The 60,948-nt window shown below is 42.8% G+C and overlaps 1 protein-coding gene across 2 annotated transcripts; it reads left to right on the top strand.

Moving 5' to 3' along the window:
• The first annotated feature begins 4,768 nt into the window (after positions 1–4,768).
• On the top strand, positions 4,769–54,886 carry pold1 (polymerase (DNA directed), delta 1, catalytic subunit). 2 transcript variants are annotated; one of them, XM_031905157.1, is made up of 28 exons: positions 4,769–4,920; positions 7,446–7,501; positions 9,161–9,359; positions 11,178–11,291; positions 13,872–14,012; positions 15,078–15,203; positions 15,943–16,111; positions 16,888–17,002; positions 18,198–18,327; positions 19,341–19,507; positions 22,366–22,470; positions 25,438–25,578; positions 27,756–27,866; positions 28,941–29,132; positions 30,164–30,252; positions 30,884–31,000; positions 31,439–31,552; positions 32,361–32,508; positions 35,520–35,615; positions 36,115–36,252; positions 36,790–36,965; positions 37,234–37,386; positions 40,793–40,895; positions 42,823–42,955; positions 44,193–44,306; positions 50,859–50,911; positions 52,434–52,531; positions 54,239–54,886. In XM_031905157.1, exons 3-28 carry the CDS (start codon positions 9,170–9,172, stop codon positions 54,333–54,335), a joined length of 3,330 nt encoding a protein of 1,109 aa, XP_031761017.1. In that variant the 5' UTR covers positions 4,769–4,920; positions 7,446–7,501; positions 9,161–9,169; the 3' UTR covers positions 54,336–54,886. The 2 variants fall into 2 exon arrangements, with proteins under 2 accessions (XP_031761017.1, NP_001039204.1); NM_001045739.1 differs by lacking the exon at positions 7,446–7,501 and having other exon boundaries at positions 4,833–4,920.
• Positions 54,887–60,948: the final 6,062 nt, after the last annotated feature.

Genomic DNA, 60,948 nt, shown 5'->3' with positions numbered 1-60,948 from the left:
ATTAAATTGGCAGTTAATAAATACTTACATAGTTGTGAAACATACATAATTCAGAAAAGAACCCTGAGCAATTTTACAGTCAGTTTTTAAAAAAGTTTATTTATCCTATATGGTAAATTGACTCTGTTGTAACCCTTTGGGGGCTTTAGCTTCCTTTTCATAGAAATATGAAATATATGTTGTACAGGTATCGGACCCCTTATCTGGAAACCCATTATCCAGAAAGTTCCATTAAAAATGGCTTCCTTTTTGTTTGTAATAATAAAACAGTACCTGTACTTGATCTCAACTAAGATATAATTACCCCTTATTGGGGGCAGAACAATCCTATTGGGTTTATTTAATGGTTAAATGATTCCCTTTTCTCTGTAATAATAAAACAGTACCTGTACTTGATCCCAACTAAGATATAATTACCCCTTATTGGGGGCAGAACAATCCTATTGGGTTTATTTAATGGTTAAATGATTCCCTTTTCTCTGTAATAATAAAACAGTACCTGTACTTGATCCCAACTAAGATATAATTACCCCTTATTGGGGGCAGAACAGCCCTATTGGGTTTATTTAATGGTTAAATGATTCCCTTTTCTCTGTAATAATAAAACAGTACCTGTACTTGATCCCAACTAAGATATAATTACCCCTTATTGGGGGCAGAACAGTCCTATTGGGTTTATTTAATGGTTAAATGATTCCCTTTTCTCTGTAATAATAAAACAGTACCTGTACTTGATCCCAACTAAGATATAATTACCCCTTATTGGGGGCAGAACAGCCCTATTGGGTTTATTTAATGGTTAAATGATTCTCTTTTCTCTGTAATAATAAAACAGTACCTGTACTTGATCCCAACTAAGATACAATTAATCCTTATTGGAGCCAAAAACAATCCTATTGGGTATAATTACTGTTTAAATTGTTTTTTTAGTAGACTTAACGTAGGTGATCCAAATTACGGAAAGATCCCTTATCCGGAAAACCCCAGGTCCTGAGCATTCTGGATAATGGGTCCCATACCTGTATCTCAATGGCAGTTATAGCTCTCTGGGAGGCACAGCTCATGTGTGACCACAGGGAGAACATTCCAGATACCTGAGATCCCATACAGTCACAGGGCTTTAGGGTGAAGACACACAGAGCTACTAGTAGCAGCTACTTTTTCAAGGCTACTAAAAGCTAGAAAATCCCCTGCCATAGACAATACTGAGAATTGCCTCTGCTAAAAGACACATAGACAATTATCAGTAAATGATCAGCATTGTCTGTTTTAGTAGCTGTGACAAGTAGCTGCTACTAGTAGCTCTGTGTGTCTTCCCCCTTAGCCTACACAGTATAATCGATCACTGCTCATTGAGCCGAAGGTTAGCGAGTTTGGATTCCCCCAGCCTCTCAGCATTATTATGTTATCATCTGCTTTGCATAGAAACAGTTGGCCGTTTGTAAGAGCCGAATGAATAATCACAACTTTATTTTTCTTAAATCAGTTACACATTTGTCAGAAATATAATATACAGCCAGTAGTATATTCACCGCCCCATAGTGCCTGTCAGCCGGGGGAAAGGGGAAGCTCTCATTCTCTCTGAATTTCCTTTTTCCTCTCACCTCTTCTGTAGATATTTATTAACCTTTTATTTCCATGCAGAATATCTTCTCATCTATTAAGCAAATGGAGGGAACAAAGAGCACAGTGGGTAACTGCCATTAAATGGATAAGAAATGTGGAAAGGTGATCAGTTTAGTTCTAATACTAAGGTTTCTATTGTGCTTTAAAGGGGTTGTTCACCTTTAAATTAACTCTTAGGGCTCTGGCACATGGGGGAGATGTTCGCCGGCGGGATGGCGGGTCATAGCAACTCGGGGAGATTAGTCGCCCGCGAACAGGGAGTTTTGTCGCGGGCGACTAATCTCCCCCGTGTGCCAGAGCCCTTAGGGTGCAGACACACAGAGCTACTAGTAGCAGCTACTTATCAGGGCTACAGAAATAGACAGTGCTGATCATTTACTGATAACTCTCTACATGTGTTTTAGCAGAGGCAATTCTCAGTATTGTCTATGGCAGGGGATTTTCTGGCGTTTAGTAGCCGTGATAAAGTAGCTGCTACTAGTAGCTCAGTGTGTCTTCTCCCTTAATATAATACAGAAAGTGATATTCTGACACAATTTTCAATTGGTCTATGTTTTATTATTTGTGATTTATTTATTTAGCTGTTTGTTTATTAACTCTCCAGCTTGAAATTTCATCTGCTATCGAGATGCTAAGACTCAAATTACCCTAGCAACCAGGCACTGATTTGAATGAGAGACTGGAATATGATTAGGACAGGGGCTGAATAGAAAGATAAGGAATACAAATTGCCAATAAGAATAAAATGGTAGCTTCACAGAGCAATATTTTTTTGCTGGGGTCAGTGATCCAAAAACAATAAAAAAAGAAAAATGAAGACTATTTGAAAAGTTGCTTAGAATTAGCCATTGTATAATATACTAAAGGTTAACATTCCCTTTAAATTCCACAGACATACCATGTACCTCCTCTGTAGTGGGTTGTATGGAATATTTTTAAAACAAGGGAACTGTGAAAAAGTATTGGATCTGTTATACAGAATGGCTGCAGCCAGGGGTTCCCATATAAGCAGGGTTATACTAAGGGCCGCTGCTGCCCTCCTTCTTTGCTCTATACAAGATTTAGCCACAAGTATGGGGCAGGGGGCTTGGGGTTTCTTCCCCTGGAAAAAAATTATATGCAGTATCATGTTTTAAGACTACAAAAATAAAGTGTCCTCAAATCTAAAGGTGTTTTTTGCAAAATAAAAGAAATGGTATATCTAAGTGGTCACAGTGGCAATGTATCCCCCCCAGCAAGTGGCACAGTGTATCCCCCCCCCAGCAAGTGGCACAGTGTATCCCCCCCAGCAAGTGGCACAGTGTATCCCCCCCAGCAAGTGGCACAGTGTATCCCCCCCAGCAAGTGACACAGTGTATCCCCCCCCCCAGCAAGTGACACAGTGTATCCCCCCCCCAGCAAGTGGCACAGTGTATCCCCCCCCCCAGCAAGTGACACAGTGTATCCCCCCCCGCAAGTGACACAGTGTATCCCCCAGCAAGTGGCACCCCCCCAGCAAGTGGCACAGTGTATCCCCCCAGCAAGTGGCACAGTGTATCCCCCCAGCAAGTGGCACAGTGTATCCCCCCCCCAGCAAGTGACACAGTGTATCCCCCCCAGCAAGTGGCACAGTGTATCCCCCCAGCAAGCCACAGTGTACCCCCCCCAGCAAGTGGCACAGTGTATCCCCCCCAGCAAGTGACACAGTGTATCCCCCCCAGCAAGTGGCACAGTGTATCCCCCCCCAGCAAGTGACACAGTGTATCCCCCCCCAGCAAGTGGCACAGTGTATCCCCCCCAGCAAGTGAACGTGTATACCCCCCCATACGCAATGTGTAACACAGTGTATCCCCGCCCCAGCAAGTGACACAGTGTATCCCCCCAGCAAGTGGCACAGTGTATCCCCCCCAGCAAGTGGCACAGTGTATCCCCCCCCCAGCAAGTGACACAGTGTATCCCCCCCCCAAGCAAAGTGGCACAGTGTATCCCCCCAGCAAGTGGCACAGTGTATCCCCCCCCCCCCATGCAAGTGGCACAGTGTATCCCCCCCCGCAGCAAGTGACACAGTGTATCCCCCCCCAAGCAGTGGGCACAGTGTATCCCCCCCAGCAAGTGACACAGTGTATCCCCCCCCAGCAAGTGGCACAGTGTATCCCCCCAGCAAGTGGCACAGTGTATCCCCCCCCCCAGCAAGTGACACAGTGTACCCCCCCAAGCAAGTGACACAGTGTATCCCCCCCCCAGCAAGTGACACAGTGTATCCCCCCCCAGCAAGTGGCACAGTGTATCCCCCCAGCAAGTGGCACAGTGTACCCCCCCCAGCAAGTGGCACAGTGTATCCCCCCCAGGCAAGTGGCACAGTGTATCCCCCCCAGCAAGTGGCACAGTGTATTCCCCCCCCCAGGAAGTGACACAGTGTACCCCCCCCCCCAGCAAGTGACACAGTGTATCCCCCCCCCCCCAGCAAGTGACACAGTGTATCCCCCCCCAGCAAGTGGCACAGTGTATCCCCCCCAGCAAGTGGCACAGTGTACCCCCCCCAGCAAGTGGCACAGTGTATCCCCCCAGCAAGTGGCACAAGTGTATGCCCCCCAGCAAGTGGCACAGTGTTATCCCCCAGCAAGTGGCACAGTGTATCCCCCCAGCAAGTGACACAGTGTATTTATCCCCCCCCCCCAGCAAGTGACACAGTGTATCCCCCCCCCAGCAAGTGGCACAGTGTATCCCCCCAGCAGTGGCACGTGTACCCCCCCAGCAAGTGCACAGTGTATGCCCCCACAAGTGCAACAGTGTATCCCCCCCCCAGCAGGACCACAGTGTACCCCCCCCCCCAGCAAGTGACACAGTGTACCCCCCCCCCCCCCAAAGCAAAGTGGCACAGTGTATCCCCAGCAAGTGGCACAGTGTATCCCCCCCCCCCCAGCAAGTGACACAGTGTATCCCCCAAAGCCTAGCAAGCTACAAGTGACACACAGTAACCAGCCCAAAGTACCAGCAGGCAGAGCTCAAACAGGGGGATACGTTACAGCCTGCATTAACACTTCGCCGCCCGTCATTTCCCAGAGCAAATCAGCAACAAGAAATCACTTCCCATTTCTTCTCCTTTTATACCCACCGCGCAATTCCAGCCAATCCGTCTCAGGGCAGTCACATGGCAGGGTCACGTTGGTGTGACGCCATCACGCTTCTTTCGGGCGGAAGGGTACTAGCGGCTACGGTTTCCAAGGCAACAGCGGTGGATCGGGGAGGGCCCACATGCAGGAAGGAGTAGCTTTGGCGGGAGAGTGGAAGCAGTGAGCTGCGTCGGGGAGTAAGGTGTGTGGGGGAGTATCATTATTATAGCAATGGTGTCGCATCACTAGGATTAATATAGTACGGGAGAAACAAGGAAGTCCTGTCCATTGCTGTCCCGCTGACCCATAATAGTTATATCTATAGTGCTGTGCGGCAGTGTCAGGCTTGCCTAGCGATGTTGCTGCAGAACTACAGCTCCCACTATCCCCGCTGGAAGGGTTAGACAAGGGTATATCCGTTGTCTAACAGTTATACACTTTCTATGTGCTTTCCCAGTACTACTCTCTGAGTGATTTGTGTGGCTCTCAGACAGTTCAGTCTTTGGGTGACATCTTCCTTTTCTTATAATCTGCTCCCCATGATGTAGGGCCCTAAATAGGTGGCCCTCTGTATGAAATCTAATGGGCAGCACTGGCACTGAACTAATATTTGGCCATGGGAAATTAGGACTTTATACTTATAAGTCTAAAGGTGGCCATACAAGTCCTCCAGACTCTCCGCTCTCTTGGCCTTCGTGACACTGCCTTATCCTGGTTTTCATCTTATCTCTCAGATCGATCCTTCAGTGTCACTTACAATGGGGAATCATCTTCTCCCTTGCCTCTTTCTGTCGGGGATCTATCTTTCCTCTCCTGATCTCAACCCAGAGCTTCTAACTCGCGTCTCTTCCTGCCTGTCCGCTATCTCCGCTTGGATGTCCCGACGTTACCTTAAACTAAACCTCTCTAAGACTGAACTGGTTCTCTTTCCCTCATCCAACACCCACATTGTTCCCGAGGTATCTATAACGGTTAAGAATTCTACCATCACCCCATCTTCCCAGGCCCGATGCCTTGGGGTTATCCTTGATTCTGCCCTGTCCTTCACCCCTCATATCCAATCACTTATCAGATCATGTCACTTTCACATAAGAAATATCTCTAAAATACGATCATTTATCACCCAAGATGCTGCCAAAATTCTTATTCGCTCTCTTATAATATCTCGCCTGGACTACTGTAACTCCCTATTAATTGGCCTTCCCCTCCAAAGACGGTCCCCTCTCCAGTCCATAATGAATACTGCTGCCAGGCTCATACACCTCTCCAACCGCTCCTCCTCTGCCATGCCACTCTGCCAATCCCTGCACTGGCTTCCCCTACCATCCAGGATAAAATTCAAGCTAATGACCCTCACATTTAAAGCAGTCCATAACTCTGCCCCACCCTACATCTCTGAACTCATCCCTAGGTACCATCCAACCCGCTTGTTACGCTCCTCTACTGACCTGCTCCTCAACTCCTCTCTCATTCCCTCCTCACACGCTCGCATTCAAGACTTTGCAAGGGCTGCCCCCCTTCTCTGGAATTCGCTCCCACAAACTGGCAGACTTTCTCCCAATCTCTCTGCCTTCAAGAGATCTCTAAAAACACATTTATTTAGAGAGGCTTACCCTAATCTAGTTTAGCTATACCCTGTGCCCCACCTCTCACAACTCTGGTCATGCCCATTCCCACACCTTGTGTCTCAACCCTTTCTCCTTGTAGATTGTAAGCTCTTTTGGGCAGGGCCCTCTTCACCTCTTGTATCGGTTATTGATTGCTTTATATGTTACTCTGTATGTCCAATGTATGTAACCCACTTATTGTACAGCACTGCGGAATATGTTGGCGCTTTATAAATAAATGTTAATGTAATGTAATGTAATACAAGCAAAATAGGCCCTGGCATTCCCAGTACCCAGAGGCCCAAACAGCCCCCCCCCCCAGCCCAATAAATAGTGAGTGACTATGGCATCTTACAGCAGCCCCTCTGGCATTTGCCTGAATCCACTGACTGCCAGTCCGGACCTGCTTGGTAGAGGACTGTATGTCATAAAGAACAATTAATTCTTGACATGAAAACTGCCACCTTGCAAGTTTGATATTCTCAATTATTTGTATTTGTTGTTAGCAAGACTAATATGGCAAGTGTGTATAACACGTGGCTTGCTCTGGTGCAGGGATCCCCAACCTTTCTTACACATGAGCTACAATCAAATATAAAAAGATTTGGGGAGCAACACAAGCACCATAAAAGTTCATGGAGGTGCAAAATAAGGGCTAAGATTGGCTATTAGGCAGCCTCTATGCACCCTATCAGCTTACAGGGGCTTTATTTGGTACTAAATCTTGTTTTTACCCGACCAAAACTTGCCCCCAAGTCAGGAATTCAAAAATAACTACCTGGTTTGGGGGCACTGAGAGCGACATCCAAGGGGTTGGGGAGCAACATGTTGCCCCTGAGCCACTGGTTGGGGATCACTGCTCTGGTGAGTACCAAAGCTACGGCTAATACACAAAACCTTCTTTCATCCGTGGCCACTAACACAATCTAGGTTAACTGGCTGTAGCTTTCTGGCCCCTGGCCTATGTTGAATCTCCCTGTGGATGCATCCTGCACCAAAACAAATTGCCAGTATCTAAAAAAGTGAGTATCAAAGATCCATGGGTGACAAAAAGGAGAGAGTGAGTGTCTCTGGTGATCCACACTTGCATGGCTGTTGGTAACAACCTATTCTTGTACAGGTATAGGATCCATTATCTGGAAACCTTTAAGCCAGAAAGCTCTCAGTTACAGGAAGGTAATTTCTCATATACTGTGTGATTATAAAATAATTCAAATTATTAAAAATGATCAGTCTTATTGGGTTGATTTAATTTTTAACTGATTCCCTTTTCTCTGTAATAATAAAACAGTGCCTGTACTTGATCCCAACTAAGATATAATTACCCCTTATTCGGGGCAGAACAGTCCTATTGGGTTTATTTCATGGTTAAATGATTCCCTTTTCTCTGTAATAATAAAACAGTACCTGTACTTGATCCCAACTAAGATATAATTACCCCTTATTGGGGGCAGAACAGCCCTATTGGGTTTATTTCATGGTTAAATGATTCCCTTTTCTCTGTAATAATAAAACAGTACCTGTACTTGATCCCAACTAAGATATAATTACCCCTTATTGGGGGCAGAACAGCCCTATTGGGTTTATTTAATGGTTAAATGATTCCATTTTCTCTGTAATAATAAAACAGTACCTGTACTTGATCCCAACTAAGATATAATTACCCCTTATTGGGGGCAGAACAGTCCTATTGGGTTTATTTAATGGTTAAATGATTCCCTTTTCTCTGTAATAATAAAACCGTAATTGTACTTGATCCCAACTAAGATATAATTACCCCTTATTGGGGGCAGAACAGTCCTATTGGGTTTATTTAATGGTTAAATGATTCCCTTTTCTCTGTAATAATAAAACCGTAATTGTACTTGATCCCAACTAAGATATAATTACCCCTTATTGGGGGCAGAACAGTCCTATTGGGTTTATTTAATGGTTAAATGATTCCCTTTTCTCTGTAATAATAAAACCGTAATTGTACTTGATCCCAACTAAGATATAATTACCCCTTATTGGGGGCAGAACAGTCCTATTGGGTTTATTTAATGGTTAAATGATTTCCTTTTCTCTGTAATAATAAAACAGTACCTGTACTTGATCCCAACTAAGATATAATTACCCCTTATTGGGGGCAGAACAGCCCTATTGGGTTTATTTAATGGTTAAATGATTCCCTTTTCTCTGTAACAATAAAACAGTACCTGTACTTGATCCATCTAAGGTACTTAATCCTTACTGGGGGCAAAAAAATCCTTTTGGTTATATTTAATGTTAAAATTATTTTTAGTAGACTTATAGTATGACAATACAAATTACGGAAAGACCCCTTATCCGGAAAAGCCTAGGTCCCAAGCATTTTGGATAACTGGTCCCATAACTGTACTGTCACAACTACAGCCATATAACGCCATTGTGTGTCTTCATGCAGAGGCACACTGAAAAACTTTTTTTTAAGGAGATGGAAAGGTAAAATCATTGTGCCTCTCTTGCAGATACTCCAGGCTGGGGCGGTTTTCTCCTAGCAGGTGCACAAGCCCGGGGTATAAGATAAGCTATTGCAATCACTAGGGGTGCCTAACATGTTGACACCCCCCAGTGATTGTACTTTTCTTTCTCCTTTAAAGGAAAGATACTTTTTTTTAGAGCTGTGTTTAACAGTGCACTGGATGGGTTTGAGGAGGTAAAGAAATGTGGGATAACTTGCCAAACTCTTATGTGAACCCCTTCATCTCTTAGTGCGGGGGTAGAGGAAAAATGAAAAGGGGCTTATAGTTGTTCCCATACATCTGCTAGGGAACATGGACTTACTTTTTTCCCAATATTTTTAATGCTATGCAGGCAGAGAAAATGGATTTCAAAAGAAAGAAAGGGCAGGCATCAGGCCTCCCTGCTTCACAGACCAAAAAACTGAGAGGAGACTGGGACGATGATGCTCCTTCCCAGTTTGAGGAGGAACTGGCTTTCATGGATGAAGTGGAAGCAGAAATGGCTATGGAGCTCAGTGAAGGGCAACTCAGTGCTGATATTCTCCCTGTTGGTAAGTAGATGATTCCAGCTGTCTCCCTGCTGTTGGGGTCTATTGCACCTGTAAAGTGTTCAAAAACAATTGCAAAAGAAAATCATGGGAACATTCTATCTATCTATCGCAGTAACATTAAGTTGATTTATTTGTTGGGAGTAGCCAGAGCAAGAACCTTGCTGACAAGGTGCCAAGATGGCTGAGCTATATTCTGGCATAAGCAATATGAAGACCAGTTTAGGAAGCTGTGGCTTTGTTGTGCTGGTTTCATAATTCCTGACCAGCTTGTAGAGAGCCAGTGTGCAAGAGATGTGCCTTGGTACATTAGATAAATACTATAATAGTAAAACATACATTTTCCATAACTTTATTTGGATTTATCTGTCATAGTAGTAAAAATGCTGTTGTGGGAAATCAGCGTTATTGTCCTAGGCTTCTTAGAGATAATTCTCTATCTCTGCAGGCCTCCCCTCATGTGACATTAACATTATGCAGTGGTGTTTGAAAGTTTGTGAACCCTTTAAAGTTTTCTATATTTTTATATCCTAAAAGTAGAAGAAGAAAACCCAGTAAAACAAATGAATTTATTGAAAGATATGATCCTATAACATATCTGCGTGTGGCAAGAGTAAGTAAATGGGGCTCTTAGTATTTGGTGTGACCCCCTTGTGCAGCAATAAATACAACTAAACGTTTATGGTAACTGGTGATCAGTCCCATTCCTCCATACAGAACAACTTCAGCCTTTGGATGTTGGTGGGTTTCCTCACATGAACCACTTGCTTTATGTCCACATTTGGCCATTCTAGAACATTCACCATTCTAGAACATTCACTTTATTTTTCTTTAACTATTCTTTGGTAGAACGACTTGTGTGTTTAGGATCGTTGTCTTGCTGCATCTTGCTCTCTTTTGAGATTCAGTTCACAGACATCCTAACGATCTTGACATTTTCCTTTTAGAATTATTTTGTATAGTTCTGAACTCCTTGTTCTATCCATGATGGTAAGCCGTCCAGGCCCAGATGCAGCAAAACAGCCCAGAACACTCCCACCACCAAGTTTTACAAATGGCATAAGGTTCTTATGCTGGAATGCAGCGTTTTTCTTTCTCCATTCTTCCAGTACCTTTCTGGTTTGTCCACATGGTCTTTAGCAAACTGTAGACTGTAGAGCAGTGGCTTTCTCCTTGCTACCCTGCCATACACACCATTGCTGTTCAGTGTTCTCCCGATGGTGGGATGAACATCAACATTCTGCCAATGTAAGACAGTCCTTCAGTTGCATAGAAGTTACCCTGGGTTCCTTTGTAACCTCCCGGATTATTAGACTCCTTGCGGTTGGAGTTATCTTTGATGGTCGACCACTTCTGGGTAGGGTAACAAAGATCTTGAATTACTGCCAATTTGTATGTAATCTGTCTAACTGTTGATTGGTGGAGTCCAAACTCTTTCTGAGGTCCTCAGACACCTCCTTTGAACACATTTGGGGATGTGTATCATGGCTTGAACAGTCTTTGCTGGATCCCAGTTGTTTAAATAAAACAAATTCACTTACTTTTGCCACACAACAGCTATGTTATTGGATCATTTTTTTCAATCAATACATGACCAAATAAAATCATTTTTATTTCATTTGTATAAAATGGTTTCCTTCATCTTCATTTTCTTCTCACTAGTTATGGTAATTGCTGCATTCTAAGAGATTACTGGCTCATTTGGCTGGTTTAGTAATTGAGTATAACTTTTGTGTGTTATGTTGTTCAAAAACTAGTTCTAAAGCAGTATTTCAACTTTCCACTTTAATTCCCCAAATGTTATATTTTTGCTGCCTGCAGGAAAACTCATCTCTGACAATATCCCTCCAAAATGGTTAAGGCCGCCGGTTTCGCTTACCGACCCCAAAGAGCAGACTCTTTGCTTTCAACAGGTTGAACTGGACCACTATGTGGGTGAGTAATTTTGCTTTCAGGGGCCACCAAATGTATAAAAATTACTTTCTCAGAAATGTGTCTTAGGGCTTTACTGAAGTTTACCGTGGTTTTTGTTGAAGAGCAGGCACTCATTGAGCAAAGCTTCAGACAGAATTCTTGATAAAAAGTAACTTTATTGGAGTACCATAGTCGCCTATGTGAATTGTGAATTATGTTCACAGACACTTAGTGCTCAATGAGTGCCTGCTCTTCAAAAAAATGGTGATATTTGCTCCCCTAGCTAAAGGCTCAGGATGGTGCATCTGAGCCTCTCTTCCTTTGTGGTGAGTTGTTGGACATATTTTATAATCTTTACTGAAGTTCGGTTGTTTGACATTCCCTGTAATCTTGTTAACTACTTCACTGCACGCTGCTGCTCTTTGTTATCAGCTATTCAGTTGGCTAAATTGCAGGAAGTGGGACATATACAGGAAAAACTGGCCATTATCATATATTCTCCCATATAAGCACCTGATAACTGACAGTAGAACACTGGGTCTTAGGATAATAAACATTTTATTAAGGGAAAACCACCCTTTTCAAATTGTCTTGATTTGCATGCCCATTTCCTTACTATAATATGGTTGTGCACTGCTTCAGTACTTAGAGGCCTTAGATAGGTGGAGGTTTTCTTTTTACCCAGTAATAGAGAATTGTAGAAGTAAGGGTGGAACTGTGGGGAAGGTAATGGAAGCAGAGGATAGCAGATGAGCGAAAGAAAAAAGGGCAAAGAGCAAGGGTGTAGAAAACAACGTAGAATATGGGAAATTAATTTCAGCAGATGATAGTAATGGAAAAGTAATGGCAAAAGGTAAAGGAAAAGTGAAAGGGGGAAATGACTGCATGGGAGTGTATGAGAAAATAATTTGTTCTGCAGCTACCAGGTTGATAAGTTCCAAATTACCTTAGCATCCTGGGGGTGGTTTGAATGAGAGTGGTAAATATATAATAGAGGACCTGAATAGAAAAATAAGTTATAAAATGTAACAATAAAGCTGTAGCCTTACAGAGCAGTATTTTTTTGGCTGCCGGGGTCAGTGACCCCCATTTAGGAGAAGTAACCAAATAATTCAGAAACTATAAAAAAAGAAGACCAATTGAAACGTTGCTTAGGATAGGCTATTCTACAACATACTAAAACTTAACTTATAGGTAGACCACCCCTTTAAACAGATTTGATACATATACAAAACATTCAGGTGTTTGGATGGCCCTGTGCTACTGTAGGTTACATAAGGAGGGGGAGAGAGAGAGCTACATCAAATCACCCAAATGGTCACAAGGCGGTCCATTAAATTCACTCTGCAGTTGATAATAAGACAAGTAATGTGAATTTTACTGCATTGAATCAAGCATATCACAGATAATTAAATATAATTTATAATTATTGGGTAACCTGTACCAAGGGTCCAAATACTTATGCAGGAAACCATAACTGACTAACTTCTTACTGCAACAGACTGTCCTTAGGTATCAATAGAACAATGTTGCACACAGGCCAGGATACAGTCTTTTTTTTTTTTTTGTTAAGTGGTTAACTTAACACTCAGGGCATGGGTTAAATTAGAAAACTTTGACACTAGAATGTAGCAATGTTATACTAGTAGGCAGGTGGTGTCACTGAGAGACTCATGGCCACCTTCCAGCCATACGTATAAAAACAACTATGGAGAAGAAAGCTGCTTTGTGCTCACAGTAAGCTTAGCCTTGTAGCCTAATATCCAGTTTGACTTATTTCACCAGCATGGTTTTGTGTGTCGGTGCTTAACTCAGTAGGCGTTCCACACGCTGACCACTGGTGGGCTGTAGGCTTTGTTCTGCACAAAGAGGGAAGTACAGTTGGCAAGGTGATTGTCAGGACTAAAAGCTTTAGGGAACTCAGGTTTGGAGAAAAAAAACAAAACAAAGGGTGGATAAACCCAATTTAGTGTAGGAATTTCCCTGCTTACTTTTAATTGTTAATTTGAGTCAGGATTGAGCATATTGTGTGGGTGGATGGGCATTGGCAACCAGCTCATTGTAATAAATCCTTTTTCCATCTCTAACTAATGGATAATGGTATAGTTCACGTGTATTCAGCTTAGATATGGGAGATTTCATTACTTCCCAAAAAATACATTTACAGTGTTAGCATATTAGGAACAAATGGTGTATTTTTGCACTCAGGTGAGAAAACTAAATAAGAGTGGCATAAATGTCATTAATTCATTAAAAAAATGGCATGTGGTGTGTTTGCTACCTACATTACTTTTAGCTTGGGGGCAAAATGCTTACAAATACCTCCCCATAGTCTATAATGGTAATTGTACAGTCCCTGCCCATGCAATTCCATTTCCAGTGTTAAATATGCAAGTACCCCTAAATAGACTATGATAGTGACCCTGCTTGGGCAATCTCAGCTCAGCCAATTATTGCCTAAATGCATAGTGACAGCCCTGCTCTATACTTTCTCATGTTTTCTTTTGCCACCTCTCATCCCTTTAACTGCCCCAGACATGTTATTGCTGGTGTCCTTATGTCTTTCTGTGTGTGTTCTGACTGTCAGTGTTATCCTTGCAGGAAGTCATGTCTCAGGAATGCTGGGAGCGACACAGGGACCTGTCCCCATCATTCGTATGTTTGGGATCACAGAAGAAGGAAACAGTGTCTGTTGCCATATCCATGGCTTTGCACCTTACTTCTATGTGCCCTGCCATACTGGTATGGCCTTGATATCTAGTAAAGCGGAACTATCATGACATTTTCTGAGCTTTTATTGTATTAATTCTTAGGAAAAACCCCCCAAAAAAACTAATTTCTCCTTACTATCCTCTTACAATTATGTCTTTGCCAGGTCGGATACATTTTTGAAAGGGGGGATAGTGAGGAATAACTTGAGATCAGAAATGTCACAAAATGTGTAGCTGATTATATTTAGAAATGTTTATGGCCTTATATTAAAGGGGTTGTTTACTGTTAATATGATGTAGAGAGTAATATTCTGAGACAATTTCCAATTAGTCTTCATTATCCAATTGGTCTTATTGTTTGTGTCACTTTTTGTCCAGTTTGGTATTTAAGTAGTTATCTGGTTGCTAGGGTTCAAATTACCTTAAAGGAATGCTGTCATGGGAAAACGCACCTTTAAAGGAATTCTGACATGATTTTTATTTATTTTTGATTTTTATTTTTATTTCTAAATTACACTCTTTACATAGCTAATAATTCACTCTGCCATTTAAACTTGCATTCCTGAGTCTGAGCTTTCAGAAGGAGCCAGCGCTACACATTAGAACTACTTTTAGATAACCTATTGTTTGTCCTACTCCCATGTAACTGGAGGAGTCCCAAGCCGGACTTAGATTTCTTACTATTGAGTGCTATTCTGATACCTACTGGGAGCTGCTATCTTGCTTCCTTCCCATTGTTCAGCTGATCGGCCCCTGGGAGGGTAGCTGTGGCACCCTGGGAAATGAAGAATTTAAAAAAAAAAATCTGAAAAGCAGATTTCAATGCAGGATTCTGCTGGAGAAGCTCTATTAACTGATGCGTTTTGAAAAAAAACATGTTTTCGCATGACTGTATTACTTTACCAACCAGGAAGTGGTGTGAATAATAACTATATGTATAGGAATAAAAAGATAAGTAACAAAAAAAAAAAACACAATTAACAATTGTATCAGTAAAATTGTAGAAGAAGCCTCATAATAAAAAAAAAAAAAAAAAAAACTATACAAAATCTAAAAATGTACTAATAACTAAGTACTTTTTTAATGTACTCCTAAGGTTTCAAACAGGAGGATTTAAGTGACTTTAAGAAGGAGTTAAACTCAGCTGTGATTAAAGACATGCGTTCCAACAAAGACAGCATCTCTCAGGCCGTCCTGGCTGTAGACGTCTGCCACAAAGAGAGTAAGTATCTTGTGTGTAGCTAATTGTCTTATTGGGCCCTGTGGCTGAATGGTTGTTACTTGTGTGACGTGCTAAATAATTTGGGAAATCACTGTGATTCCTTCTTTCTGCTATGTTCTGTTAAGGTCTTTGGCGGTTAATGTTTTTCAAGTATATATTGAATGTATGGAGCAGAACAAGTGTGGGTCAGAGACAAGACCATGACAGATATCACAAATAGTTCTAGATAAGTGCAGTAGCCTTAATGCTATGCCAGACTGTTGTTGTAACTTTGCTTCTGGCCACCACCAGAGAGGGCACTTTGGTAACCGGCAGAGCTCTGACCTAAATTTCTTCATAGCCTAGGTCTGAGCTAAGCAATTTAGTGGCCCTTTAAATACAATGGTCAATGGAATTTCTTGGCAAGAGATGGAAAAGAGCTCTGTGGAAGGACCATTTTTCCATGTGGTGTAACATGTTTTGCACTAGACCAGAAAAATATAATTCTGACTACTGTTGTTCGATGTCATTTATTTACATGCCTTAGACATAAAATAGTTCTGTATCCCCTTGACTGTGTTGCTTAAGCAGAGATACTTATACATGAGCTGCCTCAGTGTACAGGGCTACATTTCAAAAATGCGCTATGTGTAGGGAATACACAGAGACTGTTAAATGCTTAAGTGTAATTATAAGGGGTTAATAAGTGCAGTAAAAAGTGCAATTTGTATATCCAGCCAGTAACATTGTATTATCACAGATATGTACGGATACCATGGGAAAAAGATAATACCATTTATGAAGATTACCATGGCTCTTCCACGTTTAATCGCGCCTGCAAAGCGTCTCCTGGAACAAGGCTTGCGGTTCGGAAGGCACCCCACACATTGCTACCAAGCCTATGAGGCAAACATTGATTTTGAAATCAGGTATTCTCACCAGTGTGTATGGCACCATTACAGGCAATATGTTTTATACTTGCATCATTCTGCTGAGGGGTAGAGAGAAATAGTAGCAGGGCTTCCTCTGCTGAATTGTTACCTTTTTGTTCTGCCAGCCAGGTGTGAACTTTGAAGTCTGATGTCTTGTATATTCCTATTCTGCCCTGACTTTTTTCATTACTCAAGTGAATGGGTCGTGAGCAATGTATTGCTTGTCCCACCCTTGAAAGTTGCTCCCAATGGAATTCCTTGTAGGCATGGAGGCACAAGTGTACTGCCAAAAAGAGACCCCTGCAGTCCTTACTGTAGCTCCCAGTAGGTAATAGAATAGCACTCAATAGTAAGAAATCCAAGTCCGGCTTGGGACTCCTCCAGTTACATGGGAGTAGGAGAAACAATAGGTTAGCTGAAAGCAGTTCTAATGTGTAGCGCTGGCTGAAAGCTCAGACTCAGGCACAATGCACTGAGATGGCGCCTACACACCAATCTTACAGCTAAAAAAATAAATTTGTTGGTTCAAGAGTAACGTTTTAAATGGGGAATTATTTGCTATATAAACAGTGTCATTTAGAAATAAAAAGTAATCCATAAAAACCATGACATAATCCCTTTAATCATTTAACCACTGATTTGCCTCTCTTGCTGCCCATTGCCATAAACAGAAAGTAGCCTGGCCACATGGAACATTACAAATTATTATTGTGTATGTTTGTTTTTTTTTTTCAATTAGAATATTTAATAGTATTTAATGACATCTGTCACAGGTTTATGGTGGACAATGATATTGTTGGGTGTAATTGGATCGAACTCCCTGCAGGCAAATACCGTTTGCGTAAAGAATCACAAGATGAAGGGCCTTCTAAAGAAAATCCTAGCAAGGTAAGGGGAAAGAACTAATCCTTGAAGGGGTTTTTCACCTTTGTGTTAACTTTCCGTATGATGTAGAAAATAATATTCAAAGACCATTTGCAACTGGTCTTTATTTTGAATTATTTCACTTTCTGTTCAGCAACTCTCTAGTTGGGAATTTCAGCAGTTATCTGGTTGCTAGGGTTCAAATTACCTTCACAACCAGGGAGAGGACCTAGAAAAATAAGTAATAAAAAGTAATAGTAACTCACAGAGCAATCGTTTTTTGGCTGCCCCAATTTAAAAGTTGGAAAGAGTTGGAAGAAGGCAAATAATTCAAAAACTATATAAAAAAAAAATAATAATGAAGACCAATTAAAAAGTTGCTTATTGGCCATTCTATAACATACTAAAAGTTGTTATAGGTGAACCACCCCTTTAAAGTGGAGGCATATTGCCCTGTTCCACATGAGTGCAATGGATAGGACTAGTGCTGAACATACTTTTTACCTGTTTTAATCCTGACAAATCTATGGTTTTTGTTCTTTCTTAAAGAGAGAAAGTGAAGGTACTCTATATTTGGTCCTTGAGAGGTAGATAACCAGTATACAAATTGCTCCCTTTTGTCGTTTATTTGTTAGCATCTAACTAGCTAGTTAATTATCTACCTCTCAAGGACCAAACATGGTGATTGTTTTGTTATTAAAGCAATAGGCTAACTCTATTCATTGAATTAATGTTGAACAATTGGGTATACTGCCCCTTTAAAGGAACAGTAACACCAAAAAATGAAAATGTATAAAAGTAATTACAATATAATGTACTGCTGCCCTGCATTGCTACAACTGGTGTGTTTGCCTCAGAAAGACTACTATAGTTTATATAAGTAAGCTGCTGTGTAGCCCTGGGGGCAGCCATTCAAAGGAGAAAAGGCACAGGTTACTTAGCAGATAACAGATAAATCCCCATTATATGGGGCTTATCTACTAGTTATCTGCTATGTAACCTGTGCCTTTTTTCCAGCTTGAATGGCTGCCCCCATGGCTACACAGCAGCTTATTTATATAGAAGCTTTTCTGAAGCAAAAACACCATTTTTTTGCAGAGCAACAGCACATTATATTTTAATTACTTTAAAACACTTTAATTTTTTGATGTTACTGTTCCTTTAATAGGCTGTAGAATCAGTAGGCAGGTTTTGTAATGTCTGTGTGGCTGTGCTGCAGGTGTCCCTGGCTCAGATAGAGGTGGACATCAGCTGGGCTGATCTGATCAGTCATCCTGCAGAAGGGGATTGGCAGAAAATCGCTCCTCTACGAGTTCTAAGCTTTGATATTGAATGCGCCGGCAGGAAAGGTAATGTGCTGTTTATTTTTTCTCTGTTACCTTGCTTTGACTCTTCTTGGGTGTAGTTGTTGTCTTAGTGGGACACGGAACATGGGGTTAAGCTCCATCCTCCAGGAGGCAGGACACTTGAATAACAAATTAAGGGATGTGTCCACTCCGGGTTAATCCCTACACTGTACCAATCTAATCAGTTTTTCAATCTTCAAAACCCTGTGGTTAAAGGACAGCAGATCTTAGTTCAAAAAGAAGTCACTGACGTCACTTCCCTTCAAAGGCAGTTGGCTATTTGGAGAAGAACTGGAAAAGATAATTTCCCAGAAGGGATTCCACCAGTGACTCCTATTGTTGCCGCCGGTGGAAAGCCATTTTTGAGTGGTTAAGTCACCCATGATAGCAGAGATCTGTCGTGGGCGACTCAAACGCTCTGTGGGTTCTTGCACTTAGGGTAAAGACACACGGAACTACTAGTAGCAGCTACTTGTCAAGGCTACAAAAATAGACAATGCTGATCATTTACTGATAACTGTCTCTATGTGTGTTTTAGCAGAGGCAATTCTCAGTAATGTCTAAGGCAGAATATTTTCTGGTGTTTAGTAGCTGTGGCAATTAGTTGCTACTAAGTATCTCTGTGTGTCTTCACACTTCGGCAAACTGTGGGTAATCTAGTTTGGGGTAATTAGTACTTAAGGGTAAGGACCCACGGAGCGGTTCAGTTGCCCATGATAGATCTCTGTGATGCAACGGGTTTCCACAGGTGACTCCTAGTGGAAAGCCATTTCAGAGCCGTTAGTCGCCAACGATAGCGAGATCTATTGTGGGCGACTGAACTGCTCTGTAGGTCCTTACCCTTAAAGATATTTGTTTTTTTTCTTTTAAATATAGACTATAGACATTCTATATAGACCATAGAATATTGTGTGAATTGCCTTCATACATTTTTATTTTAATAGGAAAAAAATGAACCCTTTTAAAAGTAGGGGTATCCGCCCTTTCATGTTTATTGAATACACAACTTTTTCCAGGTGTTTTCCCTGAGCCTGACAAGGATCCGGTGATCCAGATTGCTAATATGGTGCTGCGCCAAGGAGAAAAGGATGCCTTCATTCGCAATGTCTTCACGCTGGGCACTTGCTCAAGCATTGTGGGTTCCCAGGTGCTCTGCTTTGATCGGGAAGATGCACTTCTCAAGGTAAAACTGCCGCTGCTACAACTGGAGTCCTGCTAGTAGCACAATCCGTGCAAATAACTCCACCTTTCCACATTATATTTTTAAAGTTTACCCTGAATTTGTCAAACAGCTTTCAACTCATTTATCAAATTCAAGTCTTTCCATAAAGTTTTAGAATGTTAGAGACAGATCTATTCTAAGCCAATTTTTGCCATGCAGCAGAGAAGATTAGTGCGGAATGCATAAAGAACTGAGCACAAACAATATTTTATGCTTCAGTGTTAATCTGAGATGCTGTGGATACAGTTCCATTGGATAAAAGGAGCTCATTTAACTCTCTCATTGCTGGATGTGAGCTCATATAAGCACGACGCAAGGCAAATGCATTCTAGATGCTTTATGTATAAACCCTAATAATCTTGCTTTATTTTAACCCTACTCTCCTGTTTTCTGATGTGCTTGCACCCAGATCCACCGTGTCGGCCCGAATTCAGGCACACAGAGCAGATTCTAGAACAAAAACAAATGTATGCACACACCAACCTAACCTGTAGTATATCCACAGGTAACTCTCACCTCTTAGGGAGAAGACACACAGAGCTACTAGTAGCAGCTACTTGTCACGTTTACTAAATGCCAGAAAATCCCCTGCCATAGACAATACTGAGAATTGCCTCTGCTAAAACACACGTAGAGACAGTTATCAGTAAACGATCACCATTATAGCTGTGATAAGTAGGTGCTACTAATAGCTCTGTGTGTCTTCCCCCTTATTGTACCTGTTCACTTCCACCTGTTGCCAAATTCACTTCTTTTCCTGGAACTTTCCCTCTACTATACAACCCTACTTTCCACTTCTTATCTGCTTTTAGGTTATACAAATAAAATCAATACAAGCTCTCCAATCCTTGTTTACTTATCCCACTTATTCTCCAACTTCCCCATCTACCATATCATAAATAAATAACATATTACTCCTACACACACTTTTTTTTTTTTTATATATTCATGATCCTTGGAATCCTGTCAGGAAACCAACACTGGGCTTGTGTATGTGTGTTACTGCCTCTTACCATCTGTCTTCTTTATAAATAGCTTTGAACAGAAATGCATAAATCTGTGCTGAGATGTGAGATGCCAGCAGTAGCCACACCTGGCTTCAAAATGACTGTAATGTAAAGTTTGGGCTGGAGTTAGGATCTGTGATATAGTAGCAGGGCAAGTGTTCAATAGAAGTAATTTTGTTATAGCTCAGATAGAGGCCCCAGCCTTCGTTTATTACCCAGGCCCTACATTGCTGCCTGAAATAATGTGATGACTGGACCTAAGCGACTCCCAGTAAACTCCAGTGATAACCACAATCTGCCTCCAATTTGCCAGTAACTGTCCCATACATTTCCAGGGCAGGAAAGCTATGAGTCCCATTTTGTTTTGGAAGCTGCCATGGCTGTTCATATGCTGAATAATATGGCAACAATGAGGAAGAAAGGACCATGGCAGTTCTTGCTAGTGGTGTAAGGAACGTGGGAGTTCTTTTAAATGGCGGAAGGAATGTGGATGTGCCTGTTAGGGACAGAAGAAATGTGGCAGTGCCTGATAGTGGTGGAAATATGTTTCATCTAGATAGAGAGGGTAGGGCAGGCAGAGTATGACACACACACACAGGCAGGGTAGGGCAGGCAGAGTATGGCACACACAGGCAGCATAGGGCAGGAAGAGCATGGCACACACAGGCAGGGTAGGGCAAGCAGAGTATGGCACACACAGGTGGCATAGGGCAGGCAGAGTATTGCACACACACACAGGCAGCATAGGGCAGGCACAGTATGGCACACACAGGCAACATAGGGCAGGCAGTATAGCACACACAGGCAGCATAGGGCAGGCACAGTATGGCACACACAGGCAGTATAGGACAGGCAGGGTTGGGCAAGCAAAATATGGCACACACAGGCAGCATAGGGCAGGCAGCATGGCACACACAGGCAGCATAGGGCAGGCACAGTATGGCACACACAGGCAGCGTAGAGCAGGCACAGTATGGCACACAGGCAGCGTAGGGCAGGCACAGTATGACACACAGGCAGCATAGGGCAGGCGCAGTGTGGCACACACAGGCAGCATAGGGCAGGCAGAGTATGGCGCACCCAGGCAGGGTATAGCACACACAGGCAGTGCTTACTGGTGTAAACAGTACAGGGGCTTAAAATTGTGAGCAATGCAGGTGCTTAAATGTGTTGGCAATGCATGGTCTTACACATGTGAACAATGCAGGGTCTTACATGTCTGAATAATATAGGGGCTTACAGCTTGAATTGGAGGTGTAAATAATACAGGGGCTAGTTAATCTCAGTACTGGTACCATTTAAAGCTTACACAAAGGTAAGCAGTCACAGCAGCCAGAGAGGTGGGGGCCACACAAGGGGGAGCAGCGGCTGGATGCCAGTTGGACAGCACCAGTATAGTGCATCTGAACATTTTAGCTCAGCACTACTATCACTGAATAGTCCAATGGCACAAATAATGCTCCATACAACCACTGCACCCTCCCCCCCATATCACCAGCAGCAAGTGGTTTTCTCTTTTTATAACTATTATTTCTATTGATTGTTTTACCATGAATACAGTGGCATACAATATTAGATATTCCGTCAGTAGCAAAGCAAATATTTTCAATAAGCAAATGGTTTTCAGCCCAGAAAGTGCTAAGGGAAATCCACAGTTTGAGAACCTCTGGCATAAGGGGAGTATAAGGGCACAGATTTACTGTTACTTAATAATATATGGCAGTGTCTTCAGTTTCACTGTTACTTCAAAACTTGCTGGTCAGTGCATTCAAACTGCATAACAGTAATAATAATGGGCTGTCTTTCCTTTAGGCTTGGGCCGATTTTGTTCGCACTATCGACCCGGATATTATTACTGGATACAACATTCAGAACTTCGATATGCCGTACCTGATCAACAGGGCCCAGACTCTCAAGGTAACAAGCTCCTCTAACATTAAAAAAAACTAAACTGCTACCATGAAGCCAGACAAGAATGTAAATTGTTGGTGGGATGACATATGCGTTGCTTCGTTTTTCTGAAGTTGCCATAAGTTTTCTTGTGAGGCACTCTCGGGCGCTTTCGTAAAACCAAAGCGACGAATATGCCATCCCACCGGCGATTTACATTCTTGCCGGTGGGATGGCATTTCAGGGAGACTAGTCGGCCGTGGTTTCAAAGATTTATAACAGCCTCCCTTAGGGCTGTGGCAGACGGGAAGACTAGTTGCCCGCAACAAATCTCCCTTGTCTCTGACGACTAGTCTCCCCGAAATACCATCTCACCGGCGAGTATGTAAATTCGCCAGTGGAATGGCATACGAAATCGCAGCGCCATGTATACCATCCCACCGGCGATTTACATGCTCGCCGGTGGGATGGTATTTCAGGGAGACTAGTCGCCCGCGACAAGGGAGATTTGTCACGGCCGACTAGTCTCCCTGTCTGCCACAGCCCTTAGGGTGAAGACACACGGAGCTACTAGTAGCAGCTACTTGTCACAGCTACAAAAAAGACAATGCTGGTCATTTACTGATAATTGTCTCTACGTGTGTTTTAGCAGAGGCTTCTCAGTTTCTCAGTATTGTCTATGGCAGGGTATTATATGGCATTTTTTAGCCGCAACAAGTAGCCCTGTGTGTCATAGCCCTAAGGACGAAGACAGCTGGGGGGCAATTTGTTAGGGCTCTTATGCATCTAAAAATGCATGCTGAGTGCCTCAAATCACATATATATGTATTTAGGTGCACTTAAGGGTGCGTCAAATGTTCAAGAAAACGCCTGTGCATAGGAACAAATCCAAACAGCATCATGAAAACTGAGGCGCTATTTGGAAGTTCACTGTATGTCATACTATGTTACCTGTGCATACTGCACGTCATGTAAAGTGCACAAGTTCAAACCCTTAAAGGGGATCTCCGCTCAGTCTGTTAATGCATAATGAAAGAAAATCTTATTCTAGGCAACTTTCCAATATACGTTATTTGCATATTAATTAAAAGGTTTTGAAGTGATTTGTAAATGCAGTTGCAGTGGAAAGGAGTATCTGTTTGGCTGATTAGATTCTCTCCTCTGCTGATTTTGACTCTTGAAAGAATATGGCAGAGCCAACTGACCCGCAGGTTATCTTACTTCCACTGTTTAAAGAGACTGAACTGGAGAACAGAAAGGAATAAATGTATAAACAAATGCTGCTTTCAACTTTAATTCCATGTAGAAATTGTATATTTAATCAATCTATATTGGAAAGGTGCTTCAAATGGCATTTTCTTTCAGTATGCTGAAAACAGTGTCTGGGTGGACTTCCCCTTTAAAAGAAAAAAAAAAACACTTCTCTTTGCATTTGGCAAACTCTTAAATTAATCACTAACTTTGTACCCACAGGTTCCAGTTTAAATGTTAATAATGCAGATGCTTTCTTCTATAATATGATTAATATCCAGTTTAAAAGGGAAGTTCCACCAAAATCCATTATTAAATGCACATAAAGCAATTTCAGTTACTATATAATCTGTATTGTATTGTGTCTGCCTGGGTGCTGTCATGCACGGGCCATAGATATCCTGTAAATTATATCCTTGTAAACTGTGCTTGGTGATGTAATGTCTATCACTTTCTCTGTATTATAATAAGTATTGTACCCCCTCTTGTAAAATATGAGAATATTAGCACCAGCCCGGGGTAACTGCGAGGGAGCGATCCTCTTCCTTCTGTCTACGCGGCACTTGTACACGCACCATAGAGTGCAATGCGGAAGTTTAACAATAAAGTCGCCATTTTCACCCTACTGTGCAAGTGTCCGACCTGGCATTCTGAAGAATGAAGACAGAGCAAAGAGGATCACTCCCAGCTACCCTGGGATAGTGCAGTTTTATCCTAACAGGAGCACCAGCCCGGGCCAAGTGATTACAGTAGCTGGGGGTGCCTAACATTTTGCACCCCCACTGATTTTTACTTTTCTTTCTCCATTAAGCATCTTTTCATAATCCCCCAAAATTCTGTCTCCTAGCTATTGTCTCCTGAATTGATCAACACCCTTTAAAATTGAGTTTACCAAAACTAAACTGATCATCTAGCCACTCAAACCTGGCCCTAGTCCCCCTATACTTTTACTACTGGTGGCATAGTCCTTTTTATCCAGCACTCTTCCTGGGGGTAACATTTGGCTCCTCCCTTTCCTTCTTCCCAAGCCCTGTGAATGCCAGTATTTTATCCACTTATTTAAGGTGGCCATACACGGGCTGATTCTAGCTGCCAATATCGATCCCTTAGACCAACTCGGCAGCTTATTGGCCCGTGTATGAAATCTGCCGATTATTGATTGGGCAGGACCGCATTGCCTCGTTGATGCGGTTCTCGAACCGACAGCGCCTATACCCGTCGTTATAATTCGATTGTTTGCCCCAGGTCAAAATTAGCGTGAATTAGCTCGATATAGCCCACCCATAGGTGGGGATATCGGGAGAAGATCCGCTCGCTTGGCGTCCTCGCCAAGCGAGCAGGTCTAAGCGTGTATGGCCACCTTTAGATTGTGTGCTCTTCAGGCCAGTGACCTCCTTACCCAGTGTGCAAGTTCTCTAAGGGAAATTATTTTTTATGGGCAAATAATACAACAAGGTACCATATACAAACAACCAGGGTAGAGTAAATCAGCTCTATACAGTGTGGTTCCTGCTTGGTATCTGCCCCTCTTGGTTCCATATGTGTCTGATCATGGTTAGCCCTCTTCCTGGCATTAACAGCACTGCACTTAAGATGCCCTGGGCTTCTGTGGGTGAATATTGGGCATACTGTGCATAAGGTACATAAATTATAACATAATTATTTTAGGCTTTTAATTGCCTTTCCTGTATGAAGTATTGTATTGTTCCTTTTGGAAATCCTCTAACTTTGTTTCTCTTACAGGTCCCTAATTTCCCCTTTCTCGGTAGAATCCGATCTATGAAATCCGTTATCAGAGATTCTTCCTTCCAGTCGAAACAGATGGGCCGGCGGGAGAATAAAGTCATTAATACAGAGGGTCGGGTTCAGTTTGACTTGCTGCAGGTACCAGGCGTTTTGCTTTGTGTGCTTATACCATTACTCTTTATCTTCAGATGCTTATAGTCGCATTAGCTGGTGCCTATGGGGCACAGGGATGGGCAGCTGTTGGTGGTGCTGGAACTCTTGCACAGATTAGCTGGCAAGGGCATCAGATTTAATTGTGAAAATGAGTGTTACATAAAGTAGCTGTTGAACTGCATAACCCAATATCCCGACAGGCAAAAACACAGAGATAGAGAAAGCGCTTGGGATGATTTACAAAGCTGTGAGCTCATGTTAGTGTGCGTGCATTCCAGCCTCACAAGAACTGCCCATATCTACTCCTTTTCCATTCATTGATCTATGGAGAGCGATTATATACAGATACAGCGTCATTAGTTACTCACTTTATGACAGCAGTTAGTATAGTAATATTGGCTTTGGGCAAGCAGCTCCCATATATGAATTCACGAAACGAAAGAGGAAATCCTGGTTTTCAGTTCATTTCTCAAAGGCAATATTTTTTGCTCATAGGAGAGAAGGCAGCTTTTAGGCCAAAGGCAAAGCTGCCATGCTGCATTTTCAGTTCTTAGTGTGTTGGTCTGATTATTCAGCAATCCCCTGTGTTCAGGAGCCGTTGTCATTGGCATATTAATGGTACAGTTCAGTGTAGAAATGAAACTGGGTAAAACAAATAGTGCAAAATAAAAAATAGTTTTCAATATAGTTAGGCAAAAATTTAATCTATAAAGGCTGGAGTGGACAGGTGTCTTACATAATAGCCAGAACACTACTTCAACCTTTACAGCTCTCTAACCTCTTAGTCAGTGACTTTAGAAGGGGGGAGATGTGACATAACCCACACCTATGGGTGGGCGATATCGGGCTAATTTTGTCTTATGGCCCTGGGGCCAAACGATTGAATTAGAACGATGGGCATAGGCGCAGTTGGTTCAGGGACCGTATCAACGAGCCAATGCGGTCCTCGATCTGACTAAATTTTTAACCTGCCCGATCGACATCTGCCCGATTTCAGTACTAAAGGGCGCGTCCCGTGCTACTCATCACACACACACTGAGTTTAATGAGTTGCGGGCCTTTCTGGTGCCATAGTACAGGGATGCACCCCATTTGTCCTTTTGCACTTGTATCCGGACCAATAGAATCTTTTGACTGGATTTTATACGTTCTACCTTTTGCCCTTAAATGGAGCCGTGATAATGTAAAGAGGTTGCAGTGCTATCAGTCACAGGTACAGCACACTTGCTTTATGATAGCTGTTTGTATAGTAATGTTGTGTTTGGGAGTTATCAGGAAGGTCAGATAGGTATGTATTGACTAGAGAAAAGGGGAAATTCTTTATAACTGATTATTATTGTCTCATCTCTCAAAGAGATGACTATATCATTGAGCGGGCGGGTTTTGGCACTCTGTGACGTTTTCCTGGCACTCGTACCTGTTTAGCAAGAGGTAAACACTCCTATTACCTGTGGCTGTTGCCAGATGTACGTTTCCAGGGAATTATCGACTTTAAGAGATGCTATTGTCAGAATAAAAATATTTTTCAGTTTGGCTGAAATTAATACATAATATTGTGTATAGTTAGATATTGTTTGGGGAACAAACTTTTGCTTTACAGCAGGAAAACAGATTGTGCCTTTTTGTGTTTGCTTGGAGCGTGGGGGGGTCTAATTTCCCATATTCATTTAACTGTCTTCAGTCTCTTTCTGGTAAATAGCAGAGGCCATGCCTTGCTTTATGGCAGAGATTCTACTTATACCCTCAGGACCTGTGTCCCAAGGGAGAAAAACAGTTACTGTTTATCCAAAAGACTAACTGATATTAACTACACTTTTTTTTACCAGTGGACAAATAATCCACTATACCATATGCTTGGGAGCAGGAGTATAACACAATGCTGACGTCTGTGGAACCATTGGGCAAGCTGAGGCCCATACAGATTCTTTAAAAGCCACTGGTGTTAAATCCAGCAAGCTGCAATAAGGCATAGTGCTAGTGTCAGGGCAAGGGGGATATTTCAGTGTGCATGTCTGGAGGGAAAGGGGCTCAGCTGCTGGTTATCCACCCCCGCAGTCCGCTCTGGAGTGGCTCTTGGGAATTACTTATTCACTATTTGTCAAGGGCAAAGTGTTCTTTTATTACTAAATTTTGTCTAATTTTACTCTGCTCCTTCATTTCAGGTTCTGCTGCGAGATTATAAGCTCCGATCTTATACATTAAACGCTGTGAGTTTCCATTTCCTGCAAGAACAGAAGGAAGATGTGCAGCACTCCATTATTACTGACTTACAGGTACCCTAAGTCTGTGTAGGCTGGCATGATCTGGTTGGCACCGCTGTTAAAAGGAAATTATGCCCTATATAATATATATATATATATATATATATATATATAATATATAATTGGAAAGGATCAGGCACTCACGTCTCATTTAAGAAGCTCAGATGCCTGGGTGCAGAATGTCAAGGAAGAGATAGCGCAAAAAATATCCCGCACTCACAGGTCTTACAAAAAAATAAAGAATTTATTAGTCTGGTGTCTAACGTTTCGGCTGACACAGCAGCCTTTCTATATATATATATCTATCCCAATGGAACTAATTTCAGTAGATGTAAAAAATAACAATACCGTTGTTATTGTTATATTGGGCAATTTTGTTTATGTCAAAATAGAATTCCACTGTGATTGGCTGTTAGCCTAATGCTCAGGAAAGAATGTTATTGAAAGCGCTCATTACTAGGGTCCGTCAGATGACTAAAAAACATCAACTTCCATCATTCTTTGGCAGTTCTAGGTGGAGGGTCACAGGTTAGCCCAGTGGTGGCATGAAATATGATCTGCACCACTATTAGACTTTACAAAGGGCATTTGTGACAGCGGCGTAATAATGATGCATTGCACCCCCCAAGCAGAAAAAATCTTTAGTACCTACCTCTCCCTCACTCCTGTCCGCCCATGTCCCCCCACTCCCGCTGGGTAGGTAATAGAGCTCCTGGGAAGGGGGTACTTATTAGACCTGTAGTGGAAGCTGACCCTGCGGTCCGGATCCCCCATGTCCCCCCACTCCCGCTGGGTAGGTAATAGAGCTCCTGGGAAGGGGGGGTACTTATTAGATCTGTAGTGGAAGCAGATCCTGCGGTCCGGATCCCCCAGGTCCCCCTCACTCCCTTGCTTCCTGTTTAGTTACACAACTGATAGATGAAGCCATAGAGTTTGTCTCGTTAGAGCAGTGTCCTAAAAACACAGAAAACATTTGAAGGCAAATAGAAACCTCCATGTTATTCCATAGTAGAAATGTTATGGCTGCCAAATCACGTATAATAAACTTATAATATAATATCTTGATCCTATCTTGTTTTGTGCCAGAATGGCAACGAGCAGACCCGCAGGCGACTGGCAGTTTACTGCCTGAAGGATGCCTACTTGCCCCTTCGGCTCATGGAGAAACTTATGTGCGTCATCAACTACATGGAAATGGCGCGCGTGACTGGCGTTCCTCTCAGCTACCTGCTGTCTCGCGGCCAGCAGATTAAAGTGGTGTCTCAGCTTCTAAGACAGGTTCGAGCTTTTCATTACACTTTAAGAATCACCCTATGATTGTCTGTAGTTTTCAGTAATGGGTTTGGGGGCTATTAGAACATGTTAAAAATTATCAATTTGTTACAGCAGCATAACCCCCAAAATGAACAATTATCCTGTTATTGTGTCAGTTGCAGGGAGCTGGTTTATGCCACCATATATACATCATTTCTTTTGAAACTCATGTATGCACTTCTGATAATACTTTACTCTTATTAAATCCTGTAACTAGCTCCACCCCTGCTTTTACTAAAGAGGTCACCGGCCGAGCATAAATACGCCAGAGAAAACACACGCACATGATAAAAAGCAATTTACATGCAAAATGTAGCCGGACTGATCAACAATTCGCTACATAATTACGTCACCAGCATACAAGCCACAAATACTTATATGCGCAATACATCTTGCAAGAGTTGGACCGCCATATTGAAAATACGCTGTGTATTTCAGTGAAGTGTATTTCCAAACATGTTGATCCCATAGAGTTCAAGGGTATGGCATTTCCTCGACGTATAGGTGTTTCTGCCTATAGGCAAGCACTGCCGTTCTGTTGTAAATATCTGCTTGCAAAGGCCCTGTAGGAATTGCTATAGTGCATATAACATTATTCTCAACAGGGCTTTATTTTGTGCGCATTAACGTACAAATCCACATTTTTAAAAAACGTCCCATGTGACTTCGCCCTAAGTATACACTGGCTGCAGCTCCAGAAACTGTAAACTCATGTAACTTTGCCGAGCACACTTGCAGTTTACATTATTTTTTTTTGTTTTCTAGATATTGTGAGTTGTCGCCCTGCTACTTTATTGAATTTTAAGCAACAGTGCCACCTGCAGTTCATAACTGGCAAATTGTTGAGGGGATGTGGTAGACCTTGAAAAGGACAATGTGAAGTTTAATTTTTGTATTTTGTGTATTTAGAATGACTTTAGTGTTCCTGCCAATTATCAAACTCTTTTTATTTGCTGATTTTTTTTTCAATTTGATTTCATTTTGGGATACTTTAGGCCATGAAACAAGACCTGGTGATGCCCGTGGTCAAGTCAGAGGGAGGTGAAGATTACACTGGGGCTACAGTCATTGAACCCCTGAAAGGGTAAGAACGTTATACAATGTGTCACTTTCACCAGATGGGGGGGCACAGCCGTATGGATACTGAGTCACATTATATTGGCAGCTTCTTTATTAGCACTGCTTTATAGAGCTGCTTATCAGAGTACACACTGCAGAAATGCTGACATCAAAGAGATACTCCTTATTTAAAAAATTTTTATAACATACTGCATATATTTTTATATGCTGGATAGCTGCGGCTGGGAGACACTTTTTGAGTATTTTGAATTAAAGGGGAACTCCAGATACTGAACCAAAATTAGATAGCCCCACACAGCACACAAACCCCTAATATCCCTATCACTGTAATCTGTTCCTTCAAAAAGTAGGAATAAATACCATTTTTATATGCTGAAATCCAGCTGCAAAACAATTCTTCTCTTTCTGCATCATTTGAAACACTGGTGGAGGAGGGAAAAAAACACTGATGTTACAAATTGTAACAACTTCTCCACAGCTTGCACACAACATGCAGGAACTACATAACCCACAATGCATTGCACTGTGCTGTTCATTTCCTTATTGACATCAGGTGTGCAGGGAATTGTGGGATTTGGATTTTATTTGAGTTTGCCATAGGATCCACTAAATACATGCCTATGATTTAACTGCAGGTATTATGATGTGCCAATTGCCACTCTTGATTTCTCGTCTCTGTATCCATCTATTATGATGGCCCATAATCTCTGCTACACCACTCTGTTGCAGTCTGGATCCATAGATAAATACGGGTAAGTGTTCTGCTGTCCGTTCCACGTATCAGAGATTTAGTGCTTCACAGATACCTGATTGTACACAGCTTAATATAGATGGGCAATGTATATTCAGCATTGTATGCATATGACAATCTTGACTGCATCTGCAGCTTACTGGCCCATGTATGTGGCCACAACCATTTCCTTTTTGATCAATATCTGATTTGGGGTTTGGTCCGATGTTAGTTGGGAAGGCTGGGAAATCCCATGCGGTGACCCTCATGTCATTACTCTTTGCAGACAAGCAGTTGTTAGCTTGTACAGCCAGGATTGCCCAAACACCTTGTAATCTTGCTTAAAAGTTGTTCCTGGAACCCAAAGACTCCAATTTACAGAGTAATAATCCAGAGCTGTTCTTGTTGAATCTCTGCAACACCTCTGTTTTAACCCTTTGTGTCCTCTGTAACTATCCAGCCTCAGTCCTGAAGATTTTATCAAGACCCCAACTGGTGATTGTTTTGTTAAGGCGAGTATAAGGAAAGGACTGCTTCCTGAAATTCTGGAAAACTTGTTATGTGCCCGAAAACGGTGAGTAAATCAAGATTTATGGGTCTTTGGTAGTGAGGTCGATAATTTCCTGAACCTCCCCTTCTCAACTCAGGCCCAACCCAGCCAAAGGTGGTGAGGACACCTAATGTATCAAGCCCTCTTAACTATATGAAGACAATGGGCCTATTTGTCAGCTCATACTTGCCCAACCCACTTGTATCACTAGTATCACTGCACTCACAGCAACAGTGCTTCCTTTTGAGCACACTGCTACTGCCCCTTTAAACACAGTTATACCCCCATTGACATGTGCAGTATATAGGTTAAAGCTTTTCTATCTTGGTAAAAGATAAACTATAAGACATGGCCTTATGCTGATTTTTACTTGGCACTGGCGAGCTGCATCATTTGGATACTTGGATCTATTACCAGACACAGCAGCAAATACATCACTTAGTTTACGCTCATATACAGTGTTTGTCACACTCATTCAACATGCCCCATGCAGTCTGCAAAGGGCAAAGGCTGCATTCGCCCCTTTTTTTTGCACTTACAACTTTCAATACCAAAATTCCAAACTGAATCCTGGATGCAATTTGTGACTGATGTATGTATATGTGTGTGTGTATCTATATAATATACACACATACAGTAGGCATGAATTGCATCCAGGTTTCACTTTGGAATTTGGTATTGAAAGTTGTTCTGACTCATATAGTGAGACACACTATATTATATTGCCTATTTCTTCAGTAACTATCCTGTACATTGGAATTTAGAGATTGCTGGGAGTTGTATCTCAGAACTAGATGGAGACCATTGCTGAATTCACATCTTTATGTTTTAGGGCAAAGGCAGAACTGAAGAAAGAGACTGACCCTTTTAAGCAAAAGGTGTTGGATGGGCGTCAGCTGGCACTGAAAGTCAGCGCTAACTCTGTGTATGGTTTTACAGGAGCACAGGTTGGCAAACTGCCCTGCTTGGAGATATCGCAGGTAAGGCTAAAACATGCCAAGACCTGGTCTTTAACAGTAGATTCTTTATTAGATGGAAAATACGTTAGATTTCTAAGCAATGGTTAACTTGCACTGAGATTCTAGGTAGATATTGCACAGACTTAGCAAGCAGTATGAACAATTTCGGGCCAAACCTGCAATGCAGTGGGATTTGGGATGACATTTCTGTCTGGAGACCAAATTGCCTTCAAATTACCCCATTTTCTGCTTAAAGTGCTTGTCAGGCAGTTGTCACTTGAAAATGTTACAAAATGGTGGCACAAGGCACAAAGAGATTTCTCTGTAGCAGATAAAGTGTTGATTTGCTTTCGTTTTATTTTCTGCAGAACTTGAGCAATACTTAGGCTGAGCCCAAGTTCTAGGAATGCTTCAGCTCTTCAGAGAATTTGGGGAACTCTATAATAAAGTTACAACATGTACATGTGCATACAATAATGTGGATATAAAGGGGGGCAAAGTCAGAATAAACCCAGTGGGAGAGCAAAAGAGAGGCAGGCACCATAACAGAATGGGGACAAGTACAGCAAAACTGGGGAAGGGGGGTGGGGTGGGAGAAAAGATTGGGAAAGGGACAATAAGAAATATGAGGAGAGGCGGCTAAAGTCCGGTAATATGGAGAGAATATGGAGTACATGGGTAATATGGAGTGAATATGGTATATATTGTTAATATGGAGATAATATCACAGAAGACACGAGGGGCAGAGACAAAGAGAACATGGAATTAAATGATTGGTATAGGGGAAGGTGACAAAAAGAGGGAAAATACAGTCAGAAAGTCAGTCGAGTTGGTGCATCGTTCTAAAGGAAGACCTGAGAGTAACCCCATCAAGGCAGGTGTTATTCACTCCAATCCGTACACCCTGTAATTTGCACTTGATGTAATAAGGCAGACACAGCACCCATTTATAGTGCAAGGCAGGTCTGGGCTGAGATTCAAATTAGTCCCTGGCATTTCAAGTACACAGAGGCCCAATTAATAGTGACTGCCTATGGCATCTTACAGCAAACCCCCTCTTACCCGCAGATTGCCTGATGCAAGGCACAATTATGGGGAGGTGTGTTTGGATGCCAGTGAATGGGTTTCAATGGATGCCGTGCCCAACTTGCACAGTCTTGCAACATGTCTTATTGACATGCCCAGTCTTGGCCTGCTCCTCTGGAGATGGCTGGCAGTTAAACAATGCAGCTGTCACTTTCTGAACCCCAGAGATGGTTAAAGGGCCCCACAATGTTGCTTTTGCAGTAAATGTAATATGGAGACTGAGGGAGCTCTTATCCTTTGCGTTTGACATGAATATATACAGTGTGTCAGTATTGCCCCCTAGCTGAGCAGAGCTGTGCCACTGGCAGGAAGTCTCTCTGCAAAGCAATCAGAGAAGCATCAGCCTGTGGCAGTGTGGCATCCCCCAGATATGCAAGTGCTCAAGCTGCAAACCTTCATTTCAAAATACAGAGAGGAAAACCAGGCGCTGAGCACATATCCTCCCAAGGTGTTTCAAAAGAGGGGAGAGAGCATCTGCAGGGGGTTGTGCTCCGCTGCCTTATCTTCTCCTCACACATGGTTATAGTGTGTGCCAACAGCACAATGACTGGCCTGCTGTGCTGTGTATGAACACTAAGGGCGCACTGCCACAGGGCAAAGCCACACATAGATTTATTGCAATAAAAAGTATTGTGCTCACATAAGTAGAAAATGTAGGCACCCCATCAGGTAATAAATCCGAGCCCTCAGATCACTATGAGAATTCCGTGCTATTCACTTTGCTCCAAGTGCCTGACTTCAGACATAGTTGCAGGCTGCAGCAGAACAGCACCGTCCTGATGGTTTCGCTCCCTATAATACCCTCTCTTTGACACAATTAATGCTGTAGCCCCACACTGGCAGGGATTTTCAGCTTTTTTTTTAGAGAAACGATGCTTCATAAGGGAATTATCACCGCTGTGTTTCTGTCTAACCTTCACTTCCTCACCGTCGGTTGAAAGAACTTCTGGCAGCACAAACTTGGAACCGATCTTATGTTTTATGGGCTCACCGTGGGCAGAGAATTGGGGAAACTACAAGAAATTTTTCTTTATGTCCCAGACATTACTATTCTGGTTTAGGGAACCCCCATCCATTCAGGAGACCGACACTGATACTATTACTAAGGAATCCGTATCGCCAAAAAGGACTGGTAGTATATTTATTTCCACGTGCAGAAACCTACAGATGCAGTTTGATTGTGAGCAACCAATCAGCTTTAACACTTTAATCAATCATTTTGTCCATCCAAGCATTAGTCCTGCATCAGTCCTATAATCCTATACCTCAAGTTTTCTTCAGTTCGGTTATTAATAACCATTTTTATCTTAATTTTGCTTGGACATCCTATTCGTCCTGTTTTGTTCCTATATACTTTATATTCTGCAGCCCTCTAGTTTGGAATTCCAGCAGCTGTCTAGTTGCTAGGGTCCAAATTACCTTAGCAACCAGACACTGATTAAAATGAGAGGCTGGAATATGCATAGGAGAGAGCCTTAATATAAAGATGAGTGCAATAACAATAAAATTGTAGCCTTCTATTTGTTTTTTGGATGTTGGGGTCAGTGACCTTCATCTGAAAACTGGATAGAGTGAGAAGAAGAAAGCAATTGATTTAAAAACTATAAGAAAGAAAAGTTAACTTAAAGATGAGCATCCCCTTTAAATAAGTGCATTGTGGGAAAAACATGCATTGTGGATGGAAACATGGGAGATTTGTGCTCTGCTTGTTAATGAGCCCCGTGGTCTCTAAATCCTGCAGTGGTGTAAACCATTCTAGAGAGTATCTCTGACCAGTGTGCCCTGGGGATATGTGTGATCATTGCCGTAAAGCATGATAATACTGCTGCTTCGTGACAGAAAGAAAGCAGTCCCTATATTAGTATGTTTTATCCCTTCCCTGTCTGTAGGAATGTGAATGTTATGAGAAGCCCTGTGGGAAACATTAACTCTCTGCTGTTTTATAGAGTGTCACCGGGTTTGGCAGACAGATGATCGAGAAAACCAAGCAACTGGTTGAGTCCAAATATACTCTGGACAATGGATATAAGGCTGACGCCAAGGTAAATGTCTCCTTTACTGCTCTTTGATTTGGAATGAAGTTGGCCAAACCTAGGCCAATAAAAAGCTGCCAACTCAGTCCACCCTGCCACCGACGGTCCTGCCTAATACCCAGCTGAAACCTGGGCAGATAATAGTCTGCTATGTATGAAACTCCTGTCTGCAGAGGATCGTGTCAGCACGTTGATGCGGTCCCCATCAGACGATTGGATCGGCTCAATTTGGCCCAGCAAGTGGGTGGCAATTCAGGCCCAAACCAGCAGGTTTTGGTTGTATATGGCCAACTCATCATTCTCTCAACAAATCCTTATAGCGTTAATCTTTAATGTATGTCAGCTATCACATGACTGTTCAGAATTCTAAGGCAACATACATTTTCATTTATGGTCAGATATCTGTATTCCTGTGCAAAAGGCCTAGGTCTGACACTGGTCTCCTCTGCTGAACTTTAGCACTGTTTATCAGAATGCCAATACTCCAGAGGCTATGTTTTGCTTACAGGTGATCTATGGCGACACGGATTCTGTCATGTGCAAACTTGGGGTGCAGACCGTGGTGGAGGCCATGGAGATAGGAAGAGAGGCAGCAGAATGGGTGTCCAGTCATTTTACTCCTCCAATAAAACTGGAATTTGAAAAGGTAAGGCTTTAACATTGTGGCCTATGGCAGGTAGGGGATTAGGCCTGGGTCCGTGGAGGCCATAGGGCCCACCAGGTTTTTTCCCGGTGTCCCAATGGCCCATTCCAAACCTCCTCATACAGCAGCCAACTATGGTGTGGACTCCCACCTTTATATAGGAGCAAGAAAATGTGCAGCCTGACTCACCTACCAAATTCTCAGTGTCCAGAATCAGTGCTGCATACCCTTAAACCCAGCATGGTGCTCAGCATGTGCAGATCTGGACTGTGAGCCGAAATAAGCCTTTACAAATACACAGAGCCCCAAACAGCCCCCCCCAGCAGCCCAATAAATAGTGACTGTCTATGGCATCTTAAAGCAGCCCCTCTGGCATTTGCCAGAACCCACAGATTTCCAGCCTGGGCCTGAGAATTTGTGGTGTTTTGTGCTGTAAACCTAGGAATTTAGGGGCTTGTTTAGGGCCTGACTTGTTTGGTACAATATAATGCACTCTAGGGTTTATCCATACATATACGTACATATTTTTCTGATTCCCAGGTTTATTTTCCCTACCTGTTGATCAACAAGAAGCGATACGCCGGGCTGTACTTCTCATCCAGCGCCAATACTCATGATAAGATGGACTGCAAAGGAATAGAGACTGTGCGAAGAGACAACTGCCCACTTGTGGCCAATTTGATAAATACTTGTCTGCAGAAAATTCTGATTGACCGGTATGGAGCCCAGCATTGTAGCTCTCACTGCTGTAACCAGGGCTGAAAGAAGCAGTTAGTTGTATCTGTGTGTGTTAGAGTGTGTGTGTTAGAGCATGTATGGGGGGCTCTGCTCACTCACCGCAAAGAATATTTTTAAATATCTAGTTCATAAATAATAAGGGCCACCAGGGGCAATTTTAGCCATTTGGAAGTTGGGAAAAACAGGGCAGGCAAAACTCCCGAAAACCACCTTTGTTCATTGTTTTAACTTTACTTTATATTTGAGGGATCCTATGGGAGCCGTGGAGCATGCTAAAGACGTGATCTCTGATTTGCTGTGCAATCGGATAGATATCTCGCAGCTTGTGATTACAAAGGAGTTGACGCGGACGGCTGATGAGTACGCAGGGAAACAGGCCCACGTGGAGCTTGCAGAGAGGTAGGGGTGGTACAGTCGACTGCTTACTGTTTAGCTTGTCCTTTATTCTTGTGATGTGCCCTTGGCCTTACTATCTCGGTCTGAGTTAAGTAGTGCAGTACAGGGACAGCATAAGACCTACTGTGCTAAGTATGAGGATCTAGCTTCTTCTTCCTTTGCATATCCAATTCTAAAGGTGTGAGCTGCCATATCCTTTTCTACTGTTACTAGAGTGCAACAGAATAGCCCAATCAATGTAAAGCTGGGCATACACAAGCAGATCTTTGCCTGATTTGGCCACCCATGGGCAGTTATAGAGGAAGCAGGTCCCCACTGTCCCCCAGGCCCCTGTGGGTCAGCTTACTCTGTAGTCATTGCAATCTGTGTTGATGCATGGCAGTTTTTAGGCTAGATATCTACTGGGCAGGCCATTGGAAGGGGCCCATAATGGGCCAATAACCTGGCGACTTGAGTCTGAAGTGGAGGAGCTGGCAGGTTTTAGCAACCTACGCATGGCCAGACATCTAATCAGGGCCAGATTTAATTTTTGGGTGCCCAGAGGCCAAGTCCATTCTCTGCCGCCCTCAGGATCAAGCGCATGCACATCCTTGCAGGTTGCCTATAGAGCACTGGGGACAGGATGCGCTTAAGTTTTTTGTGTCCCCTGTCCCAAGTGTTCCGTACGTGAGCACATTTTACACGTGGCAGGCCGGCATGCCACCCCAAAATGTATGCCACCCTAGGCCTGTGCCTTTGTGGCCTTGCCACAAATCTGAGTCTGGGGCTAATGGGCATGTTAAGTCATCTAGATAGGGCTGCTTATTCTGTGACAGAAATATCTACCATGGAAAGAGCATGGCTGCTCCCAGCGTTATTGCCACTGTGCATATAAAGAGATGATGGATATCTAATAGTGGCCCAAAACTGAACCTGAAACATAAATATAGTACATCTTTTCCTTTACAAAACATACAGCGTATTATTCCGAAATCTTTTACTCCACTGTGAAACAAGGCTTCAAGCAACCCGGTGAAGCCTGCACGCACTGATCTGTGACCGAAGGGAAACGCCGAAATAGCACGTCCCACCCAGGGCAACAGCTGTGTCTGTAACTGTCTGTTGTTGTGGAAGGAGGAGGTGGGGGGAGGACTGTGTGGAAAGTAATATATTGCATTGCCTGAGATAAAAATTGCATGGACTTCCTGTAACACTCAAGCCGCTTCTGGTCATTGCTCAACCCTAAGCCTCTCTTGCTTTCTGCACTTGTTGCTTTTATAATGGGTATTCACCAAAATGCTCCCCCATCGGGGGCTTGATAAGGAAAATGGCAGCTACAGTGTCGGCCAGATTATATGGGGATCACAAATTTCTCATTCTCAAACATCCCATACATGTAGCCGGCTATTGTACATACAGCTATACCCAAAGCTGTAGCCAGCCAAGCACTATTTGCTTTACATAATGAAAGTACTTTCCAATATTAATTAATATTCAATGTTTTAACTTGCAACTCAAAGCCGTATTTGTCCCTTTCTGCTCTGCTGGTTCTGACTCTTGAAAAGTTGTAAATACAGCCAGCTCTTCTCCAGCTAACGCTCCAATTCCTGTAGTGTTTCCTCACAGGTCTGTTGATGAGCATCTGCTACATTGTTTCAAGAGTCAGAACCTGTAGTGAACAGACAATTGCTTCTTTCAGTAGTAGTTTTAAGTACAGATAACTATGTACAAATAATGTGTATTGAATAATTACTTCAAATGATATTCATAATGCAGAAGAAAAATCGGGGCTGGAATTACTCTTTAAAATAAGAAATGGCTTTAGGGAGAACTGTAGGGAAGAAGTAGGCTAGAAATGCAACACTTTAGGTTTTGGGCTTCTATACCAGCCCAGGGCCACTACATGCCTTTAAGCTCACCGTACATTTACTAATACTACTGTACAAAACAGAGTTTTACTATTATTAGTGCAACAATGGTACCCTGCTGAGCCTGGGTGTTATGCATATACCGCTAAGGCAGCAGTAACCCCCCCCCCCTCTTGTTCAACATGAGTTAAATGTTACAACATATTTTTGCCATTGGTTTTAAGAGAAATCAAAATTTGCCCTGTTTAGCTCAAGAAATACCAAACAGGGATATTGAAGCTGCAACATGTCTGGTCGTTGTGAGGTAGACAATTGGATATCCAGTATACTAACCCCCATTTACCCTTTGTTGCGACCACTGGGAATTTAACTGCCTTGCAAGGACCAAACATGGAGTCACTTCGGTCTCCCTGTTTAGCTCAAGCCATAGATTCTTTTTATAATTTAAATGACAGACAGACAGACTGTTCAGTGCAAGCCATATTCATTCATCCTGCTGCTCATCCAACTCTATACCCGTTAGACAGAATGATGTTCCATGTGGTACTTATGACTTGGCGCAGCAGTAGTGCCAGTACTTTCCTTTGCCCGCTATGGTTTGTTGCTCTGCCGATCGCCGATACAGACATGTTCTTTTTTCCGCTCATTGCTCCTACTGTTGAGCAGGGCCTCGCCCCCATGATCTTCAGGGAGCCACATGTCCTTCCTGTGCACACTTGCCGCATTGCCAGGCCCCAGCACTTGTCGGCCAGGTGTCTCTCCCCCTCCTTTCTGCGGTATGGCAAGTACCTTAAGCACCTTTCCTCCCCCACCCACCTCTGCTGCTTGTGTGGGTGCGGGCCCTTTTGCCCTGGTATTTTGCGCTCTGTTGGCTTTGTGTATAGGAGAGATGGGATTCCCTTGGGTATATGTGAGTAGGTCTAAACCATTGTGCACTGCAGGGGAAGTCAGGGACATGGAGCTCACTCTGAGTCACACTCCCAGACTCTCATAGGCGCCCCCAGTTCACAAGTAGATTTAAATGATCTGTGACTCGCACCAAGTTCGCTCACATGCTGTCTGCGCAAAAGGTCACCAGTAAATACATCACCATGACTGATTGGTTCAGTTAAAGGGGTGGTTCACCTTTCAGTTAACTTTCACTATGCTGCTTATTCCTAGCAACCCTAAAGCCAAAACACTTCTGCTCTGGAAAGCTGAATTTTTATTGTTATTGTTACTTCTGAATTATCTTTCTATTCAAATACAAGTCTTCTACTCAAACCACTGCCTGGTTGCTAGGGCAAATAAGACCCTGGCAGCCATGTAGCTGCTGAAATACCAAACTGGAGAGCTGATAAACAAAAAGATAAATAGCTGAAAAAAATAATAAATGAAGACTAGAAATTGTTCCATAATATACGTAATAAAAGTTTAAATATGAAATACCCCTTTAACATCTCATTTTAGTGCCCACAAATTCTATAGAATATTTTTACAAAAGTGATGAAAATGGCTAATTTATTTTTTCCAAATCCTTTGTTCTTTTTTCACTGCTGAGCTTCTTGTCTACTTTCATATAGGATGAGAAAGCGTGACCCTGGCAGCGCCCCTAATCTGGGAGACCGAGTTCCGTATGTGATCATAGGAGCTGCAAAAGGAGTGGCCGCTTATATGAAGTCTGAGGTGAGCACTCAAGCCCCTCCTCCCCCAAAGCCAGGACTTCCATGGAACCCATGGTCTATAGCTTAAACACCAAAAATCTGAAAATATATATTGTTGCCCTTACAGTAACTCTCAGGGTGGTAGTTGCTTAGCTAGTACATGTATGGGACCTGTCATCCAGAATGCTTAGTACCTAGGGTTTTCCAGACAAGGGGTCTTTCCGCAATTTAGATTTCTATACTTAAACATTAAATAAACCCAATAGGATCGTTTTGCCCCCAATTTGTATCTTAGTTGGGATCAAGTACAGGTACTGTTTTATTATTACAGAAAAAAGGGAATCATTTAACCATTAAATAAACCCAATAGGGCTGTTCTGCCCCAATAAGGGGTAATTATATCTTAGTTGGGATCAAGTACAGGTACTGTTTTATTATTACAGAGAAAAGGGAATCATTTAACCATTAAATAAACCCAATAGGGCTGCTCTGCCCCCAATAAGGGGTAATTATATCTTAGTTGGGATCAACTACAGGTACTGTTTTATTATTACAGAGAAAAAGGTAATCATTTTTAAAAATATAAAATATTTGATGGAGCCTATGGGAGATGGCCTACCCATAATTCATAGCATGCTGGATTACAGGTTTCCAGATAACAGATGCTTTCCCTGTATAACAAGTTTTCAGCTGCAATAAGGGGCACCATTAGGGGCTTTTTATTGTCACCTTGATCGCCTTCCCATGCATGCCCAAGTCACACCTTCCTGTGGCCCACAGCACCCTGCACTTTCCTAAATGGCTTAATGGAGCACTATCTGGTCTTTTGGTGTCAATGAGTCCTAGTAACTTGGGGGCCATAACACCCCAAATTATCATCATTTTCCCCTCTATGGCCATTGGCTGAAAGTACTTGTGTTTGTGCTCGTTGGACTATTGTTGCTTGGAAATAGGACAGGCTGTGTTTCCAACCTTAGGTCCCACCTCCTAAGCTTCTTGGCAAGAGGGGCTGTTCTATGCTGCCCTCAGTGATCATGGCGTGTATCAGCGCTGGAGATTCCTTTCCTAGAACTGCAGTTATGGGGCTTTATGCAAAACCTTTTGATGACTTTAGTCTGTGCTCTGGGAGCCTAATAAGTGTCTGAAGAGACCAGGGGCATTCTCTGCAGGACTAGTGTAGTTGTTGCGGAGTAGTAGTCACTAATCATGAGACTAAGCAGTTTTTTTTCCCCCTGTCACCACCACATCATCTGCCTCCCTCCAGATGCTCTCACTTTATTTGCATGTGGTCGGCACAGAATCGAGGTTTTAATTGCAATATTAATAATAGCACGGTGTTAACTCTTTGTTTGCTGTATGACTGGGCCAAAGAGATGAAATGGGAAGGCTGCATTGGCCTTTTGGGCACAGAGTGTTAATGGGCCTCCATTAAGATGAGCCTAGCCATGGGGCACAATTAAAAGGGAAAGGCTTAGAAGCCCCAGCAGGTTTCCATAGAGAGCAGCGGCCCAGGTGCACCTTGGGAGAGAGTGAGCTTAAACACAGGTTGCACTTCTGCTTTTTCATTTTTCAGAGGCCGGTGTAGCAGGGAAAGTGGTTCCCTATCAGCGGAGACAGGCGCTTGCTTTCTTCTCTACAACTTCTGCAATCTACCTATTCATTGAGCTGAGTCAATATCTCACACAGACCCTTTTGTCTTCATGGTTCCCCCTGTAGCTTTGCGCTAGAGGAACTACACAAAGTGATGAAATGCAATAAAGAATGAAGTCCATGTAGCAGTCGTGTCCTCCAATGCACAATGGCATTAGCTTAGAACAAAAACACATTTTCACAGTGTCCGATGTTCAGCATCAGCCAGAAAGTTCTGAAAATCCCAGAAAGTCTGACTTTATGAATGCAAAGTCTGTGTTGCCTTTATATTTATAGGTCTTTTTCTTGGTTCTATTTAGGACCCCATTTACGTGCTTGAGAATAACATCCCTATCGACACCCAATATTATCTGGAACAGCAACTTGCAAAACCTCTTCTTAGGATTTTTGAACCCATTCTGGGTGAATCCAAGGCCGAAAGTATTCTTCTGAGTGAGTACCACTATTGGACTGGCAGCCAGAGGCTTATCCTTATTGGCTGGGTAGTGTTGGTCACTCCTCCTGGTCACTGCACAGCCAGGACAGTGGCTACTTCCCTTCTACTGTGGGCCAGTTTCATTTAAATTGCACTGAGCACTGTCGGAACATCAGTTTCTTTGGCCAGTGACTACGTAGACCAGTAAGGAGATCATTGGCCAAGTAGTTATTGTCCCCCCTGTCCCACAATCTCAAATACTGGGCTGGTTTCAATAAGAGAACACTATCATCCTGTGTATGGTCAGCATAAAGGGGCAGTTCACGTTTAAGTTAACTTTTAGTATGTTATAGAATGGCCAATTCAAAGCAACTTTTCACTTGGCCTTCATTATTTTTTATAGTTTATGAATTATTTGCCTCCTCCTTCTGACTCTCTTCAGCTTTCAAATGGGGGTCACTGTCCCAAGCAGCCAAAAAAAACTATTGCTCTGCAAGGCTACAATTTATTGTTACTGTTCCTTTTTATAACTTATGTTTCTATTCAGGACCTCTCCTATTTATATATCAGTCTCTCATTCAAACCACTCTCTGGTTGCTAATGTAATTTGCAACCGCGAAACCAGATAGCTACTGAAAATCCAAACTGGAGAGGTAATGAACAAAAAAAAAACTACAAATAATAAAAAATGAAGACCAATTGCAAATTGACTCAGAATATTAGTCTCTACATCATACTAAAATGAACTCAAAGGTAACAAACTCTGTAAGGGTACTAATTAATAGAACAGCTAAGTGATGGTTATAGGGTAATAAGCATCTCTGTGATTTGTGCTATTTCTACATACAATAATACCTGTGATATTGGCTGCCATTATGACTTGGTTGGCATCCCATCAGTATTTACGAAAGATCAAAACTGCCCCTTTGCCAATAGATATTCTATTGTGGTCATCCTATAGCGATATGCCTTGTATGCTACCTGCAGCCGTCCATACTACAAAGGCTCCACATGGCATCTGATCATTAGCCCAAGGATCCAATTATCCATCTATTAAGTGACTTAGAGAACAAGTTTTAAGTCTGGGGTACCCAACTTGCAGCCTGCCATCTTGTGAACAACTCTTGGCATCCCTCCATTTTGAAAGCTTTTTAACGAGTGTTGGGGGCAGGGTTGTGCATACTGTAATGCAATGCAACTGTACTGAATATGATGCTCTACCAAAGTGCTAATGAACCTTCATCTGCCTTCCAGAGGGGGAGCACACACGCTGCAAGACCGTGCTGACCGCCAAGGTTGGGGGCCTCATGGCGTTTGCTAAGAAACGCAGCACGTGCATTGGCTGCAAAGCAACACTAAATCATGATGGTAAGTGACTGGGAAAGGTCAGAAGTGAAGGGAGAACGTGGCTTCGTGGACCATTAAATAATAGGGCGACATATCGCTCATAGAAACAATGATATCTTTAAGGTTATAATGGAATGTGGACTCCATAAATGATTAAATAGTCTTTCTATCAGCCCATACATGAATAACTCTAGGAATGCCTTTTTTGCGGAAGTTTGGAGATGTACCGAGCGCTTCTGGTTACAAAGAGTACCTGCCCAGATGACCTTCACAGCCCGCTTGGCCCCAGAACATGGCAGGGACTTTTTTTGACCTGATGCTGGTTTACTGGGGTGCAATGAGGCACGCAAGCTGTATCTAACTCGCGTGCCAGCTATCTGATAAGTACTCCTGACCTGCTCTTGGGAAGCGTAGACAGCACCTTACAGTAAAGAATAAATGAGGCATGCAAATTAATTAGTGGGGATAAAAGGCCACAGCAGCTTTATTAATTTTAATGTATAACAATAATGGAAATAACTGGTTAATTGTTACTGTATCAAACAAACCCATTGTACCAGCCCCTGATAACCACATCCACAGCAGGCCGTCGTGTCACCATGTAACAATTACCCTCCAAGCACAAATTCCAGTTACCATAAACGTATTGCTGCGACAACACCCATTTTTTTAAAAAAATGTATTTAATAAACATTTCACACCAAAACTTAACAATAAAATTGGGTGGGCGGGTCAGACTCCTCTATGGCTCTTCATGAAGCTGTCCCACACCAAATGCAAGTATCCCACAAGAATTCCAGCTTTTATACATGTAGTTTTCCCAGGCTTAGGCTGTTACTACCAGCTGACCCCCTTAACGACCAATCAGTATACTGGAAATAGCGTGCCCCTGTGACTGTACTTAACCTATCACTGAACTGTACTGTACTTACACTAATTTTAACCTCTTATTGGCTGTCACTTTCCCATGACCCTTCAGGCTCATAGCCTACAGGTTCCATTCTGTGTAGATATGCCCAACCCTGGCCCTTCAGTCATCCTCTGCTGGGGGGATCTACAGTTCAGCAGCAGGACCAGTATATTGTTTAGGTGACCTGTCCACTTCATTCTTCTGTCTAAAGCAGGAGAACATCTAAACATCCTATACAATTATATATGGCTCTGTGGAATTCTTTTCCGGTTATCTCTCCTCTTCATTTCGATAAATACAGCCCAAGATGGTTGCTTTTATCTGCTGAATTCAGGGAATTTCTCATTCTGCATCGCTGTTGTTGGTCCAAAAATGGAATATCAGTGTGGGTGTTTGTTTACCCGGAATCCTGAGCTAATTCTTGTCAGAGCTGCTAGAGAGTTCCTCCTTTCTCAGCCTCCCTTGTATTTATATATATATTCCCCTCCTGCTTTTACTCAATATTCTGCTGACCGAAGGAAAGAAATGTGAAATATCAGTGATGTAAATGTAGAAAATCCGCTCACGTGGGCTGATATACAGCTAAATGCAAAAGTTGGGGCACCCCTGTGCAAATTATATGTTTAGTTAATTATACAAGGGGAAAGTAGTGTGCAGCTACTGTGGCAATCATTGGGTTAAAAAAAAAGAATTTGCATATATTAATGTACAGTTCCATATTTTTCTCACCAACATAAGAACAAAGAAAATAGGAAATGCGGCATGTATAAAGGTTTGGGAACCTGTCCAGCAGCGATCCCTAGTTATCCCATTAGGAGGTGTCACCTGTTGAGATCTTAAAGGGGAACTATCACAAAAATGAAAATTTTAATACAAGCTTCATCATACTGAAAATTTAGACAGGTAGATCTAATGTATCTCTTTGGGGGATTCCCTTTCCTAGCAGGTGTATTAGAGCTGACTTAGATAACTGATTAACAAAATAACTGACTGGCACTAATCCTGCATGTAGAGAGACAGGATTTCCAGTGAGTGAGCTCCAGTATATCTTCTAGGCAAAAGGAGCCTCCCCTGTCAAAATCTGACAGATGCTGAGAAGGGGGAGAGTGGAGAGATACTTGATTTTAGAAATGGTACGGAATTTTTAATTGATTATATTTAGAAAGTTTCATTCAGATGAAGCTTATATTAAATATTAATTCTTGTGATAGTTGCCCTTTAATAAAATCCCTGGCACCCCATACTTTAGGAAGTCATGCAACAACCACGGGCTCCTCTAAGTGAGAATCAGAAATTGAGGCTAATTAATGAGGGGAAGGCTATAAAAAAAGATTGCAAAATGCTTCCAGCTTGCAGTTTCCACTGGCTGTCATGTCATCAAGAAATGGCAGTTAGGGGAACCATTAGAGTCAAGGCAAGACCTGATTGAGCAAGGAAACTTGAGCGCAGATTTTATCATTATCCCATCAAAATTTTCCAACCTGTCTGATCAACTAAACAACCGATCGGCATGGTACGAAAATTATTGGGACGATAACACACAGTCTGAAAGTCTTCTGAAACTAAATTTTGTATGATTTAATTTTGAAATTTCACATGGGGCTAGCCATATACATATTCTTCATTTCCCAGAGTGCCACAGCCATGTGACCTGTGCTCTGATAAACTTCAGTCACACTTTACTGCTGCGCTGCAAGTTGGAGTTATATCCCCCCCCCCCCAGCAACCAATCAGCAGAACAATGGGAAGGGAGCAAGATAGCAGCTCCCAGTAGGTATCAGAATAGCACTCAATAGTAAGAAATCCAAGTCCGGCTTGGGACTCCTCAAGTTACATGGGAGTAGGAGAAACAATAGGTTAGCTGAAAGCAGTTCTAATGTGTAGCGCTGGCTCCTTCTGGAAGCTCAGACTCAGGCACACTTTACTGCTGCGCTGCAAGTTGGAGTGATATCCTACCCCCCCGCCCCCCCCAGCTGCCAATCAGCAGAACAATGGGAAGGGAGCAAGATAGCAGCTCCCAGTAGGTATCAGAATAGCACTCAATAGTAAGAAATCCAAGTCCGGCTTGGGACTCCTCCAGTTACATGGGAGTAGGAGAAACAATAGATTAGCTGAAAGCAGTTCTAATGTGTAGCGCTGGCTGAAAGCTCAGACTCAGGCACAATGCACTGAGATGGCGCCTACACACCAATATTACAGCTAAAAATACATTCATTGGTTCAAGAATAAAAGTTTAAATGGCAGAGGGAATTTTTTGCCATGTAAACAGTGTCATTTAGAAATAAAATATACTCCATACAAATCATGACCGTTTCCATTTAAATATGTTATTTCTCTCAGTTTACTGTATAATTCGGTGGTGGTAGTTCCATTTTCATTTTTAACTTTCACATCTAAGTAGTGAATGCTTTTCTGACTGTATTCTGCAGTATATTTAACAGTGGTATATTGTATGTAAAGAGAAGCATTCAAATCTTCCTCATCTGACTTCCAGATAAGAAAGATATCATCAACACAGCGTAAGTAACAGACAATTTTTTTATTGAATAGAGCATTTTCTAAGATGAACCATTTTCCTCCATGTACATAAATATATAGCTAGGAGTGAGATTGCTTCCTATAGCGCTCCCTTGGAGCTGTAGCTACCTGTAAGAAAATCTTAAACCATGCACGGCACTGGCCCAAGGAGAAGAGTGAGCAGAAATCTCTATGAGAAGAAATAAAAGGCCAATATATCTTAGTAGGGGCCCATCTTGCAGTGCAAGCACCTATGGGAATAGTAGCTATGCTATGCTCTTGCTTCTCCTTACATTTATTATTTCATTTATATGTATTTCACTTTATATTTGTGTGCCCTCGGTATAACCACCATGATTATGGAGAACTGAAACCCTTTCCAAGCTCAGTTACAATTTCTTTGTTCCTAAATTTTAAAGTAAATATGTAATTGGTCAAGGGGTGCCTAATCTTTTGCATTCAATATGTATGTACCAAATGGCTTTGCTGGAATTTACTGCAGAACAGTCTGCCAGTGTGAACTCTCATTAAAAGTATTTATGTGTTAATTGCAGTGATTCACAATATCCAGAACTTTTGGATTTGGTTTCTCTAAACCCTAATTTGGATATTAAAATCAGAATTTAATTGAAAACAATTAGTCTACCCAGCCAGAAACGAAGGGTTTATCCAAACCTTGCAAAAATGCTAGGATAGGGCCTAATCCAGGATTGGTGCATCTGTAGGTTAAGTTGTATTGGAGCCATTAATGATCCAGAACAGTTGGAATCAGAGGGGAACCCTAACAGCCTGGGGATTATGGCATAACTGGCCAAACATTTTTGATCATAGTCTCTTTGGAGACTTACAGATCTGCATAAGAATTTTATTGCAAGATATCTGTCTGTTTCTTTAAAATTTTATGTCAGTATTAGCAGGGCCATGTCTGTATATAGGTACCCAAGGGGGCCTGTGCCTAGGGCGGCAGCCTTAAACTGGTGGCCCTCTGGTACCTGTATAATCTTTATCATTGTTTTTTTTTTTTTAATATAAAAACCCTCCTCAGCCGCCACCAGATGTTTCCTGGCCAAATATGGCAGCAGAACTGGGGGGGGGGGGGGGGGGATGGGTGGTAAGGATTCCCACCATAATCGCTGCCATGTAGAGGAAGTGAAGTCACGTGCACCTATAAGCACGTTGTCGCTTCCGCAGCGTAATGGCGTCGTTAGTTCGGTGCCTAGGATGTCACTGGACCTAAATACATGGAATCCCATGGTGGTGGCTATGTAGAACAGATAGCTGTGGAATATGGCCTGATTTGACCCTTGCTGATAGGATTTTCTCCTGACCCAATCAACATCTGAACAAGCCCAAATCAGATTGGCATAAAAGAGGCAATATATCCACTGTTTTGTAGAGTTTAGTTCCTTTACAATAGAAAGGTTGCTAAGTCTGCGTCACTCAACCTTGGCATAAGCCCTGCCGCCAGGTCCATTTCTGATGCCTGCTGTTTTGTTTGCTATGGTTATTTGTTATTTATTGGTACCGGGGGTTGATTAGTCCACAATAACATGGCAGGGAATGTGATTTATTGAGAAAGATGTTGTTTGCTTAAATGTCAAGCGATTTGGTACTTGATATATCACCCTGTGTATAAAACTTACACCATGATATTTATTTTGATTCTGTGCAGGTAACAGGGTTATCGGTTGTATGAAACGACTGCTGCACTTGTTCTGATTTGTTTATGTTCTGAAACTCCTCTCACATCTGTTCCCACTGTGTCCAGTATAACAAAGCTCCTCTTTCCATTGCTCTAAAGATAAGCTGCGGCGGCCACTGTGGTATTGTCTGTGTCTGCAGAATGGCAGGAAACCGGGGGGTCCGGTACAGCCGCAAAATTGCTGAGTTTCATCTTGGGAAATGTAACCCCTTGTTTTGCAATACACACAGCAAAGCAGAACTAAGCAGCCGCCTGGGAATTTGTGTAACAGTCTTCTAATGCACGGAATGGGCACATTTCCAGGAGCCACTTTATGGGCTTCAGGGCATTTTGCTTTAGAAATAGTCATCAGTGGGCTGCGTCCCCAATTGGAACAAACACATTCACGTTCTGGTTGGACATGGGCTACATTCAGGCTGATGGGCCGCAACACTGAAGAGGCCAGCTTGGTAGTCCGTTACCCAATGTATAGGATTTATTAAATAGACGAGCTGAATGAATAGGGCTTGTGCTTACATGCCTTTTGCCGCCTGTTTTAAATTAGGAAATATCTATGGTTCTGTTATTTCTGGCACATGAATCACTTTAGCACTTTCTGTCACTTCCTGATGCCAAAAAACTTCAAAGGAGCTGCTAAAACTAATTACCAGTCCACCAAGAAGCCCCTGATAATGAGCTGCTCAAAAGGCTGCTGAGAATGGAAGGGGTTGTTTTGAATTGCTCTGTTTATAAAGGAACAGGGGTATGGCCAGTGAAAACCGTTAAATTGGCAAAAATAATAGGAAAACATGATTTTTTTTTTTAATAATTGAAACCATAGGCAGATTGTAAGTTCAACACAAGTGGTGGTATTAGTATAGAGTACATAGTGCACTACTTTAAGGCTAGGGTCTATATGTAATATATGTTATATAATGAACGAATGGTTTATTTATGTGTAGAAAGCGCATGCACTGTAACGTTAATGGTTGCCAAAAGAGCCTTTATACACGTGCCCGCCTACCCATGGCGAGGTGCAGTCTGTACTCTGTGATTTGCCACTTTCATTGGCACAAGGAAGCTCTCTATATACCTGTATGTAACACTTGTCAGGAGCAGCCATTCAGTACAGAGCTGTGCAGGCAACTCCAACTTGTATGTATTAACTGATGTGCAGGTAGTTCCATCCCTTCACTCATCTTATTAAGCACATGTTCCATGTCAGCCACCATCAACCTTTTCTGATGTGCAAGTAAAGGGGATACATGTAATGGCATGGGGGCTGTATAGGCACAGTGTGGGCAACCCCGAACCCCTTGTTGCTTTGTAGGCCATGGTACCATGTGCTTCTATGCAGCCAGTGAATCATGCAGACAGGCAGCATCCAGTGATGTTGGTCCCTGCGCCAGGCATGTTTGGTACCCCCAGGTTATGTGAATTTAATGGCATTTATATCTTCCCACAGGTGCTGTGTGTAACTACTGCAAGCAGCGCGAGTCTGAACTTATCCAGAAAGAGGTAGGTTGTGCGCCCAGGCTGGAACAGTCATATACATCTAGAAATATGGGGGCAGTCTCAGTAATTATTCCCTCCAATCCAGGGTCGGACTGGGCCAGTAGGGCACCGGGAAAAAGCCCGGCAGGCCCCCCTCTGGTGCTCCTTCAGGCCGCCTGTCTCCTTCCCCCGACATGCTGAAGTAGGTTTAACTTACGCACACTCGGGGAGGGATTCGGGCAGGTGGCGGGGGGCCCCTGGGACGGCAGCACTGGTGGGCTCTGCACCTCCCAGTCTGACCCTGCTCCATCTGCCAACTGATCTGATGTTTAATAAGGATATAATAAGTCACTAGGGAATTCCATTACCACATAAAGGCACAAGGCTGAGGCAGGTCATGGAACTCCAAGGTGACTTCTAATATGCTTATTTTACACTAGGGGGTACATTTTTTTTTTTATTATACACAAGTTCAAGTGAGTCATGTGACAGAAATGACATCACAACACCCATTCTAACTGATGACATCACTGTTTAGAAGGATATAATTTACCGGATATTCAGGATATTATATATTTATAAACAAGATGAGCCCAGTGTATTCACTTAGATCCACAGTCAGGGAAACCTATTTTCAATTCCCATTCTGTCTGGTCTGGATAGAACCAACATTTCTGTTGGCCGCAGGCAGCCAAGCCTAGGTTCTAACGTCTGTAGGGAATCACCAAATGTATTATTTGTTGGATTCAGCCAAATGCCATGAGCAAATATTGATTGCCATTGTTTGCCCAGGACTTTAAAGTGTTCAGGTTGTGCTTGGCTGAACACGAAGGCTAACGGCCTTTGTTCCTAAAGGTGGCCATACACGCACCGATATTATCGTACGAAACCTCGTTTCGTACGATAATCGGTGCGTGTATGGCATGTCAGCGAGCCGACCGATATCGCAGGAAGCTGCTGATATCGGTCGACTCGCCGATCGGCCAGGTTAGAAAATTTTGATCGGGCGCCATAGAAGGCGCCTGACCAAAATTCTCCCTTCAGAGCTGAATCGGCAGAAGGAGGTAGAAATCCTATTGTTTCTACCTCCTTACCTGCCGATTCAGCCCTGAATGGTGTGTGGCGGATCTGACGATGTTTCGTGCGACCGACGGTCGTACGAAACATCGTGAGATCGCCACGTGTATGGCCAGCTTAAAACTACAGATTTTGGCATGAATATGGCAGTATGGCAACAAGCAGATTATTGCTTTCCTCAGCCAGGCATATTTCTCTATACCCAGCATGCACTGTTCCTGTTGCTTGCAAATCCATGCTTTCACACTCCTGCTATATACAGCAGGGCCGCAGGTGATACAGCTTGAAGCATCTTGCATAGTTCAGCAGCATCTGGAGCGGCCACAGATTAGACACAGTCACATTAGATTGATGGCAAAAGGATGTCCCATTCATATGTTTCTATTCCACACCAATAATGTAATTTTAAATCCCTGGCAGGAAGCAGTATATCTTCTCACTTCCTGTCTGGATTTATTTCTCCCTGCAGATCTCTCAACTTTCGGGCCTAGAAGAGAAATTTTCTCGTCTTTGGACCCAGTGCCAGCGGTGCCAGGGCAGCTTACACGAGGATGTTCTATGCACAAGGTAGGGCCATGGCGTTTGGGCCAGGGCTACCGATACTGTATATGAAGGGGGTTATATCCATGGGTGCCAGCCTTAGTGCTGCCATATAAAGTCAGCCATTCCGCTGCTGCACCATGAGACTGATTTATGATGCAGCAGCCATGTGACCTTGCGTGTTGCTAATAACAAGTGTGTCTCTCATCTGCTGATAACAGAATTGGGAGGAAATCAGTGCATCGTCTGATATTGTCTCCAAGTGTGAATATTTACCAGCTCTCACTGCCAGATCTGATTGACACACTTTATAAGACTTCCCCCCCATTATTATCTGTAGCTCCCCCTGAGGGATTCTTTTCCTTATTCCCAAGGGAAAAACAAACTGCTTCTTATCCGACTCCAAATCCATCCTGCGCTCACCAGCTGCCGGGGGTGTGACTAAAGCAGCACTCTGCATCTCCCTACCTGGGATATGGCACCCATAGATCTCTTATCAACCAGCCTGATAGCACCCAGCCTATCGTATAGTAAGGGGAGAGACGGCCACAAGCTTCCCATGGAGCAGGTGCTACTTGCAGACAGCTGTTATAAGATGGGCAGCTCAGGTGCAAAGGTCCATGGGAAAAGTACAGAGACCATGACAGGCCGAATGCTTTATGGCTGCCTTGTTTTCTCTTTCGTGGCTTGAAATTTACAGCCTCCATAAATGTTTCCTTGAAGCCAACATAGATTATTACTGTACTTAATATTTGTTTGCTATGGATTCATCCACCGGTATTTCAGTTACTGGTTATAGTATGGGTGGGTCGTATTTGCCCTCAGTTCTAACTGCTCTGGGGATGTTGCCCCCCTCAGTTCTAACTGCTCTGGGGATGTTGCCCCCCTCAGTTCTAACTGCTCTGGGGATGTTGCCCCCCTCAGTTCTAACTGCTCTGGGGATGTAGCCCCCCTCAGTTCTAACTGCCCTGGGGATGTATCCCCCCTCAGTTCTAATGGCCCTGGGGATGTAGCCCCTCTCAGTTCTAATGGCCCTGGGGATGAAGCCCCCCTCAGTTCTAATGGCCCTGGGGATGTAGCCCCCCTCAGTTCTAATGGCCCTGGGGATGTAGCCCCCCTCAGTTCTAACAGCCCTGGGGATGAAGCCCCCCTCAGTATTAACGGCCCTGGGGATGAAGCCCCCCTCAGTATTAACGGCCCTGGGGATGTAGCCCCCCTCAGTATTAACAGCCCTGGGGATGTAGCCCCCCTCAGTATTAACGGCCCTGGGGATGTAGCCCCCCTCAGTTCTAACAGCCCTGGGGATGTAGCCCCCCTCAGTTCTAACAGCCCTGGGGATGTAGCCCCCCCCCCTTTCCCCCCCAGTCCTAAGTGCCCTGGGCATGTAGGGTATATAAATCAAATTACAGATTGCATACAAACAGGTAGTAAAGCTGGTCATACCAATTGAAGTCAGTAGCCCCTAAATGTAAACTTCCTTGGGAAAAAAGGCCCCTTGTATCAAATCAGGAAGTGGGAAATTTGCAGCAGAAATGAATGTATAGTGGTTCATTACACTCACTGGTACAAGGAGTCCATTTTTATGAAGTGTAGCCTTTGACCTCAGGGAAGCCTGTTCCATGCAAGGGGTTAAACCTTTATTTTAGCTATGAAGTCACATATTCTTTCATATAATGGATATCTTTATGTCTCTCTATTTCTCACCTAACGTCTCAAACACTTTGTATGCCACAGCCGTGACTGCCCAATCTTTTACATGAGAAAGAAGGTGCAGAAAGACCTGGATGACCAGGAGAAGCTGATCCTTCGCTTTGGACCCCCAGCTTGGTAGGACCCTGTCCCTTCAGGACAAAGTGGACAGACTGAGATAAGATCTTCTCTCCTGTAGGTTCCTGATTGGGTTTGGGAAAGGAGTCAGGAGTTGGGCCTGCGATTTCCCAGATGTGTTTGCCAAACACAGATACGGATAGCGGCCATCATGCTTTCTGCATAACTACTGGACATTGCCCTCAGCTGCCACTGATCTGGGAGCATATAATGGACTGGCGATTGGGGTTTCTTTTTGGCACACCTTATTACCTTTTATATTCCCATTACAGATAAAAAAAGCTTTAAGGCACTTAAAGACCATAAGTTGCTATACCCTGTCATGGTGCCAGGCAAAGAGCTGCGCTCGGGCTGTATCGCCATGTTGGGGTTGGCAGGGGCACCATTCCCATTTGTTCCATTTGTACTTAGAATACAAACTGAGGGCTGCTCCTCTGCTTCTTTTCTGGGAAGACTTCAGGTTTGTTACACATTCTGTTTCATCCACTTGATGGATTCTCAGGTTTTTGTACCGACAACAAATATCTAAGGAATAAAATATTTTGCAGTAACTTATATTTCCCCTCTGGTCATTGCTGAGGAAGGAGGAATCCTTCCCTTAAGGCTGTGCTTTTACCTTTATGAGCAGGAAGTACACACTACAGTGGGTGCCGTACAGCACCGTATGTGCACCAATTGCATACATACGGTGGAGGCGGGACTTAGGCAAGCACGGGGGAGTGTCCGTGTCAGTAATGGTGCTGCATGGAAACAACATACACTGCAGTGTTTAAGGGGAAGTTTTGTCCGATAAAAGATATATCTATACTAAGCAACTTTGCTCTTCATTGCTCTCTGCGTATGCTTTTGATTTATTAGCTTTACTATTCTAGGCCACCGGTCAATACAGAGTCAATGTGCAACTTTAATTTTATTGTTCTTCTTTTTTTTATTTTCAGGCCATCAACTATTTCTTTAACGTGCATTTAAACTTGAAACCTGTTTCCTGGATAATTAACCCCTTTTCCATCAGATAACTATTTAACTATGGACAACAACAAAAAAAAATGAACATGTTCAAAAATAGAGGCAGATACTTGACTGTGGGCAACAGGGATAACAGCTAATGCTCCATATACTTAAATGGCAAGTAACTGAAAGGTGAAATTAACTTGCTAAGACCTGGCCATTCTGTAATATGCTACATGTTAACTTAAAGGTGATCTTTACAGCAAGGGTAGGCTCTGCTGAAACTGGCAGAAGTTGGGTAGGGCTATTTGAAAGAGCCAAATTGGCACCTGTTATAAAGGACCAACTAACTGAAAGAGCAAAACTTGGCACAAGTTAGATAGCATCAACTATTAAAGGGGAACTCCACTCAAACACACTTGAGCTGTTTGAAACGTAAACATTAATTTCAAACAACTTTGCAATAGTTAAATGATTTTAATGTTATAATAAGGGTTGGAACAGTTCCCTTTGTGACAATTGATTTAAAATAATTGATTTCAAATAAAATGTAACAGTAGTCACCTGTCCTCAGTCTGCATCTTCCCAATCCCCTGCACACATGATGTCAATAAGGAAAGGAACATCACAGTGCAATGCATTGTGGGTTATGTAGTTCCTGCATACTGTCTGTAAGCTGCGGGGAAGTTGTCACAGTTTATAACATCGGTGTTTTAGTCCCTCCTCCCCTGCCAGGATTTCAAATGATACAGAAAGAGAAGAACTGTTTTGCAGCTGGATTTCAGCATATACAAATGGTATTTATTCCTACTGTTTGATGGAACAGATTACAGTGATAGGTATATTAGGGGTTTCTGTGTTGTTTGGGGCTCTTTAACAAATTTTGGTTCAGAAGCCGGAGTTCCTCTTTCAAAAAAAACACATTGCTTAATCCAAGTTAAGTAGGACCAACTATTTGTCAAGGCATAACTTGCTGCAAGTTTGGTAGGACTAACTATTTGAAATATTAGTGCTTGTATAGGGCCAACTATTTGATGGAGCAGAACTTGGTGCATGTTAGGGAGGACCAACTCTGTTTGAAAAAGCAGTGCATGGATCAAGTTAGATCCAAATATGTGATGAACTTTGACACAAGTTAAAACAAGTTAGATTGGACCAACTATGTTAAAGGTGTGGGGTTTTGTTGGGCCAAACTAAATGGCAGCTGGAAGCTGCTTGTAGTTAAAATGAACAGGAAATAATACAGGCTGTTTGGGTGAGGTCTGCATTAATGAGCTGGCGTAATCCTCGCCCCTACGGGATTTTTAAACCTGATTTTCGGCCAGGTGTCTGTTGGGTAGACCTGTCAGCGTGCCCCATACAGAGGCAGATAAGATGCTAACTCAGATTAAAGGGGTCGAATCGGCACCTAAAATCCACCCATGAATGGTACCGATATTTTGGTTATAATTTGTGGTGTACTTTTTGAAGATGATACTGTCTTTTAGATCCAACTGCTGAAACGATTTAGCAGAAGTCTGCTTTCTGCCAGGTAAGACATCTTCCCATAATGCTTTTCATAGGTCTCTGACAGAATATGCCTTCAATGGTTGGCTGGCCAATCAAATCTAAATTTCCCACCCATGTGTGGGGTAAAACATGCTCTTCCAGGCTAGTGAGCTAGTTGACTGACTTATTGGACTTGATATACTTAGATCAAGCTCAGTGTGGGAACTTCTCACTGGGGAACTTCTTAACCATAAGGGTGAAGATACACGGAACTACTAGTAGCAGCTACTTGTCACGGCTACTAAAACAGACAATGCTGATCATTTACTGATAACTGTCTCTATGTGTGTTTTAGCGGAGGCAATTCTCAGTATTGTCTATGGCAGGGGATTTTCTGGCGTTTAGTTGCCGTGACAAGTAGCTCTGTTTGTCTTCACAGTTAAGGGCTGTGGCAGACAGGGAGACTAGTTGCCCGCGACAAGGGAGATTTTCCTCTCAAGGCAATTTCAGCGGCGCGTATGCCATCCCACCGGCGATTTACATACTCGCCGGTGGGATGGTATTTCGGGGAGATTAGTCACCCGCGACAAGGGAGATGAATCGCGGGCGACTAGTCTCCCCATCTGCCAAAGCCCAAATACTTTATGGGAGGGAGATAAGATACTAAGGGAAATGGCATTTTCTCTGCCTATGTATAAGCACAGGCCAAGAAACTGCTCCTGCATTATGGTGTGTCTGCACCCAGAGAGCCTGGGCACAGACTAGGGCTGTCAACTGGCCAGTAAAATACGAGCCAAGGCAAGGACTGCTATTGCAAAATTACGGACAGTGTAGGTGCCAGTAATTTTTTAATCCCCTTGCTTCCCTCCCCCCGGCCTACTCACAGAATTTGGACTGGTTCTGTCCAGTCTTGCCCTCATGATATCACTACTCTGCCCCATTTTGGACCTGCCCCTTACCTCAAGGCCGGCAAAGGCCTGAAGAAAAGGTGGTAACCCTAGTGCAGACACACAGAGTGGATCTTGGTACGAACATTTCAATGCTGAAATGGGCTCCATCGAGCAGCCAGGCGGTTTCTCAGCCTACGTGGAAGCACAGACCGAGGGAGCACCCCATGTGGCAGCAGCCTTATAGCAAACGCCCACAGCTTCTTACCTGAAATGATTACTGCAAACATGAACGCAGCCGGTTACCGGTGCTAGAGCAGCATGGTGTCCTACGAAGGAGTGTGCACAGCCCCCTTACGGCTCCTGATAGCATCTGTAAGGAAACAGATTAGGTTTATCTGATGCTTCATATGGCAGGGTATTGCCCTCCCCCCTCTCCCAAGCTCAGAGGCAAATACTGACAGGGATAACAGGGACTTTCACCATCAAACTACACAGTAACTAAAAGGTCCTCATTTTTATGGGGGTCACTGACCCCAGCAGCCAAAAAGCTATTCTGTCAGGCAACCATTTTATTGTTGTTACTTTTTATCACTTGTCTCCTATTCATAATCCAGTCTCTCATTCAAACTACTACATGGTTGCTGTGGTAATTTGGACCCTAGAAACCATATACAGTAGCTGCTAAAATTCCAAACTGGAGAACTGCTGAATAAAAAGCAAAATTTTTCAAAAACCACCAATAATAAAATCACCAATTATATATTGTTTTATAATAGCACTCTTTACGACATACTTTCATTCAAAGTTCATTCAACCCCTTTAGTAATGGCTAATAATAATGCAACTTGCAGCAGTATGTTTTGTGACAGGAGTAAAGGTTCTGGCAATGCGGTGACATCCTGTGACTATCCTGTACCTTAAAGGGCACCTCTTACCCTAAAATGGTATCCAGGGGTGCCAGGCTAATAGGGCCCGCACTCTGGTTGGGGGGAAACAATAGTATCCTACTGTGTTAGGTTGCCTGCAGCTCTCGTCTTGGGCAGCCATGTTGGGCGTACGCATAACGTGCCACTACTTGCTCATTATCCCCATTAGTGTGATGTAGGAGGGCAAGTCGCATCCACCGCTCTATGCACACGCATGCGCAAAATGAACTAGTGGGTGGAGTTCCCTTTGAATAGATGTTGTTGCAATATAATATACCTATTTTTATAACTATTTCAATTTTTTAAATATTTTGGTCCAAATAAGTGCGGGGTTATTGCAAGATTTTCTGGGCACCACAGTTTGTAGTCTGCAAATGTACAGATGGGGCCCTTTTAATAAATGGGCAAAAGGGGCATTTGGCCAGGGCCCAACATGATAAGGGGCCCACTAGCATACTTCCATAAGGGATAACTTTTGGCCGAAGCATCCTGCATAAATGACAAACCCCTCATTATAGTTATTTTAATTACTTTGCCTTTTTTTTTTTCTTATGGCATCGCCATTTAATCATTTTTCTGCTCTCAGGGCTGTTGGGCCAGGGGGGCGCACCTAGTCTTACTTCAGTAAGCGCAGACCATTTCTTCCCTGCTGCCTTACTGTATTGAACTTTATCTGATAGAGGGTTATTCTATCACAAATTTCTTGGGGCAGTGGGGGCCACCAATGAAATATTGCCCAGGGCCTGCTGGTACCGATAGAATGATACAACTCATAGGGCCGAGAGGCTTCTCTATAATACTGACAATATATGTATCTAAAGAAATAAAGGTGAGAGGCTTCCTCAAATCTCAGTTCCTTTAAATAGAAAGTGGAACTGATTTAGTAGTGGGGAAAAAACACCATAACATGCAGGAAACTAAACTATACCACTTAGTTCAGATAAGGGCACCAAAATATGAGAGCGGACTCCTGAAGCCTGTGGCTGAGAGGTGAGTAGTTATTTGGGCAAGTGATATTGTCCTCCCTAATAGACTATCCTCACACAATTTCCACACTGACTGTCTCTCTGTAATCCTCCTTATTAGCATTGCAGCTGCTTACAATAGGGTATCGGTTGCATGGGCGTCCGCAGAAAATTTTCCAAGGGGGGGCAAGTAAGCTAGTATCATCCTGCAACAGACAAAAAAAAAAAAAAAAAAAAAAAATATATATATATATATATATATATATATATATATATATAAATATATATTTTTTTTTTTGCAGGATGATACTAGGGGAGGCTAAAGATGGCCCATACACAGACTGACCTACAGCTAATGTGACACTTAGTGGATTCGCTGCTGGCGTAAAAAGTTAACCTCCCAACTACCTCTTGCCGTTCCCACTGACTCCCAGGGATACTGTACAAAAGTGCGGGGGGTGCTTTTTTTTTTTACCCTAAAATGTTTAGGATGTAAAAGTATTCATACGCGCACTTCTGTTAGGGGATCTGCAAACATTTGTGTTTGTGATCAGTTAGCTTAAAGGGGTAGTTCGCATTCGAATTCACTTTTATTTTTAATGGTTTTTCAGTTATTTAGCTTTTTGTTCAGCAGCTCTCCATTTGGTATTTCAGCAGCTATCTGGTTGCTAGGGTCTTATTTACCCTAGCAACCAGGTAGTGGTTTAAACAAGAGATGGGAATATGAATAGTTAAGGGGCCTACTTGGAAAAATAAGTAATACAAAATTATAATAATAATAAAATTGTAGCCTCACAGAGCAATATTTTTTGGCCCCCATTTGAAATCTGTATAGAGGCAGAAGAGAAAGGCAAATTATTCAAAAAAATTAATAAGAAAGACCAATTGCAAAGTTGCTAGGAATAGGCCATTTTATAACATACTAAAGGTTAACTTAAAAGTGAACCACCCCTTTAGATGTGTTTATGTTAGTTTTATAGCAAGAAAGGCAGTGGGTACTGACTCCCCATTATATACAGTGAGACGCAGTCCGTATTTACAAACCCAGCACATTATATACAGTGAGAGGCAGTGGGTACTGATGGCAGATATTCAGGCCCTGGCACTATAACACTGGCACTGATACACAACATTGGCCCCACTGTAACTTACTATAAATGAACAAAACAATGACAAAAAAAAAAAAAAAATAGTAAGTGCAAAAAACAACAACAAATATATAAACACACAATGATCTTTTTCAGAGGGAAAGAGTTAACTTACCCTCCATGTGTTAGGGTAGGGGATAGATTATAAATTATTATAGATGTCAGGTCAGGCAAAAAACAATTTAATGTCAGCTAGTGATTCTTTAGAACTGTATAGTACCTGCGTATAGTGCCTGCGTATAGTGCCTGCGT

Source organism: Xenopus tropicalis, chromosome 7, assembly GCF_000004195.4.
Source record: "Xenopus tropicalis strain Nigerian chromosome 7, UCB_Xtro_10.0, whole genome shotgun sequence".
Classification (NCBI taxonomy): Eukaryota; Metazoa; Chordata; class Amphibia; order Anura; family Pipidae; genus Xenopus; species Xenopus tropicalis.
This window is presented reverse-complemented; position numbering and strand designations above follow the sequence as displayed.

Excerpts from the sequence above, each read along its gene's own strand:
- pold1 (XM_031905157.1), top strand. The coding sequence starts at position 9,170 with ATGGATTTCAAAAGAAAGAAAGGGCAGGCATCAGGCCTCCCTGCTTCA. Across the intron at positions 16,112-16,887 it reads AACATTGATTTTGAAATCAG|GTTTATGGTGGACAATGATA; the intron begins GTATTCTCACCA and ends CATCTGTCACAG. Across the intron at positions 36,253-36,789 it reads TAAAACTGGAATTTGAAAAG|GTTTATTTTCCCTACCTGTT; the intron begins GTAAGGCTTTAA and ends TCTGATTCCCAG.